The following is a 72089-nucleotide window of genomic DNA, read 5'->3' as shown; positions in this document are numbered from 1 at the left end:
TGCTCATTATAGAAATAGCTCAGCTATTAAGTTAAGAATCAATGTTAAATTTAGAATATCACCATTTAACAAATCCCATTTAATGAATGGCTTTAGTCATTAAACATGAACAGCTGCTAATATCAAAGAAATAGAGACAACCAGACATCATATGTCTCCTGATGAAAGAATATTACATTACCTAAGAAGTATTATTGCCAAAAAAAAAATTGAACACAAATGAGATCAAGGCTGTAGATCCAACTTACAGAAAATAGACATCAGAGGTATAAGTTAAATTACACTGTATAAAACTACACAGCACAGATGACTCTGTTTCTTTAATAAATACCCTTGTAATATATTTGTTTCATAAATATATGTGATAATTAGATATTTGAAGATAAGGTATTATGAATAATTTTAAATGTGATATGAATATTGTGTTAGTTACCAAAGAAAAATCCCTTTATTTCAGAGATATATACAGAAATATTTGTGAGTGAAATTATTTCATGTCTGAAACATGTCCAAAATAATGTGGGCAAGAATGAGTAGGATATAGATGAAACAATATTGTCAATATTGGATATAAGTGTATAAAGATTTACATTACTTTATAATTTTCCTGTTTTTGTACATGTAAAATTTTCAATCATCTGTAAACATTTCCTGAAATATGGAACATCAAATTCTTTTTAAACTTTCTTTAAAAGCATGTGGAAATAAGAATTAGAATTAATGTGCACTAATTAACATGTGGATAATAAACATTCTTCAAGATATAAAATTCAGCTCTCAACAAAGAAAAGGAATCTCTAGGTTACATAAATGCAGAGACAAGTGAAAACCAGAGAAGTCAAAATGGAACGCAACCGTAGGGCTATTGTCAGTGGAGGAGCAGGAAAGAATTCAACTTTAGTAACCTAAGAGTTTGAGTTAAATACTCATACTATGGCAGAAGGTGAGGACCAGGACTTTTGTGAGACTGGGATTTGGAAATGATGCTCCTTCATAAACTTTATCCCTGAGACTGGAATTTGGAAATGTTACCCCTTCATAAACTTTACCTATGAAAGACTCACAGAAAAAAATGTCTGCATCACAAGGAGTTGACAAAGAAGCTTGTCTGTCCTAATCTGGGATCTGGGTAACCAATAAAAATACAAAAGTGCATCTCACAACCATGAGAAATTAAATAAAGCCTCACTAGATATGTGTTCAAAACATTAAACAAAACAATACAAAACAAGAGAAAAATGCATCATAAAAAGGATCATCTAATAGGGAAACAGCATAATTAAAAATGCCAAAAATTTGGTAAAAGAGATCAACATCTACAAGAGAAAGTAAAATACACTTGCCTAAGCTGATAAGCAAAGAAGTAATTCAAAAGTCCTAAGATAAGATCTACAAAAATATCCTGAAAAAGAAACTAATTAAAATTCTAAAAACTCTATGATAAAAAAAATAGTCACTGATACTTAAACTGCCTAGATGGGATAATCAGCAGAGTAGACACAGTTGAAGAAAATGAAAATTATTGATTTCTGGTGAGAACACTTAATATTCTTTCTCATCATTTTTCAAGAATACAATATACCATCATTAAGTACAATAGTTATCATGTTGTGCAATTTATTTTTGAATTTATTCCTTTTATCTAACTGTCATTTTCTGTGCTCTGACAATCATCTCCCCCACTCCCCAGTCATCCCAACCTCTGGTAACCATCATTCCACTATTCTTTATTTCTATGGGATCGATTTTCTAAAAATTCCAATTCCATTTTTTTTTTTTGAGACAGAGTCTTGCTCTGTTGCCCAGGATGGAGTGCAGTGGTGCAATCTCGGCTCACTGCAACCTCCACCTCCAGGTTCAAGCGATTCTCCTGCCTCAGCCTCCTGAGTAGCTGGGACTACAGGCTCCCACCACCACACCCAGCTAATTTTTGTATTTTCAGTAGAGACATGTTTCATCATGTTGGCCAGGATGGTCTCGATCTCCTGACCTCATGTTCCACCCACCTCAGCCTCCCAAAGTACTGAGATTACAGGCATGAGCCACCATGTCTGGCCCTCCAATTCCATTTTTTTAAAAATGAGTGAGATACGCAGTATTTATATTTCTGTGCCTAGATTATTTCACTTAACATAATGTCCTCCAGGTCCATCCATGTCATTGCAAATGAGAGGATATGTTCATTGGACCTGGAAAGCAATGAGTAGCAAGTACCCTGGGCTACTCTATTAGTCCATTTTCACACTACTATCAAGAACTACCTGAGACTGGGTAATTTATAAAGAAAAGAGGTTTAATTTATTCACAGTTCTGCATTACTGGGAAGGCCTCAGGAAACTTACAATCATTATGGAAGACAAAGGAGAAGCAAGGCACATCTTACATGGTGGCAGGAGACAGAAAGAGCAAAGGGGGAAGTGCCACAATTTTAAACCATCGGATATTCTGATAACTCACTCACTATCATGAAAATAGCATGGGGGAAACTGCTCCCATAATCCAATTACCTCCCACCAAGTGCCTCTCCTGACACATAGGGATTATAATTCAAAATGAGATTTGGGTGTGGACTCAGAGCCAAACCATATCACCTGCAAAGACACATTGCATGCCAGATGGTTGAAGACAAACCCTTCAAATATTCAGGGCCTGACATGTCAGTGAAGTTTTAAAAGTTTGATGATCTGGAGGATATCCTCTCCATGAATAGGATATGTTACTACATCGTGTATCCCATCCACTAAAACAACACAGCTCTTGGTCTACTGCTTTGGATTTCAGAGACAAGATACAACACACTTAAAACTAGTGCTCTGACCCTTTCACTGTGTGACTTGAAAGGATTCCAGTTTTAGGTGGGACCCAGAGCAAGCATGGGCTCTGTGTCAGATTTAGGCTATGGTATAAACTGTCTTACTACTCAGGCCATATAATCCAGTAGATCTAGGTAAACCAGAGGTACTCATCATAGACAAAGATGCCTTGTGGAGTCTCTGCTAGATCCCAGTAGGAAATTTTCAGACTATACTCTTGAGTTTGGGTGTAATTTCTTTTTCTTTTATAGCTGCCTGAAAAGCAGCTCCTGTTGGGTTCCTGGGGCCTATTACAGCCTAAGTTCCGACTCTGACATCAGTGACTATGCAACTGGAACTGTCCATTGTAAATTGATATTGTCAGGTCTTCCAAGTCACATTGTTGGGCAGGAGCAGCACCCATCTTTCATATGTTGGAAATGATACATTTGATATGGCCCCTATGCAGGTCTAGAAGCTAGAAGTATATAACATAAATACTTGGCCCAAACCAATCATGTTGTTATCATTGTTGCATTATAAACTCTTTCAGCTCACACTTACAGCTTCATAAGATGGTGGGTAAGGTATCTTCAATCAATGGACAGAGAAGAATAAAACTCTGTCCTGGTTCATAAATGCATCATCTCTAATGTTTGTGTGAATAAAAACATACTTCTGTTTCACACAATTTCACCTGTGATAGATAGATATTTTGAGGATAGCAATGAGGAAAACTTTTCTCAGGAAGTAGATCAGTGTATTTGTTCATTATGTCTACGAAAAGTAGACTCAAGTAAAATTCTCTTTCTCTCTCTTTATAAATATATATGTGTGCGCATGTGTGTATGTAATACTCCTGGGTCATGACAAGTGTTTTGAATTGTTGAATTGAGATCTCAAAGTAGCAATATTGGAAAATTAAGGACAAGAAAATCTGAGGCAGAAGCATGAATATGAACCTCTGGAAATGGGAACAAAAGTCTTTGTGTCTCATGTCAGTGACTATCAGAGAAGCCATGGTAGAAGAGGGTCTCAGCCACCAGTTGGAGAGAATCACTTGACAGTGAATATTAGCTAGCCTCTGCCTTCACACCCACCCATAATCCCTACTTGCTCAATAGGCTCATGAATATCCCAGCTATGGTGCTAGAAATAGACAATCCATGGGCCTTTCACTGAGACCAGTCAGTGGAAATATAGCTGAGTACCCTACTTGTTAGTGCAGTCACTAAACCCACAATGCGGTGCTATTCCTTAAGGAGACCAGCCAGCCCCTTGTTGGCAAGTCAGTTATATCAAACCTCCTCCATCCTTAAAGGAACCACTGGGTTGTTCTTATTGACATAGACTAATATTCCAAATATTAATCTGCTCTTTAGTCCATTATGCCTTTGCTGCCACCACTATCTGAGAGCTTATGCAGTGTCTGAATTACCAACATAGGATTCCGTGTAACATAATCATCCACCAGGAAACTCAATTTGTAATAAAGGAGTTGTAACAATTGACACAGGATCCATTGTTACAATCAAACATATATTACATCATCTGGAAAAAGATAGATTGATAGAACCTTGGCATGGCCTGGTAAAGGCTTAGCTAAGGTGTAGGAAAAGGGTCATTAACTACAGGTTTGAGATATTCTTAAACAAGATGAAACTTTTGCTTTAATAGGTAAACTACGCTGGCTGGGCACAGTGGCTCACGCCTGTAATCCCAGCACTTTGGGAGGCTGAAGCAGGCAGATATCTTCAGCTCAAGAGTTCTAGACCAGTCTGGCCAACATGGTGAAACCCCATCTCAACTAAAAATACAAAAATTAGCCAGGCGTGGTGGTGTACACCTGTAATCCCAGCTTCTCGGGAGGCTGAGGCAGGAGAATCACTTGAACCCGGGAGGCGGAGGTTGCAGTGAGCCAAGATCATGCCATTGTACTCTAGCCTGGGTGATAAAGGGAGACTCCATCTCAGAAAACATAAAAATCAAAATAAAAGAAAACATGCTAAGTCTACAAAACAAGAAGTGAAAATTAGATTGACCCTTTTCCCCATCACTTTCTGGAACCTACTTTATAATCCAAGCTTCTCTTCCCTACAACTCTAGAATATTAGATAAGTGGTCTTTCCAGGTATACAAGTTATAGTGTTGTGACATGATACCATCAAGAGTTTCAGTGAATCTGATGTTCCCCTTCCTGTGTCCATGTGTTCTCATTGTTCAGTTCCCACCTATGAGTGAGAACATGCAGTGTTTGGTTTTTTGTCCTTGTGATAGTTTGCTGAGAATGATGGTTTCCAGCTTCATCCATGTCCTTACGAAGGACATGAACTCATCATTTTTTATGGCTGCATAGTATTCCACGGTGTATATGTGCCACATTTTCTTACTCCAGTCTATCATTGTTGGACATTTGGGTTGGTTCCAAGTCTTTGCTATTGTGAATAGTGCCACAATAAACATACGTGTGCATGTGTCTTTATAGCAGCATGATTTAGGACTGTTGTGGGGTGGGGGAAGGGGGGAGGGATAGCATTAGGAGATAAACCTAATGCTAAATGATGAGTTAATGGGTGCAGCATACCAACATGGCACATGTATACATATGTAACAAACCTGCACGTTGTGCACATGTACCCTAAAACTTAAAATATAATAATAATAAAATAATTTAAAAAAAGAGTTTCAGTGAATCTAAAGCTTCAACCACTATCTGGTTACTTATTCACACCAGTGGACAGTAGGCAAATAAGTCAATATTGTTCTTACACGATAGAGATAAGGAAGAGTGTATTTTTATAAATCAGTAGCATCACCCATGTAATCTTTGGTGTTCTATTATCAGTGACAAAAGCAAATTTGCAATTGTATCAACATAGTCTGGCAAGATCAAGGCAATCAAAAATCAGGCACACAGTAATAAAAGTATGAATCACCAGTGCCCCCCACCACACACCACTCCCCACTCCAAGCAAATAACCTTGATCAGCTGATATTCTGGCTGTGGGTAAGTGAAATCTGGGTGGTGAAGAATAATATGATGACTATAGTGTGTCCCATTAACTGAGTAAAAATACTTAATTTAAGTACTTTTTACGTATACTTAAGTAAATTAAGTATACTTAAATTAATAGCAACTTAGTGGTTGCTATTAATCATGAAGATATAAAGACATCTAATGGACACAAGGCAGAGGTAGTTGCAAATGATTGTGATACCCCACTCCATGTTCACATTATCCACGTGGATTTAAGCATTTTTTTTTTGCCAGCATTGCATACCAAATGTGTGGTTTGATCTGTCTCTCTCTCTCTGTCTCCCTTTTGCCATTTTACTTTTTTTCTAGGAATCTAAAGGCCATTCAGGTGAATGAAGTCTCCACTTAGAGGTTCAGAAGAGTTAACACTCATTAAGCAATCCTCAAAAATTCTCTTGTTTATGTATTTTTAAAACAGAATTTCTTAAAACTGTCTAGTTCCAAGCAGGTGAATTTTTATTACCATCAAAATTTCTTACTTTCCATTTTCCCCTGAACTTTTCCTGTACTTAATGAAGCAATATAATAGTAGTTTAATTCTAAGCCTCTCAAGTAGTTAAGATATTATTATTTTCCTATGTTAGAAAAAAAAAACAAATTTTAGAGCACAATGTCGGTAATTCTGGTAATAGAAGCAAGGAGGAAATACATTAGTCAAAATAACAAGGTTAAAAAAAGTCTGGCAAAATTGTATGGCAAAATCCTCACAATACTTTTTGCTTCAGGATGCAGTTGGCTTTCATAATGTGTTTTTTTCTTTTACTTTTAGAAAATCTAATGTGTTGTCTCAGATATGGTTTGCATATGAGGAGTTATTTATGGTTTTTAGTTTTAGCCAAGCTTTAGAAGCCAAAGATCATTACACAAAGTGAGGCTTCTCTTTTGTCCCATTGCACCTCTTGATGATAACATTCAACATTCTATGAAGGAAGGCATCAAGAGTACTGGTAGAGTTGCAAGCTTTGGAATCACCCAGATGGATCCCCAAATACCAACATTCTAGTTGTCTTCAGGTTTTAGCTTTTATAAAATGTGAATTTTTATAATCATTTTACAGTGTTGTTGAACACAGTTGTCTGGGTCTTAGCGTTCACAAAGCAGCAATAATAAGACTGTTTTATTGTTGGGAGGATTATGTGAAAAACACCAGAGGAGCTTAATATATTATCTATGAAATACCAGACATGTTATAAAGATTGGAGAATTTCTCCCTCTATACCTGAGGAAGGCTGAGGAGGAGCCACTATGCATGACAATTCAGGTTGTTGAAGAGAATAACTATATGGAGGGTCATACATGGAGAGGACAACATAAACCACTGTACATGCTGGATGTTGGCATGTAAAGTCAATCATATGTAAAAGCTAAGTGGAAGGGTAACCTATACTTCGTTGATAAAAAATATTATTTCTATTACATTTTAAAATTAATTTTGTTACTAAAATGTGACACCAGAACATACTGGGATCAGCCAGTGATCTGAAAACTGAGACTTCCTAAGATGATGATGTTGCTGAAGACATAGGTTTGGTCTGGCCTTTACTACAAGCCTTTAATGACTTCCATTTTCCTTAATTTTTGAGAAACTCATTAGATTATAACAAATGGCTTGAAGGAGAAGGAAAACTCGAATGAGATATTTCAGGAGAAGAAAACATAACCAACTTTAGAATTAAATAGGATGCCTGAAATATGCAGGCCAACAAAATTACTTAAGGACTGTGCTTAAGAGCACGTTTACACTCTTGGTGGCAATGTAAATTAATACAACCACAATGGAAAACAGTATGGAGATTCCTTAAAAACCCTAAAAGTAGAAGTATTATTCAACCTAGCAATCCCACTACTGGGTATCTACCCAGAGAAAATGAAGTCATTACATGAAAAAGACCCATGCACACACATGTTTATAGCAGCACAATTCACAATTGCAAAAATATGAAACTAACATAAGTGCTGTCGACCAAGTATAAAAGGAAATGTGTTATACACACGACTACATGGAAACTGAACAACCTGCTCCTGAATGACTCTTGGATAAATAATGTAAATAAGGTAGAAATCAAGAAGTTCTTTGAAACTAATGAGAACAAAAGTATAGTGTACCAGCATCTCTGGGATGCAGCTAAAGCAGTGTTAAGAGGAAAATTTATAGCACTAAATGCCTACATCAGAAAGCTAGAAAGATCTCAACTTAACAACTTCACATCACAAATAAAACAACTAGAGATTCAAGGCAAAAGAAAAAAAAAACCCAAAGCCAGCAGAAGACAAGAGATAACCAAGATCAGAGCTGAACTGAAGGAGATAGAGACATGAAAAACCCATCAGAAAATCAATGAATCCAGGCACTGATTATTTGAAAAATTTAATAAAATCGATAGACTTCTAACTAGACTAATAAAGTAAACAGTGATGATTCAAATAAACACAATCAGAAATAAGGGGGATAGCACCACTGACCCCACAGAAATGCAAACAACTATCAGACAATACTATAAACATCTCCATGCACATAAACTAGGAAGAAATGGATAATCTAGAAGATTATCTAGAATCTAAAATGGAAAATCTAGAAGAAATGGACAAATTTCTGGACACATGCACCCTCCCAAGACTGAGCCAGGAAGAAATTGAATCCCTGAGTAGACAAACAACAAGTTCAGAAACTGAGGCAGAAATAAATAGCCTACCAACCAAAAAAAGCCCAGGACCAGACAGATTCACAGCCGAATTCTGCCAGAGATACAAAGAAGAGCTGGTACCAATTCTACTGAAACTATTCCAAAAAATAGAAAAGGTGGTACTGCTCCCTAACTCATTCTATGAGGCCAGCATTATTCTGATACAAAAACCTGGCAGAGACACAACACAAAAAAGAAAATTTCAGGTCAATATCCTTGATGAACATCGATGCAAAAATCTTCAACAAAATACTGGCCAACCAAATACAGACACACATCAAAGAGCTTATCAACAATGATCAAGTAGGCTTCATCCCTGGGATGCAAGGTTAGTTCAAAATATGCAAATCAATAAATGTGATCCATCACATAAACAGAACTAAAGACAGAAACCAGATAATTATCTCAATAGATGCAGAAAAGGCCTTCAATAAAACCCAACGTTCCTTCATGTTAACAACTCTCAATAAACTAGGTATTGAAGGAACATACCTCAAAATAATAAGTCATTTATGACAAACCCATGGCCAATATCATACTGAACGGGCAAAAGCTGGAAGCACTCCCCTTGAAAACTGGCACAAGACAGGGATGCCTTCTCTCACTTCTTCTATTCAACACAGTATTGGAAGTTCTGGCCAGGGCAATCAGGAAACAGAAAAATAAAGGGTATTCAAATAGGGAGAGAGGAAGTGAAACTATCTTTGTTTGCAGATGACACAATCCTATATCTAGAAAATCCCATAATCTCAGCCTAAAAGCTTCTTAAGCTGATTAGCAACTTATGCAAAGTCTCAGGATACAAAACAAATGTGCAAAAATCCCTAGCATTCCTATATATGAAAAACAGGTTAGCTGAGAGCCAAATCACAAATAAACACCCATTCACAATTGGCACAAAAAGAATAAAATACTTAGGAATACAGCTAACAAGGAAAATTAAGGACCTCTTCAAGGAGAACTACAAACCACTGCTCAAAGAAATCAGAGATGACACAAACAAATGGAAAACCATTCCATGCTCATGGATAGGAAGAATAAATATTGTGAAAATGGCCATGGTGCCCAAAGCAATTTATAGATTCGATGCTAGTCCCATTAAACTAACATTGGCGTTCTTCACAGAATTAGAAAAACATCTATTTTAAAATTCATATGAAACCAAAAAAGAGGCTAAATAGCTAAGACAATTCTAAGTAGAAAGAACAAAGCTGGAGGCATCACTCTACTGACTTCAAACTATACTACAATGCTACAGTAACCAAAACAGCATGGTACTGGCACAAGAACAGACACATAGACCAATGGAACAGAATAGAGAACCCAGAAATAAGATTATACACCTACAACAATTTGATCTTTGACAAACCTGACCAAAACAAGCAATGGAGAAATAATTCCCTGTTTAATAAATGGTGCAGGGAGAACCAGCTAGCCATATGCAGAAAATTGAAACTGGACCCTTTCCTTACCACCATATACAAAAAATCAACTCAAGATGGATTAAACTCTTAAATATAAAACTCAAAATTCTAAAAACTCTAGAAGAAAATCTAGGCAATACCATTCAGGACATAGGCACAGGCAAAGATTTTATGACAAAAATGCCAAAAGCAATTGCAACAAAAGCAAAAATTGACAAATGGAATCTAATTAAACTAAAACATCGCTGTGCAGCAAAAGAAACTATCATCAGAGTGAACAGACAACCTACAGAATGGGAGAAAATTTTGCAATCTATCCACCTGACAAAGGTCTAATATTCAGCAGCTACAAGGAACTTAAACAAATGTACAAGAAAACAAACAACCCCATTAAAAAGTGGGCAAAGGACATGAACAGACACTTTTTAAAAGACATACTTACGGCCAATCAAATATATGAATAAAAGCTCAACATCACTGGTCATTAGAGAAATGCAAATCAAAACCACATTGAAATACTATCTCACACCAGTCAGAATGATGATTATTAAAAAGTCAAAAAACAACAAATACTGATGAGGTTATCGAGAAAAAGGAAAGCTTTTCTACTGGGAGCGTAAACTAGTTTAACCATTGTGGAAGACAGTGTAGAGATTCCTCAAATACCTAGGGACAGAAATACCATTTGACCCAGCAATCCAATTACTGGGTATCTACCCAAACAGATGTAAATCATTCTGTGATAAAGACACATGCACACATATGTTCATTGCAGCACTATTCACAATAGCAATGACATGAAATCAACCTAAATGGCCATCAACAATAGACTGGATAAATAAAATATGGTACATATACACTATGCAGTCATAAAAAGGAAAGAGATCATGTCCTTTGCAGGGACATAGAGGGAGCTAAAGGCCATTATCTGCAACAAACTAATGCAGGAACAGAAAACCAAATACCACATGTTCTCACTTACAAGTGAGAGCTGAAAGATGAGAACACATGGACTCATAGTGGGGAAAAACATACATTGAGGTCTGTTGGAGCTTGGGAGTCAAGGAAGAGGGAGAGCATCAGGAAGAATACTAATGGATGCTGGGCTTAATACCTAGGTGATGGGTTGATCTGTGCAGCAAATCACCATGGCACACATTTACCTATGTAACAAACCTGCACATCCTGCACATGTACCTCTGAACTTTAAAAAAAAAAAGCTGGAGGCAGTGGCATTAGTTCCTGGGGGTCTTCGGATCTCAGAGCAAGGGACCCATTCTGGACCCTAAACTCTATGAGAGACCACAAAGCAGCCTTGAATCCAAAGGAGTTTTACATGGAAAAAAAAATTGCTGTGAGGAGTTACATTAAATAATTATAGTGGTTGTTTTGAATGGAGTTGTAAGTAATTCCTATATTCTTTTTTATAACTATTTGTCCTTTTCAAATTCCCGACTGTGAACTAAACTCAGTAGGTCTGTCAGCTTGAATATTATTATCTCTTGGAATCTCATTTCAAAAAATCTTTTAAATGGAAAGGATACAAGAGTAAAAATTCTTAGAACTTATGAAATGATAAAATGAGACTGTAATCATACAGTGCCTGGCATGTTGTGGTCACTCAATAAACACTGCTTTCCTCACTGCCCCCCGAAAAAATGTGGTAATATATATACCATGGAATACTACTCAGCCATAAAAAGAAATGAAATAATGTCTTTTCCAGCAACTTGGATGGAGCTGGAGGCCATTATTCTAAGTGAGGTAACTCAGGAATGGAAAACCAAATATCATAGGTTCTCACTTATAAGGGAGAACTAAGCTATGAGGATGCAAAGGTATGAGAATGATTTAATAGACTTTGGAGACTCAAGGACAGGGAGAAGTTTGGGAAGGGGGTGAGGGATAAAGGACTACACATTGAATACAGTGTACACTGCTCAGGTGATGGGTGCAACAAAACCCCAATCACTACTAAAGAACTTACACATTTAACCAAAGATTACCTGTACCCCAAAAACTATTGAAGTAAAAATACTTAAATAAAAACTATTGAAATAAGAAGATCACGCATTTTCTTGGAACTTTTCTCTTCCTACTTCTTTACTTTGTAAAGCAAAATTTACATTTTGAATATTTATGGATGAGACAAAATATGTTTTCTTAGTGTCCTTGAGTGTCTGAAATTTATATCAAATAATTTGAAAACAAGATAGGCTGTATATTGTAAACTCAAAATAAGCAAAATTAAAAGTTGCATAGTAATGTTATGTAATATAAATCATGATAATATGGTAATATAAATATGAGCTATAGCACTTATTGGAAGTTCATGATGCTTCCTGCCTGACTTATATTTAGGAGAATGTTATTATACAATTTGTGGATTCATGGTAAACTTTCAAAACTTTTCTTTCTTTATAAATAAATTTTTATGGGTTAACAAGATGTAAAACTACCTACAAATTAGAATGGGATTTCCAGCTAAACATTAGCCAATATAAAAGGAAAAAATGACATCGAATAGGGTAAGATTAATCAAGTTAAAAAAAAGTCATCTGATACTGTAGTATTACGAACCAATTTATTCACTGTTGCTTACCACACTGAAAGCACTGTACAAAAATGAAAACTACTTGCCCAGAATTTTTACTGAGTTATGCTATGTCAATATATTATAACGATGTTTATTTGTATCTGGATTCAATTTCATGGGTATTTAAATTTTCCAACAATCTAATGTGTTTCTTGCTTTGAAAATGTGTCAAACCTACCAAATCATGCACAATCTACAAGGAAATTTTAATTCAAATACAATGAGTACAAAAACAAAACTCTCAGCTTATTTTTCTCAGTGTATATTGAAGAGCTTATTAAGTATTGAAGGAAATATATTAATGGAGTATACAGTTAATAAAATAAAATCAGTATAAATGTCTGAAATAACGTTCATAATGAATAATTTTAGAATGTGTATCTAACTGTTGATTTAGTTTGAAAGCTGAGAACCTAAGAAATTTTTACAGTTGATTTGACTGTACATTGTCATTCACAATCCAAGTTGAAAGAATTATCTAGGGAAGCGTTTAAAAATACTGACACCTAGAACTTATCCCACCAACTAAATGTGAACCTCTAGTTAGGACCTCAGCATCTATATTTTTTAAAGCTCCCAAGATGACTCTACAATGCAGCCAAGATTGAAAATGAATGATGTAGATATTTTAGTTCTTCTAATGTTGCATGCATTTTCACTTTATGTTAAGACAAGGAAATGCAAGGAAGATTCACTACTATGCAGGACACTTGACACATATAGGTCTAAAAAATAGTCATAAAATAAATAAGTTGCCAAAATTTGTTAAAATTTTTGTCGCAAAAGCAATGGCTAGAAAAAGAAGTTTTGGGGACGGGTGCGGTGGCTCACTCCTGTAATCCCAGCACTTTGGGAGGTCGAGGGTGGCAGATGACGAGGTCAGGAGATCGAGACCATCCTGGCTAACATGGTGAAACCCCGTCTCTACTAAAAATACAAAAAATTAGCCAGGCGTGGTGGCGGGTGCCTGTAGTCCCAGCTACTCCGGAGGCTGAGGCAGGAGAATGGCGTGAAAGAGGGAGGCGGAGCTTGCAGTGAACCCAGATTGGTCTACTGCACTCCAGCCTGGGCCACAGAGCGAGACTCCGTCTCAAAAAAAAAAAAGAAAGAAAAGAAAAGAAACAGAAGTTTTGGAGAAGGAGTGGTGATTACTATAAAAGTTGCACACAAAAATGTGACTTAATCAATATTTGGGCAAGAACCTTGGCTGTTAAAATGATACAAGAACTTTTATAGTGGTGCTGATAAATATTTAAGACAAATCATTAATTAACAAAAACTTCAAAAATGTTTGTAATAGAAAAGGAGTCTAGAATTGACAAATTTATTTGCTACCCAAAAGAATGTGCTGGCATGAATATTTGGAATGGGACAAGAAAGAAACTGTTTGAATTAATTTTATTTTACATATTGTGTCCAACTTTTAACTTTTTAATAACATCTCCCAAAGATAAATAATAAGGTAGTTAAGATTTTAAAAATAAGATTATTGAATATTTTATAATACTAAAATATCCATTGGAAAATTATTTTCTGCAAAGTAATAAAGACACATTACTAAGGAAAGTGCTCACTAACACCTTCCAAAGTGGTCATTTAACATCTAAGAAATTGGAATAATTATAAAATATACTTAATGATTTAATTTTAAAGTATATATATTTCTAATTATCCTACAACCTTCCAAATCAGTTTAATTAAATGCTGATATTGTAATATGACCTGTCAATGTCAAAAATCATACTACTCAACCTTCAGTTCCAAAATGGCAGCATAGAAGCAAACTGACTTCATTCCCTACCACAGAAAACCAAAGTCAAATAAACACCAAGATTATTACCATCAATATTTCATAATTCAAATATGAAAATGAGACACTTTCTGAGGCCATCAAGAAGTGAAAAAACTCTTAGCAGATAGTAAGAGAAATGGATTTTCACATCTGCAACACCCCTCTTCCCATTCTGCCTGACACTAAGTGCACAGAAAATTTTCTACCAACTCATGATTTGTACACTGAAAAAAGTGAGACAGCCAGCTTCCCCACCATCCCATGTCTCCTAGCAGGAGACCTGTCCTTGCCTCAACTCACAGGAAGTATTATAAGTGCTTATGAAAAGAAATACCCCTGAGAACAAGCAGAGAAAAAGGAGGAGGCAAGACTACCTTTCCAGCCCTGAAAACTCTGCTTTGTAACTCAGCCAAAGGAGACTGTTCAGCCACACTATGCTATAGGAGGTTCATTCCACAGGTCCCTGGAAAAGAACCCCAAGCCAGCCTTTCCATACTGCTAGGATATTTTTTTGGCACCTTCCCCATTTGGGAAGGGCAGTGCTTTGATTATTTACTACAGCCAAGGTGAACCTGGGCTTAAGACACTAGAGCTAGAAAGGAGGCAACCACCTAACAGTAAAGAAACTCTAAGCAAATATATCCATTAAAAAAAAAAAAAAAAAGCCAGACAGAGGAGACTGGAGTAAGTAACTAATTCTTCAAGAAAAGACTTAGTAATACATCAACAAGAAATGACAGCAAGCCGAGAACCCTGAGCTCTCCAAATGGACAAAGCAAAAAAACGTGACTGATTTGTGAGTTCTCTGATCAAAAATACAGTACTGCTGTGTGAAGGAAACTCAGTGATCTTCAAGGTAACAGTGGAAAGCAATTCAGAAATTTATCAGATAAATTTAACAAAGAGATTAAAATAATTTTAAAAATCAAACAAATATTATAACTGAGAAATGCATTTGCTGAACTCAAAAATTCCTTACTCTCATAGCATAATGGATCAAGCAAAGAAAAAACATCAGTGAGCTCAAAGACAGACTATTTTAAAATACATAGTCAAAGGAGAAAAAAATAAAAGACTAAAAAGAAGCAAATATTACCGACAAGATATGGAAAGTTATCTCAAAAGACCAGATCTAAGAATTATTGGCATTCAAGAGGGAGTTGAGCAAGACCAAGAGGTAGAACTATTATTCAAAGAAACAATAACAAAACCTTTCCAAAACTTGAGAAAGATATAACTATCCAGGAACAAGAAGACCAGAGAATTCCAAACAGATTTGACCCAAAGAAGACTACCACAATGCACACAATAATCAAACTCTCAAAGAGGACCCTAAAAACAATAAGAGAAAAGAAGCAAATAACATGTAAAGGAGCTCCAATTCTGGCAACAGGCTTCTCAATGGAAACCATACAGGCCAGGAGGGAGTGGTACAAAATTTTCAAAGTGCTGAAAGAAAAACAAACAAACAAAAAACACCACCCAAGAATGCTGTATCTAGCAAAGTTATCCTTGAAATATGAAGGAAAGATAGTCTTTTCCAGGCAAGCAAAAGCTGAGAGAATTAACCACCACTAGATCCATTTATAAAATGTTAAAGGGAGTTCTTCAATCTCGTGAAAAGAAACAACAATGTGAAGAAAACACACAAAACATTTAAGGTGTAAAAACTACTGGTAAATTAAGTACATAGACAAATCCAGAATACTCTAATACTGTAATTATGGTGTGCAATCCACTAGTAACACTTGTATCTCTAGTATGAAGCTCAAAAGACAAACCTATCAAAAGTAATAATAGCTACAGCAACATTTTAAGAGATAGGTGATATAAAAATGTGTAAATTGAGAAAATTAAAAGTCAAAATGTGGGGGAATAAAATTATAGTGCAAATTTTTTTCCCTTAGTTTTGTTTTTTATATTCTTTGTAATCCAAGACAAGTTACCACTTATTTAAAATAATGTGTTTTATCTTTAGGGGTCTTTTTGTAAGCCTTATGGTAGCCACCATGCAAAAACCTGTAACAGATTCACTAAAAATAAAAAGCAATGACCAGAGAAAAATAAAAACATACTACCAGAGAAAATTACTTTACCAAAAAACAAGACAAAAAGAAATGAGATACAAAACAACCAGAAAACAAACAACAAATGACAGTAGTAAGTCATTACTTATCAATAGTAACACTAAATGTAAATGGACTCAATGCTCCAATGAAAAGGCATAGAATGGCTGAATAAATAAAGAAACAAGACCCAACTATTTACTGCCTAAAGAATACTCACTTCAGTTATAAAAACACAAGTAGATTGATAGTGAAGGGATGAGAAAAGGTATTATATGCAACTAGAAGCCAAAAAGGAGCAGAAGTAGCTATACTTATTTTAGACAAAAAAGGCTACAATCAAAGACCATAAAAAGAGACTAAGAAGGTCACTTTATAATGATAAAGACGTCAATTATAAATATCTACGAATCCAACACAGGAGCTCTCAAGTATATAAAGCAAACATTAAAAGAGCAAAAGAAAGAGTCAGAGTGCAATACAATAATAGTAGGGTACTTTAACTCCCCACTCTTTGTAATGAACAGATCACCTAGACAGAAAATTAGCAAAGAAAAATTAAAGTTCAACTATATGCTAGACCTAATAGGCTTAACTGACATTTACAGACCATTTCACTCAACTGCTGCAGAATACACACTCTTTTCATCAGCACATGGAACATTCTACAATGTAGATCATATCTTAGGCCATAAAACAAGTCTGAATACATTTTTAAAAGTAGAAACCATACCAAGTAACTTTTTGACTACAATTGAATAACATTAGAAATGAATAACAGGAGGAACCTCGGACTTCATGAACACATGGAAATTAAACAGCACTCTCCTGAACAAACAATGGGGAATAAAAAAAATTAAGACAGTTAAAAAATTTCTTAAAAAAAAAATACGGAAATAACGCATACCAAAATCTGTAGGATACAGCAAAAGCAGTACTAAGAGGGAAGTTTATGGCAATAAACACCTGCATCAAAAAAGTAGACTTCAAATACACAACCTAATGATATACCTCAAAGGACTAGAAGATCAAGAACAAACTAAACACAACATTGAGACACATCTAGTGTTAGAGCAGTAGCATAGGATTATTGTAAACTCTAATCTGTAGTTTACATTTCAAACTAGCTAGAAGGAAATAATTTGAATATTTCTAGCATTAAGAAAACACAGGGACGGACGCGGTGGCTCACGCCTGTAATCCCAGCACTTTGGGAGGCCGAGGCGGGCAGACCACAAGGTCAGGAGATCGATACCATCCTGGCTAACATGGTGAAACCCTGTCTCTACTAAAAATACAAAAAATTAGCCAGGTGTGGTGGCAGGCACCTGTGGGCCCAGCTACTCGGGAGGCTGAGGCAGAAGAATGGCGTGAACCGGGGAGGTGGAGCTTGCAGTGAGCCAAGATTGCGCCACTGCACTCTAGCCTCGGTGACAGAGCGAGACTCCGTCTCAAAAAAAAAAAAAAAAAAAAAAAAAAGAAAACACAGATATTTAAGGTAATGGATACCCCAAGAGGTACACTAATTTGATCTTTACAAATTATATGAATGTATTAATTTATCACATATACTTTGAAACTAGGTACACCTATTATGCATAAATTTTTTTAAAAAAAGAAAAACTACTAGTTGTAAATATTTATGTATGAAATGGGATTTCAGAAATTTCATGCAACCAAAATAAAATATAGAAATAATTAGGCAACAAAACGATATAAGATTTAAAATCTTTACTGTAAATGGCAGCATAAGAGGTCTAAACCTGCGCTTCCCAAACTTACTGATCTGCAGATGACACTTTGAATAGCACACGTCTAAAAAATGCAACTGCCTAGATAAGATTACAAAATCACCTGGTTTCTTTTTTTTAAGTTGGTTTCTGATAGATGTATACAGCTTTTTATCCAACAATTACAATGTGCAAAGTTGTCTTAAGAAAACAGTGACAAGTCAGTGGAAACTTTCATGAAACAAAACCCAGAATTATAGTTTATATTATGCTAATCTTATAAGTAACATAGTCCAAGGAAAGGAGAGGAAAGAAATTCTGAGGGATCATTTTCCAGGACAAAGAAACATAGAGAGGGAGACCGCAATGAATACATTTTTCACATAATTTTATGTGTCAATTTTCCTGAGCCATGGTTCAGATTTTTCTGTAAGGTTGTTTTTTGGATGAGATGAACATTTGAATCATGGAATTTGAGTAAGAAAGATTGCTCTCCATAATGCAGACAAGTATAATTTAATCCAATTCGTTGAAAGTCTGAATGGAACAGAAAACTGATCTTCTAGCAAGCAGAAATTCTCCAACAGATGACCTTCGGACTTGAAACACATCAGCTATTCCAGGAAGTGCCAGATCACCCTGCAGATTTTGGGTTCACCAGCCTCTATAATCACATGAGCCAATTCCTTAAATAAATGTATCTGTATATAGACATATATATCCTATATGTCTGTTTCTCTGGAGAACCTTGACTGATATAACTGTAATTAAAAATTCTTCCCTATTTACAAGATATGGGTAAATTAAACATAATGTAAAAGTCATTTTAATCATATGTTTTACCTGTTCAGAAGGCATATGGCAAAAGCTTAGAGTCAGCAAAAGACACATTAATTAGAGGAAAGAAGCAATTCTTTAGGCTAAAATTAAAAATCATACATGCTTCATGTGGGTTATATGCTTATTTCTTTAGGACAATGATAGTGACTGGCTTTTATTTAAGAACGTATCTAATAAGTGGTGGACCATGAGGCATAGTACTCTCTCATCATGTTGGGGATCACTGATTCTTGTTATAGACATTGTAATCTACCATGGTATTCATTAATGATATAAAATAATATTGTCAGTAAAAAATCTAAAATTACAATGTACATGATTAATAAAGACAGTAAGGCTATTCTGAAACCATTCAGTAACCAGATTAGTCTTTGAAAACTGAAGGCTTTTCAATAATTTTAATGCGAGGATCTTAAGTTCTAAAGGAGCTTTAAAGGTTACCTGGCATAACATTTCATCTGGTACTTGAGTCACCTCTATGACATTTTTCCTAAACTCTGCTTGTCCATGCTTATTGACAATAGCCACCCTACAGGAAATCTGCTAATATATTAAAACTGGTCTCCCTTTCTCTATTTATCCTACTTTTCTTCTTTTTGGACATACAAAATAAACATATTCCTTATTTCAGTAGTTCAAATATTTGAAGACAGTCTGAAAAAGAACAGAAGTCATAAGGCAGGCAAGTATTTCCAGCTTTCCATTATCTAAAATAGCTCTCTTACTGTGGCCTTATAGATTGTGGACTTCTCTCTTGTTCTTAGATTTTATAACAGAGTAGCTCAATGAATATTTTTCTGATAGTGAAGCTTATTTTTTTAATTTATTGAGTGGGATGATTTAAACAAAACTTTTGGTGTTATGGATATGGCATTGTAGTTAATGATGGCAGATATAGGACACAGTACGGGAAAAAGGCAGATCCTTCTGAGAAATACAGGCTACTTTAGTTAAAAATCGGAAGGACATCTTTGTTAACATTTCATTCCTCAGAAATTTTCTGTTTGTTGAAATCTGTTGTCAAATAACATAGTAGTATATTGCATGTGCTTTTTACACAGAAGATAATACCTCTAATTGTATTTAATTATAAATAAATGTGCCAAATGTTCTCTAAATTAACTCAGAATGAAAGCATGCCTCCCACTGAATGAGCTGAAATAGATAAGGGAAATTTTAAGTTTATCTTATTGGTTGGTTTCAACCCATAAATTCAAGAATAGAATAGTGTTAGACATTTTACCAGACTACATCTTACATTCCTTTGAACAAGACTGAACCTTATTTTTTAAATTTTTATTTAATATTTCAAGTGTGTTCATATTCTAAGATATAAATGCATCTAGACAAGTCATAGCTGCAGCAGCCAAAAGTCAGGATAACATTTATTAAAAATATTGTGATTGAGTTATTTATATATTTACAAAAAGAAGAGGAGATAAATAAAAAGATTAGAGGCTACAGAATTATGGCAATATTACAAAAATCCCCAGGGAACAACCGAACAGACAGTGGAACATCTTCACACCTGTCTCTGAGACAGCCACTCAATTTAGTGCATACGTATGTGCAAAATTTATGAAATAAAGTGCACTTAGCCAATATGCAACAGATTGTACCACAAGGAAAATTACCTAAACAAATAAAATGATTCTTTAAAAGTTAATTAGTTTAAATAAAATTAGAGTATTTTTTCCTCTCCAAAACTAATGTCTCTTAATGCAACTACTACTTTACTAGCTACATTACCGGAATCTCATGAAAAACTAATAGCTGGGTACATTTGAGGGATAAAGGGGAAAATGTTTAATATGATCATTTTAAATGTCAAAGCCTTATCAAGTTCTAAAGGCAACAGCCACAGGGGGCAACAAAAAGGCTTGATAAGGGTCAAGAAACTGGTATTTCTACTTTTATTAAATGAGACGTTTTGATTCCATGAACGATATTTTTGTCCTATTTTTCTTCCAGAAGGAATAAACTAAACAAGCTTGACTTTGCCTATTGTACAGATGAAAAAACTCATGCAAATCACACGAAATAAAGCAATGTATGTAAAGTATAGTCATGAGAAGAGCTATTATAGGCTTTGTGAGTTTCTATAGTAAGAATATTATGATTGGATGAAAACAAAAATATTCTTCACTCTTTCCCTCACCAGTCAACAATCCTGCCTGGTATTGTTTATGTCTTCATGTTTCTTTTTAAAAAATCAATTAATAAACAGGCTTCTTCATCCATCCATGCTGCATTGTTATGATGTAGTAACAACAAAAAACACCCCACAAAAAACCCATGAGAGTTATAAAGAAAAGAAAAGCAGGAGCTGCACGTGGAGGTTGAGCATTTGGAGGGAACAGAAGTGTCATGTGACAGAAGTTTCACACATCTCCAAGACCTCTTCCCAATGTCTTACCTGCACTGATGAGGTTAGATGACAGAGGAGAACAGAAAGATCATATTCCATAAACACTTAGCATGTAAATATAATTTTGATAGACATTCAACTGTTTTTATAAACATATTCTCTCTCCTTTAGAAGCATAATTATGCTTGTTTATACCTTAATTGCAGACTTTATATTTTTATTAAGTAGTAAATAAAAAAAGATACAGTTAAATTAAAATTCACTTAGATAAGTATTTTGTAGAGAAGTTAACCCTGATCTGGACTTTCAGTTAGAGAGGGTATTCGTGGACATGAAAGAGAAGGGCATTCTGGAAAGAGGGGCCAGCATGATCAAAGGCATAGAGGCTAGGGATAAAAAAGACTATGTGTAAAAGGAAAAAAAAGTGAAAAGGAAGGGAAATTAGTATTTACTGAATGTCTAGAATGTTTCAAAAATTGTAATAGGTGCTTCCATGCGTTTTGTAACTTAATAATCACAAAAACTTTGTTAACATTTCATTATCCTCCATTACAGTGAAGATAATCATACACCAGTGAGTTATTTAATATCCACATTTTGAAGATAAGAAGTATGACTATTTAGAGAATAGTCTGTGTCACAGGAATTTACAATATACATGTGAATGTAGAAAGAAGCTAAAAATGTTTACTAAATTATAGAAGCCATTGATTGCTGTATTCATTCTCTATGGCTGTGTAATAAATTATCACAACTTTAGTGTTTAAGACAACACACATTTATTGTCTCACAATTTCTGTGGGTCAGGAGCCTGGGCACAGCTTGGTTGACTTATCTGTCGAGGGTCTCAACAGCCATGTTCAAGGCTTCAGTCAGTTGCATTCTTATCTGGAGGCTCAACTGGGGAAGAACTCAGTGTCCCGCTCACATAGTTGTTGGTACTATTCAGTTTCTTACAGCTCTTAAAACTGAACATCAGTTGCTTTTGCTGACTATTGGCTAGAAGTCACCCTGAGCTCCTAGTGCCCACCCTTAACTTCTAGAGACCCACCACAAGTCCTTTCTCTATGGGTGTTCATACTATGACCATTTACTTCATTAGACACCAGAAAGAATCTCTAGAGTAATTATGCTAGCAAAACATTACATAATCGTGAAAATAACTGGTCATGATCTTTGACATATACCACTGTTTGGGAGCAAGTTACAGATGCTGCTCACATTTAAGAGAAGGGAATAATACATGCATGAGCACCAATTGGTAGAGATAAAGTAAGGTACACCCTAGTGTCTGTCTGCCATGATTACCATCATAATAAAACTAAGATTGACTGTAGTAAAATATAAACTTATTAAAGATTTTTGAGTAAGGGAGTGAAATAATCAGAACTGTGCTGAAAGAAGAAGAAAATTAGAGTTTGCTTCTAAATAGAAATAGGAAGATTAAAGAAATAAAACTTGAAAGCATTGTCTTGATTGCCTTTATAATATTAGGCCCTAACTCATGGGGTGATCCCAAATCTATTCTCTTCTGGCCATTTGCAAATTGAGGGGCACCATACATTGCCTATGTGATGCCCATTCTAATGTGAAGAATTAACACCATCTCCTTCCAGTGTGTCTCAATGGCAATAAATAACGAGAGTAAGAAAGGCAATAAAGAAATACAGCATGCTCCCTTGAGGGACTCCTGGTTGCTAAGATGCGTGATGCCTTGAGAATTCTGCATTGTTTAACTTTTGCACAGTGGTTTAGTTTGCAAACTGGTCTGTGGGGTTAAATATGACCCAAGGAAAATAGCAACTTGCAGAGAAAGTGACATGAAATTTAACCAGGGGAAAACCACAAATAAAGTCTATGGCTAGGTTTCCAGGCAAGAGAATAAAGTGTTTAAATTTACCAGAGGAAGACACAGAGTGAAATCGGCTAAGGAACTGATTAACCTAATCATAAACCAAGCATGTGGCAACTATACTGATAATTGCACTCCAGTGAGTCACTTATAATGCTATTACAGTGCACATTAGTCACCCTGCTGCCCTACTTGCCCAAAATATACTGCACATCGCCAGTGTAACAGCTGTTCTCTGCTTTGTAGAAGTTATAAATGTTGTGGAAACAAAGAATAAAATATATACTTTCTTGCATTCTGCTAGCCTGACTGGTTGTAACAGCTCAGTATTTTCTCTCATAAATAAATACAGATCCATAGAGATCCTCAATTTTTATAGATGTTCAGGATTTTTTTAAAAATCCTCTCAAACACTAATTCGATTATTTTGGTTGCTATTACCCAGTGTAATCTTGCAGTGGCAGGAAGTATAGTGAGACTAATGGGAATAGGTCTTTAATGGAAACGATGTTGGACCACTAAAGTCACCTCCATTTTGGGGGATGTTTCTTAGTGAAGTTGCTGACATGAAATAAAACAATTATCTAGACTCCTCAGAAAGATGATATAAAGGCCTACATAATTCTGCAGGTGTGAAATAACTATGAAATGTAATCTCCATCTGAGATGACAGCCAAGTTTTGAACATAAAGTTCATTCATTCTACAAATGTTTCTTGTGATCCTAACCATTACACACACTATTATACATGGGAGTTTCAAAAGAATAAAACAATTAAACAAGGTCTTTGTTCTCAAGAACTTATAATTTAGTGGCAATGATAAGCATGCAAATGAATTATGAAAACAAAATGTAGCTATATTTCTATGAAGGATGCACATAGTTCAGCAAAGTCAATTCTGCCTGCTATCGATAGGAAAATTTCAGAAAACAGTTGATATTTGAACTGGATTTGAAGGAAAAATATGAGTTTGACAGAATAGGAAAGAAAGAAAAAAGAAAGGTAACATTTCTCATGCTGTTTGGGACATGGAAAAAGATACTCATTTACATAATCTCATTTAACTCTTGTATCAGATTGTCAATGCCTGCCCTAAATCATCCACTAGGCTTTTCTTGGTTAACTGCCAGTTGCCAGTTTCTGCATATCTATGCCTGAAGCTTTCATTCCATAACCAGGAAAGGCAGTTATTTCTCCTTATTTTAACGGATTGAAAGCTAAAAGGAGTAGATCTAAAACTGAAAACACTTGGGAGATGGTATAGAAATATGTCAGCTCCCTGTTCTCCAGGTGGTATAATTGCAAGGTTTACTTTTTTCACAAAATCTGTACTAGTTTCTGTTGCTGCTGGAACTAAAAAGCATAGTAAGTAGCTAAAAAAAAAAAAAAAAAAGCACACACTGATTATCTTACAATTCTGGAATTCAGAAGTCCAAACAGGTCTTACTGAACTCGATTCAAGGTGTTAGTAGAGCTACATCTCTTCTGATTGCTCTGAAGGAGAATTATTTCCTTGTTTTTTCTTGCTTCTAGAGGTTGCCCACATTCCTTGACTCATGTCCACATCATTTCTACCTCTGCTTCTATCATAAACACACACATACACACACACAAAACACACACACATATATGTATGGAGATATATATATATATATAAATGAATACATAAATGTATGTGTATATATATATATATGTAACATGTGGGGTGGGAGAGTTAATTTGCCTAGGGTGGACTCGATTCCCTAATCTCAAGCAATCCTCTTGCATTCCAAGTAGTTGGGACTACAGGCATGCACCACTATGCCTGGCTCTCTCCTCATATTATCATATTTACAAACATTTCCCTGCAGGACTAAGCCCACTGCAGGAGTATCAAACCACTGATTTGATATTGCAATTCTTATAAGCAGCCTTCCTTTCCTTGTATGGTTTTCTTCCTTTGTGGTGTTTCTGATACTTTTCCCCGAAAAATTAACTATTTGTACTGAAATAAATATTACAACTAGAAAAATCCGAACTGAGACAGAACCTATGTGGAGAGCATTGTAAATATTTTTGTAATGATAGGGAAATAAAATGAAGAGAGACTAAATAGCTTCTTCAAATTTTCATAGCTAAAAACTATGAAGCTTACTTTAAGGTATTTACTTCATGTGCATACCATTCTGTTGTTTATTATTAATATAATAGTTGGAGCAATAGCTTCAATAATAATAGTAATAGTAATGATACTACTACTAATTATGATTATTAACAAACACAATAGGTATTATCCTTCCCTCTAAGTCCCTAAAGTCCATTGTATCATTCTTCTGCCTTTGTGTCCTCATAGCTTAGCTCCCACATATCAGTGAGAACATGCAGTGTTTGGTTTTCCCTTCTTGAGTTACTTCACTTAGAATAATAGTCTCCAATCTCATCCAGGTCACTGCAAACGCTGCTAATTCATTCCTTTTGATGGCTGAGTAGTATTCCATCATATATATAGATATATATGTGATGTATATATATATATATATATATATATATATATATATATATATAAACTGTGATATATATATATGTGTGTGTGTGTGTGTGTGTGTGTGTGTGTGTGTGTGTATGTATATCACAGTTTCCTTATCCACCATTGATTGATGGGCATTTGGGCTGGTTCCATATTTTTGCAATTGCAAATTGTGCTGCTGTGATTATGTGTGTGCAAGTATCTTTTTCATATAATGACTTCTTTTCCTCTGGTTAGATACCCAGTAGTGGGATTGCTGGATCAAATGGTAGTTCTACTTTTAGTTCTTTAAGGCATCTCCACACTGTTTTCCATAGTGGTTGTGTTAGTTTACATTCCCATCAGCAGTATAGAAGTATTAGCTGATCACCACATCCATGCCAACATCTAGTGTTTTTTTATTTTTTGATCACGGTCATTCTTGCAGGAATAAGGTGGTATCACACTGTGGTTTTGATTTGCATTTCCCTGGTCATTAGTGATGTTGAGCATTTTTTCACATTTTTGTTGGTGATTTGTATGTCCTCTTTTGAGAATTGTCTATTCATGTCCTTAGCCTACTTTTTGATGGGATTGTTTGTTTTTTTCTTGCTTATTTATTTGAGTTCATTGTAGATTCTGGATATTAGTCCTTTGTTGGATGATAGGCAGTAAAGACTTTCCCCTACTCTGTGGGTTGTCTGTTTACCCTACTCTTTAATTTATTTAAGTCCCAGCTATTTATCTTTGTTTTTATTGCGTTTGCTTTCTGGTTCTTGGTCATGAAACCCTTGCCTAAGCCAAAGTCAAGAGGGGTTTTCCAATGTTGTCTTCTAAAATTTTTATAGTTTCAGGTCTTAGATTTAAGTCCTTAATCAATCTTGAGTTGATTTTTGTATGAGGTGAGAGATGAGGATCCAGCTTCATTCTCCTACATGTGGCTAGCCAATTATCCCAGCACAATTTGTTGAAAAGGGTGTCCTTTCCCCATTTTATGTTTTTGTTTGCTTTGTTGAAGATTAGTTGGCTGTAAGTATTTGGGTTTATTTCTGGGTTCTCCATTCAGTTCCATTGGTCTATGTACCTATTTTTATACCAGTATCATGCTGTTTTGGTGACTATGGCCTTAGAGTATAGTTTGAAATCAGGTAGTGTTGATACCTGCAGATTTGTTCTTTTTGCTTAGTCTTGCTTTGGTTATGTGGGCTCTTTTTTGTTTTTTTATGAATTTTAGAATTGTTTTTCCTAATTCTGTGAAGAATGATGATGGTACTTTGATGGGGATTGCACTGAATTTGTAGATTGCTTTTGGCAGTAAGGTCATTTCCACAATATTGATTCTACCCGTTTATGAGCAAGGGTTGTGTTTCCTTTTGTTTGTGTCATCTAGATTTTTATCAGCAGTGTTTTGTAGTTTTCCATGTAGAGGTCTTTTGCCTCGTTGGTTAGGTATATTCCTAAGTTGGTTTTTGTTTTGTTTTGTTTTGTTTTGTTTTGTTTTGTTTTGTTTGCAGCTATTGTAAAAGGGGTTGAGTTCTTGATTTGATACTCTGCTTAGTTGCTGTTTGTGTATAGAAGAGTTAGTGATTTGTGTACATTAATCTGTATCCAGAAACACTGCTGAATTCTTTTATCAATTCTAGGAGCTTTCTGGAAGAGGCTTCAGGATTTCTGAGGTAACCAATCATATTGTGAGCAAACAGTGACAGTTTGACTTCCTCCTTACGAATTTGGATGCCCTTTATTTCTTTCTCTTGTCTGATTGCTCTGGCTAGGATTTCCAGTACTATGTTGAAGAGAAGTCTGAGAGTGCGCATCCTTGTCTTGTTCCAGTTCTGGAGGGAATTATTTCAACATTTCCCCATTCAGTATTCTGTTGGCTGTGGGTTTGTCATAGATGATTTTTATTTCATTGAGGTATGTGCCTTGTATGCTGATTTTGCTGTGAGTTTTAATCATAAAGGGATGCTGGATTTTTTCAAATGCTTTTTCTGCATCTATTGAGATGATCACGTGATTTTTGTTTTTAATTCTGTTTTTGTGGTGTATGACATTTATTGACTTGAGTATGTTAAACCATCCCTGTATCCCTGGTATGAAACCCACTTGATCATGGTGGACTATTTTTCTGATACATTGTTGAATTAGGTTAACCAGTATTTTGTTAAGGATTTTAGCATCTGTGTTCATCAAGGATATCAGTCTGTAGACTGGGAGGCTAGGCCCATCTCTCCTCTTCATGTTTTTCTGCCTGCTTTATATTTGCTGGCAGCTGATTAGATGGTGCCCATAAGATTAAGGGTGAATCTGCTTTTCCCAGGCCACTGACTCAAATGTTAATCTCTTTTGGCAACACCCTCACAGACACACCCAGGATCAATATTGCATCCTTCAATCCAATCAAATTGACACACAGTATTAACCATCACCAGTTCCAAAAAAGCTAAAATAGCAAAATAAGAAATTAAACTATGAAACTCATTTTACTTCTGTTTCTGCATCACAAAACACATGTATTATGGTATAGTTAAAAAAAACCAAAAGGTGACTTTGGATTGGGGTATTTGAAGATGAGGTTCTTCCCCTAAGTAGTGATTCATAATGACTTAAGATCACATTCATGTTATTGACTTTATGACATATTTTTCTCTACATAATATTTTTCTACAATACACACATGTAGCCATGTAGCCATTCCACCTTTCTACCTAGCACTTGAAGCAACCTGTAGATCTCTTGAACTTTTTTTTTTTTGTTGAGATGGAGTCTCCCTCTGTCCCCCAGGCTGGAATGCAGTGGCGCCATCTCAGCTCACTGCAACCTCCGCCTCCCAGGTTCAAGCAATTCTCTGCCTCAGTCTCCCGAGTAGCTGGGATTATAGGCACCCTCCATCATGCCTGGCTAAGTTTGGTATTTTTAGTAGAGATGGGGTTTCACCATCTTGGCCAGGCTGGTCTTGAACTCCTGACCTCGTGATCCACCAACCTCGGCTTCCCAAAGTGCTGGGATTACAGGCGTGAGCCACTGCACCCGGCCTGAACTTCTTTTTTCTTTACTCTAGGCTTTTAAAATGTGTCTCACCAGGTTGTGTGACCAACTCCTTCTTGACTCACAAATCTGTTTCAATGAAATTCTTACTTTTTTTTTTACTTTACAAACATGTCACTGTCTAGAATTTTATGTTTCCAAGAATGCATAACTTTATAAAATGTGTAGACTGTATCAACAAATCTGCCTTAGATACCATATATAAGAGACTACAGTTAGTTACCTATGTGATACCAAAGCCTTATAAAACAGAAATATCAAGGCACTAGAGAGGGCAACCCAGTGAGTTATTGAAGGGTGCAGTTTCAGTTTCTAGCTATGTCAGAATATAGTTATATTAGTTCATGTTTACAATGTCTTGATCTTTTAGAGGAGTGGTGTGATGTGTCAGGCGTGGGGGCTAAGAATGTCATAGATTTTGACTTACAATCCCTCTATCTCTAATGCTCCATAATGCTTCACTTCTATCTAATTCTGACTCTGAGTATCTGTTCCTCATACTTCTTTTACCCATTTCTCCCATTATCACTGTTTAACTGTCCTGTGCCATATGAGATTGAAGTAAAATTACTTTGAAACTAGGCTCAAGAAAGAGAAAAGTTATCATTGTAAACCAACATACTTATTGTTATTATAGTTGGGGTGAGAGAAATGTGTATGTATGTGTGCTTCATATCTATATATCTATATGCATAAATCTGTATTTATCTAATCTCTCTATTTCTCTATTGAGAGAGAGTGTGTGTGAGGAAAGAAAGAAAAAGAGAAAGACAGTGAAAAAGAAGAGACCTACTATTTGATAGCATAATAAGGTAACTATAGTCAATAATAATGTAATTGTATGTTTTAACATAGCTTAAGGGATGTAATTGAATTGTTTTAACTCAAAGGATTAATGCTTGAGAAGACAAATACTCCATTCTCCATGATGTGTGCTTATTTCACATTGCGTGCCTGTGTCAAAACATCTCATGTACCTCATAAATATACACACCTATTATGTACCCTCAAAATTTGTTTAAAATAATTTTCAAAAAATTTTAAAAAGATAACTGGAGGCAAATAATCCCCCCTACACACACACACACAAAAGGTGCTCGAACTGTAGCTTCACCTATGATATGTAGATTGAGTTATGAGGCAGAATATAACAAAAACAGTAAAGTTCACTCTGTAACATGTCTCTGTACCCAAAGTTGTCTCCCATTCAACAACTGCAAATATGTTCACAAGTTAAAGAGGACAGGTACTCTAGATTAGATACTACATAGTGGGTTTTTTTGCCTTCAACTTTTAAGTTCCAGGGTACATGAGCAGGATGTTCAGGCTTGTTACATAGGTAAAGGTGTGCCATGGTGGTTTGCTGCACAGATCAACCAATCATCTAGGTATTAAGCTCAGCATTCATCAGCTATTTTTCCTGATGCTCTCCTGCCTCCCACCCCCACCCTCCCCAACAGGCCCCAGTGTGTGTTGTCCCACCATGTCTCTATGTATTCTCATTATTCAGCTTCCACCTGTAAGTGAGAGTATCTGGTGTTTGCTTTTCTGTTCCTGCGTTAGTTTGCTGAGGATAACTGTTGATACCATATAGTTTTAATCAGATTTGCAGTCCTCAGGAACAATGCTAATGTCCTTCTGTCTACAGCCATTCAAGGACTTGAGTGGGATGAAGGGTGGGAGTGGTACAGAACTTAGGGTTTTAAATAGCATCGGTTACAGATGTTTGAGGTTTGGGTGGAGAAATCAGGGGAAGAAAGAATGAGAGAAAGACACAGATGGAGCTAAACCAAGTTCCATTCAAAAATATGGGGGGGAAATGGTCTACTTTAGCAAGATAACAGTAATTTTGTTCATTGTTTATCAAGAAATTTGTGTTATTTGTGGTGTTCCATAACTGCTTCATTTTGAAATTAAAAAAAAAATCAGAAATTTAAAAAATTTTCTTGATATTATCTCTTGAAATTTTCTTTTCTTGATAATATCTGCAGAAATTGTTTCTATAAAGGTGTTTCTAAATATAGGGTAAAATTTTAAGCAAATATATCATTAAATAGCTTTTGTACCATGTTTTGACCACATTTGCACTGAATGTGATTTGGATTTATTTATGACCTCTCTTACTTTCATTGCCCCAGTCTTTTGAGAGATAATAATTGTTATTCAAAGTATCATAGTTAATACTATTGAGATTTCTTTAGCTATTATAGTGAATTATAATTTACAAAGCTGTTTATATATGTTATCCTATTTCATCTTCACTTGAGTTCATTGAGGTGGATAGAGACTATTATTTTCCTTTTACAGAAAAAATTACCAGAGAATCAGAAAGATTAAATAACTCAGGTAAAATTTTCAGGGTCAGAAGGAAGATGTGATAATATAATTAGTGACCCTTAGACAATGACAATGTGCTTTTGTGAAGAGTCAGAAAAATTTACATTAGGAGCCAGCTTTTGAAAGGTACTGGCTGTGTGAGCTTGGCTAAATAATTAAACCCTGTGAGCCTCAATTCTATTGACTGCCAAGTAGAAATAATAATAACTACCTTGCAGAAATGTTGTGAATGTAAGAATACTATACTTAAAGCAAATAGCAGATGCATGGCACCTATTACGTAACCAATGAATTGTAGTTTATTTTCACCACTCCTCCTATAGAATATATGCTAGTGTGTGTTTTCTTGACATTCAAAATTTTGCATGTTAGGCTGCTTAGTGTGGAGCTCCATTTCCTCCCAACAATGAGGTTTTAATGAGATAAGCCTAGAGGAAAAGCTTTCAGCTTTGACAATTTTATAACAGAGGAACAACTTTTCTGAAAACATGCAGCTGAAAAATCTCTAACTAGATGGCTGGGGTAAATTCTCAAAAAATGTTTAAGTGTCATAAAGTACAACAGAGTAAGGAAAAGACTGAAAATTACCTAACTGTCTAGTAACAGGGGATTATTAAAATAACCTTTATATATCGTAAAATTGATCACTGCTAACGGCCTAAAAGAATGAGATAGCTCTATGTACGTTGTAATGGAAAAATCCCCCAAGAAATATTGTTAAATCAAAGTACAAACAGATTATTTGTGTAAAGTAAAAGGGATACATTTGTAAATTCTTGTAGCAGCATTGAATATCTCCGAATGCTATAAAAGAAGCTGATAACCACAGATGTATCTAGAAATGGGTCCGGATGGCTGGAAGAGGAGCCTTTCAAGTATGAAATATGGGGGTGGAACTCTCAGGGTCCTGGAAGAAGATAACTTAAACAACTGGGCTCAGAAGGATCCCCTGATCTCAAGGGCTCTGACAAGTCCTAGGGTCACTAGGGCACCTGGCAACTAGATTTGTTTGTACTTTAAACAAAGTATGAAGGAGACTTGGTTTTCACATTGTGAATTTTTCGTTTTTGTAAAATGAACATGTTGTTCATTGTACCTTTATATTGGTACCACCATTATATCGGTGGTAATAACCACAGTTGTTATGGTAGCTTCATTTGGTTCAACTAACCAGAAAACTGCTGGAAAAAAAAATCACTTAAACTGTGAGAGACAAAATTAAGCCTTCCATGGAATTAATTTTATGCAAATTTATACTTTATTTCTTTTTGAATATAGTTTTTACATTCTCTCACCAAACGCACAAAAATATATTAAGAAAATAAAAACTTTTCTATTTCCAGAAAAAAAAAAAGTACAACAGAGTAAAGAGCTATACTACGTCTTAGAAATATTACGGTCTCAGAAATCCTTGATTCTGACATTTCTTGATTCTGAAGGTGTTCACACAGATACCCACAGTGGACCCAGTGAAGGGACTAAGCAGCAAGGTCCTTGGACTCACAATTGATGGAGAAACCATTCTGGTCCTGGGCAGTGGGTGAGCTGAGAGAAGCGATTATCTCAGCTCGGGGGCTGAAAAAAGTAGAAACTCTTCCAACACCTTTAGTGTTGCTGGAAATGTGGAACATACTCTTCAGTTTATTTCCTTTTAATAAAAGCTAAAATGCTTCTTAGGCATTGTGTTCAATATATTGGAAAAGACAGCTATTTTCTTCCTTCCTGACTGTCTAAAAGAATTTTCACATGTTGCTGAAACAGAATAGGGAAGTACGTTGGACACAATAATACAAGTGTTTCTCATTTTTAATTAATTAATTAATATTGACAAGCTAACAAGGGAGGACTGAAGTAAACAGAAGTTGGATGTTCAGCGAAAGGGAATCCTCAGTGACTCACACCACATAAACACAATAAAAATTTTGAGCAGTAGCAGCCCAGATACTCATCAAAAACAACAGAAGAAAAATCTGAAAGCAGTATCATTTTGACATTATAAAAAAAGTTTCTCAGGTAGAATTGGCAGCCTTGGACTAAAAGGCATTGAATTAATGTTCCCAGATGTTAGCTTGTATTCATTTATCTTAGAAAATACCAGAATTAAGGAAAAAAAACTTTACTTTTCTGAAATATTTCCTTATGCATTCTCTTCTCTAGAAACCATTTCACATACTACCATCCTATAATTCATTTGTATATTGAGAGTCCTTAACATTTTCACTTGGTATGTACCTTGTGCCATTATTTAATTAAAGCATAATTATAGGATATTGACATAATAAAACATTCAAATGAGTGGGCCATTCATTTCCAAATGAAAAGCATTTGGACTCAGCTGTGCAAGGGAAAGTAATCTCTTTCAATGAAAACACCACAGGCTTGGGGAATAATAGTTATCTTCAGAAATGACATAAACACATTGACTTTGAAAGGTTAGGAATATTCAGAGTCTCTCTCTCTCATTTACAGAAGGACTGAAATTTCTGATTATAAAGATAATTTAAATGTGCTTTGTTGACTTAACAAGATAGTCAAGATTTTTTATATCTTTTAGAAATGACAAGACAGGCAATACAGAAGCAGGCAATAAAATTATGAAGCTAGAAGTGTTCTGTTGCAAAGATTGGGTTAGCAGTCAGCACATATGTACGAGCAATCAAGGATGTCTATATATCTATACAGATATAGATATAGATATATTTATAGATATATACACACACTAAACTAATCTTCTCTGTTTATATACAAATTTTTGTGTCAGAAGCGGTTTCCAACACAATGGAATGGATAACTGTTGGAGTGACATCCTTAAATAAGACAGAGGAATCCATGGTCAACATCATTCAGTATAAGAGAATATCTAAGTGGAAAATTTATCTAGAATAATATTTACAGTTGATAACAGAAGGGAAGCCAGAGTGTGTAGGTACAGATGCTGGTAGGAGGGTAGATGTGCAGTGGGCATACCATGTCTTGAATTTTCTCAACAAGGTGGAAAGCAAGGACACACCTGACAGAAAGAGAACTATTTGACCTCAATGCATAAAGCAATGTTTTTGGTTTTACTTTTATCCCCACTCCAGTTCCGTACTAAGTTTATTGCTAGATATGTTGTTTTTTTCTCATCCACTCCAGTTAAAATCCCTTTAAAAAAAAATCTTCCTAAATGACTTAAATGCATTTGCTATTCTGGTAGTAAATATCCTCATAGGGAACTACAGCAACAGAGAAGCCAAAGCAATATTGGAATTCAGCCATAAACTCAGGAAACCCTCTAAACTTTCTGACTCTGCATTCTTTTCAAAAGTGGCAACTTTCAACAGTGGGTGAACACTGGGGTGCCTGGCAATAATTGTTCAAGGTGAACAGAACAAAGAAGGCAGGAAAACAACATTGGGGCGGCACTGTTGCTCAACAGGACATGCCTCTTCAAAAAAGTCCTCTTTCTTTTTGTTTTCCCAGTGTTGGTCAAGTTGGCAGAAGTACCAAAATAACATTATAACCTGAGATAGGTCCTGTGCTGCTTCATTTATTTACGCTATTAGCAGCATAGAATTTAACTCTTCTGACCCCAGAAGTAACTGCAGCCACCAATAGAAAATGGTTCCATTTTAGCATTGCTCAGGAAGTGAGGCTACAGATAGACATTCAAATACATTTCAGAAACAAATATAGCACTGTTTCCTCTGAAATAAATTAAATGAAAATTAGTTTTTGCCTTGTTTCTGTAAAGCTTCCATGTTACTGGGTACTTTGAAGTAACAGTGGAAATATTCATCCTCAATTTAAGAAAAAAAATATGTTTTCTGGGTTTCAAAACAGCCTTTGTGCTAAGAGCAAAACTGAAAGATGACTGCTTGTATGTCCTTTCTTTTTCTAATTTCTAATTTTCTTTAAGATTTTTAAAGAAACATTATTGTCTCTGGCCCAATACTCACTGCAAAACACTATTGTGTTCCATGTTCTGCTAACAATTGGGTCAAAGGAGAGAAATAATACGCATCTTCATCACTGACAGGTATAAAGAAGCAAAATTTATCTGTTAAATCCCACTCTATCATAATACCTCCACATATTTGCATATTCTTAGATGACTGGTCTAATGGGAAGTACTCTAATTGCATCACTATTCATTTTTAACCAGCTTTTTAGCTTAATCATTGCATATAGATGTGTATGATTGAACATAAAATATAATTAAGTATTCAATGTATAATTATTAATAAAAAGGAAAGTAGAACTTGACTTATACTGGCCCATTACTTATCTTTAACTTTACACTATTGGTATTTTTTTAAAGTTCAAATATGTAATATATTAAAAAATTGAGTTTTAGGTAAAGATTAAAAGAAATTTTACACCACATGAGATGCGTCAAAAGGAGAAAAACACTTACATTTACTTATGAGTCATCAATGACCTTTCAAAAAATGTGTTTTTAAACATCTATACTGATACTTTTGCGGCTAAGCCACAATCGAGGAGGAATAAAGTGTCTGAATTAACCTAATCTGTAATTTGAAGAATTATAAGAATTTCATGTAAATGTTAATGTCTATTTCTGCCATTTGGATAAATTTGCCATTATTTCAATGTGCTACATCAATTCATGACTCTGGGATACACCAGGAATTGTGTGTGTAAATGTGTGTCTCTGTGTGCATATTTCTATGTGGGTTCTAAAATATGAATTAGAACTCTTCACTATAAATCTTGTGGAATACATAACTTGTCATTTCTTGGATTGGCTTCAATTACCATAAATGTTCATTTATTCTTTTTATTTTTTAGATAAACTTCTGATTTTTTTTTTTTACAGACAGTGTCTGAGGCAGTGTCTAACTTTGGTGAATATCTTATGCATGTTAGACTCAGGGAGGACTTACTCAAAAAAGAGAAGAAAACATAATTGCCAAATGACTTAATACAACTCCCTTGACAGTATCCTATGCATTGTTTCTAAATGTCCACAGCAAAATAATAAACAAGATTTTTTTAGTACATTGTAATTTCTCACAATAATTATTTTATTGCCTTTCTATGTTTAGCAATTTTTTCTTATTTAAATTGTTTTTCTCCACAAACAATTAACCTCTTCTCTAACTCTTTTTGCCCCTGAATTTATTTATGGAAAGCATAATGTGTGTTCATTTTCATTTCTCGATCATCTCTCTTCCCCTTTTTTTTCATGTAAAGCTTGTTCTCTTGTTCATTTTTTAAATATAAATTCTCTTGCCTTACGTTTCTTGTCTCTGGTTCTAAGTTATACAGAGAAGAAGGGAAGGAGAGAGGGGAACTGCTTTCTTTTTCACTCATTCAACTGCCAAGGCACTATTCTGGTTTTTTTAATATTCATTGTGTAATTTGATTTATATAACAAATATATGGAGTATACAGTATAGTTCCTATTTCATGGATTGAAAAAAATTGAATTGTGAAAAGATAATTCAACCAAGTTACATGTACTTATATAAGTGTATGTAATAAGTGCATAAATAGAATTGAAACCTGGGTTACATACTTGTCAAAATTCATTCATCTCACTTCATCACTCTCCTATCATTATCACTAGAAAGAATTTGGTCATAATCCACTTGACCTAGGTATTTCCATTCCCAACAAGGCCTCCCTTGCTGCTGTTCCTGTTTAGCACTCCTGGGACCTCCTCTTCCAGGCATTACTGCTGCCAGATAATTGAGGCTTGGAACCTCCAGGTGTCAGAGAGTGATGCACTTTTGAAACCCTCCAGGTGATAAAAATCAGGTGTGTTTGACCTGTGACAAAGAAATGTTCCTCTTCATTTTATCATTTTATTTTTCCAAATTGACACCCAAACAGTGTCACTCGTGCCTTAATATTGCCATAGAAGTTTTCTTTTAGCAAAACTTTTCTTCAAACAATTAAGGGTAAACATAAGCTCATAGATATTTGGGCTTGGCAACAAATCTGGGTGACCACTGCCACATTAAAAACTAAGATTCTATATGGGTCATATTTTTCTCTTCTCTTACAATGTATACTCTTTTTTATATTCTTTTTTTATTTTTTATTATATTTTAAGTTCTGGGGTACATGTGCAGAACATGCAGGTTTGTTACACAGGTATACATGTGCCATGGTGGTTTGCTGCACCCATCAACCTGTCATCTACATTAGGTATTTTTCCTAATGTTATCTCTCCCCTAGCCCCCTACCCGCCGACAAGCCCTGGTGTGTGATGGTCCCCTCCCTGTGTCCATGTGTTCTCATTGTTCAACTCCCACTTATGATTGAGAAGATGCGGTGTTTGGTTTTTTGTTCTTGTGTTAGTTTTCTGAGAATGATGGTTTCCAGCGTCATCCATATCCCAGCAAAGGACATGAACTCATCATTTTTTATGGCTGCATAGTATTCCATGGCATATATGTGCCACATTTTCTTTATCCAGTATATCATTAATGAGCATTTGGGTTGGATCTAAGTCTTTGCTATTGTGAACAGTGTCACAATAAACATACGTGTGCATGTGTCTTCATAGTAGAATGATTCATAATCCTTTGGGTATATACACAGCAATGGGATTGCAGGGTTAAATGGTATTTCCAGTTCTAGATCTTTGAGGAATTGCCACACTGTCTTCCACAATGGTTGAACTAATTTACACACCCACCAACAGTGTAAAAGTGCTCCTACTTCTCCACATCCTCCCTAGCATCTGTTGTTTCCTGACTTTTTAATGATCGCCCTTCTAATTGGCATGATAAGGTATCTCATTGTGGTTTTGATTTGCATTTCTCTAATGACCAGTGATGATGAGCATTTTTTCATATGTTTGTTGGCTGCATAGATTTCTTCTTTTGAGAAGTGTCTGTTCATATCCTCTGCCAACTTTTTGATGAGGTTGTTTGTTTTTCTCTTGTAAATTTGTTTAAGTTCTTTGTAGATTCTGGATATTAGCCCTTTGTCAGATGAGTAGATTGCAAAAATTTTCTCCCATTCTGTAGGTTGCCTGTTCACTCTGATGGTAGTTTCTTTCACTGTGCAGAAGCTCTTTAATTTAATCAGATCCCATTCGTCTATTTTGGCTTTTGTTGCCATTGCTTTTGCTGTTTTAGTCATGAAGTCTTTGCCCATGCCTATTTCCTGAATGGTATTGCCTAGGTTTTCTTCTAGGGTTTTTATGGTTTTATGTCTTATGTTTAAGTCTTTAATCCATCTTGAGTTAATTTTTGTATAAGGTGTAAGGAAGGGATCCAGTTTCAGCTTTCTGCATATGGCTAGCCACTTTTCCCAACAACACTTATTAAATTGGGAATCCTTTCCCCATTGCTTGTTTGTGTCAGGTTTGTCAAAGATCAGATGGTTGTAGATGTGTGGCGTTATATCTGAGACCTCTGTTCCATTGGTCTATATATCTGATTTGGTACCAGTATCATGCTGTTTTTGTTACTGTAGACTTGTAGTATAGTTTAAAGTCAGGTAGAGTGATGCCTCCAGCTTTTTCTTTTTGCTTAGGATTGTCTTGGCTATGCAGGCTCTTTTTTGGTTCCATATGAACTTTAAAGTAGTTTTTTCCAATTCTGTGAAGAAAGTCAATGGTAGCTTGATTGGCATAGCATTGAATCTATAAAGTACTTTAGGCAGTATGGCCATTTTCACAATATTGATTCCTCCTATCCATGAGCATGGAATGTTTTTCCCATTTGTTTGTGTCCTCTCTTATTTCCTTGAGCAGTAGTTTTTATTTCTCCTTGAAGAGGTACTTCACATCCCTTGTAAGTTGTATTCCTAGATATTTTATTCTCTTTGTATTGATTGTGAATGGGAATCCACTCATGATTTGGCTCTTTGTTTGCCCGTTATTGGTGTATACGAATGCTTGTGATTTTTGCACATTGATTTTGTATCCTGAGACTTTCCTGAAGTTGCTTATCAGCTTAAGGAGATTTTGGGCTGAGATGATGGGGTTTTCTAAATATACAATCATGTCATCTGCAAACAGAAACAATTTAACTTCCTCTCTTCCTAATTGAATACCCTTTATTTATTTCCCTTGCCTTTTTGCCCTGGCCAGAATTTCCAATACTATGTTGAATAGGAGTGGTGAGAGAGGGCATCCTTGTATTGTGCCGGTTTTCAAAGGGAATGCTTCCAGTTTTTGCCCCTTCAGTATGATATTGGCTGTGGGTTTGTCATAAATAGCAATTATTATTTTCAGATATGTTCCATCAATGTCTAGTTTATTGAGAATTTTTAGCATGAAGGGCTTTTGAATTTTGTTGAAGGCCTTTTCTGCATCTATTAAGATAATCATGTGGTTTTTGTCATTGGTTCTGTTTATGGGATGGATTATGTTTATTGATTTGCATATGTTGAACCAGCCTTGCATCCTAGAAATGAAGCCAACTTGATTGTGGTGGATAAGCTTTTGAATGTGCTGCTGGATTCAGTTCACCAGTATTTTATTGAGGATTTCCGCATCGATGTTCATCAGGGATATTGGCCTGAAATTTTCTTTTTTTGTTCTGCCTCTGCCAGGTTTTGGTATCAGGATGATGCCGGCCTCATAAAATGAGTTAGGGAGGATTCCCTCTTTTTCTATTGATTGGAATAGTTTCAGAAGGAATGGTACCAGCTCCTCTTTGTACCTCTGGTAGAATTCGGCTGTGAATCCATGTGGTCTCAGACTTTTTTTGGTTGGTAGGCTATTAATTGCTGCCTCAATTTCAGAACTTGTTATTGTCTATTCAGGGATTCAACTTCTTCTTGGTTTAGTCGGGAGGGTGTATGTGTCCAGGAATTTATCAATTTCTTCTAGATTTTCTAGTTTATTTGTGTAGAGGTGTTTATAGTATTCTCTGATGGTAGTTTGTATTTCTGTGGGATCGGTGGAGATATCACCTTTATCATTTTTTATTGCATCTATTTGATTCTTCTCTCTTTTCTTCTTTATTAGTCTGGCTGGTGGTCTATCTATCTTGTTGATCTTTTCAAAAAAACAGCTCCTGGATTAATAGATTGTTTCAAGGTTTTTTGTGTGTGTCTCTATCTCCTTCAGCTCTCCTCTGATCTTAGCAATTTCTTGCCTTCTGCTAGCTTTTGAATTTGTTTGTTCTTGCTTCTCTAGTTCTTTTAATTGTGATATTAGGGTGTCAATTTTAGCTCTTTCCTGCTTTCTCTTGTGGGCTTTTAGTGCTATAAATTTCCCTTTACACACTGCTTTAAACGTGTCCCAGAGATTCTGGTATGTTGTGTCTTTGTTCTCATTGGTTTCAAAGAACATCTTTATTTCTGCTTTCATTTTGTTATTTACCCAGTAGTCATTCAGGAGCAGGTTGTTCAGTTTCCATGTAGTTGTGCAGTTTTGAGTGAGTTTCTTAATCCTGAGTTCTAATTTGATTGCATTGTGGTCTGAGAGATTGTTGGTTATGATTTCCGTTCTTTTGCATTTGCTGAGGAGTGTTTTATTTCCAATTATATGGTCAATTTTAGAATAAGTGTGACGTGGTGCTGAGAAGAATGTATATTCTGTTGATTTGGGGTGGAGAGTTCTGTAGATGTCTCTTAGGTCTGCTTGGTCTGGAGGTGAGTTCAAGTTGGTTATCCTTGTTAATTTTCTGTCTCATTGATCTAATATTGACAGTGGGGTGTTAAATTTTCCCACTATTATTGTGTGGGAGTCTAAGTCTCTTTGTAGGTCTCTAAGAACTTGCTTCATGAATCTGGGTGCTCCTGTATTGGGTGCATATATATTTAAAATAGTTAGCTTCTTGTTGCATTGATCCCTTTACCATTATATAATGGCCTTCTTTGTCTCTTTTGATCTTTGTTGGTTTAAAGTCTGTTTTATCAGAGACTAGGATTGCAACCCCTGCTTTTTTTTACTTTCCATTTGCTTAATGAATATTCCTCCATCCCTTTATTATGAGCCTGTGTGTGTCTTTGCACGTGAGATGGGTCTCCTGAATACAGCTCACCAATGGGTCTTGACTCTATCCAATTTGCCAGTCTGTGTCTTTTAATTGGGGGCACTTAGCCCATTTACATTTAAGGTTAGTATTGTTATATGTAAATTTGATCCTATCATTATGATGCTAGCTGGTCATTTTGTCCGTTAGTTGATGCAGTTACTTCATAGTGTCGATGGTCTTTACAATTTGGTATGTTTCTGCAGTGGCTGGTACCAGTTGTTCCTTTCCATGTTTAGTGCATCCTTCAGGAGCTCTTTTAGGGCAGGCCTGGTGGCGACAAAATCTCTCAGCATTTCCTTGTCTGTAAAGGATTTTATTTCTCCTTCACTTATGAAGCTTAGTTTGGCTGGACAAAAAGTTCTGGTTTGAAATTCTTTCCTTTAAGAATGTTGAATATTGGCCCCCACTCTCTTCTGGCTTGTAGGGTTTCTGCTGAGAGATGCGCTGTTAGTCTGATGGGCTTCCCTTTGTGGGTAACCCGACCTTTCTCTCTGGTGCCCTTAACATTTTTTCCTTCATTTCAACCTTGGTGAATCTGAGGATTATGTGTCTTGGGATTGCTCTTCTCAAGGAGTATCTTTGTGGTGTTCTCCTCTTACAGTGTATTTTCTAACAGTCTAACAGATTCTTGAGTCTCCATGTAAATATGCTTCAGGTAAGACATGTATCTTATATCTGTTACTTAGAATAAAAATTACTAATGATAACTTATTAAATAATATTCTATTATAGTTACAGTTTTAAATTATAAAGTTTGGAAATACAATTCTTAGCTATGATGAATCTCTAGTAGATCTAGAACCAGGCTTCAGGTTTCTGAAACTTTTTTTTTAAATCCATAGACCAAAAGAAACTCAGGAATAAATCACGGCTCATTCTGTGTGGGAAATCCCTAGATAGGCTCCTTCCCTCTGAGGCAGAAATCTGCCAGGATCTTATTATTTCTTCAAGAAATAATAAGCATAAGGAAATCAAACAAATTGTAAAAGAGAGTTAGGAAGGTCACATATATACCAGGAACCATAAGTATCAGGTAGTATATTTTGGTTTTGTTTAAATTAAGTCATTGATTCCAATCTCTGACAACTCCATGGCTGATTTATCTATGTCCTAATCAAAGAGTAATTAAATCATCCTCTGAAGTAAATTATCATTAGTTAATTATACATCATATGGTTGTCTATATGGGTTCAACTTTAAGAACTGTTAGTATAATTGATAAAACAATCTTTAATATCAAATATGCAAAAATAGATGGAACAATTACTAGGCTAAAAGATCATAGGAGTTAAAGATAGCCAAATACACCTGTACTTAGAGAAAAGCATTGTGACACTTTTTTTTTTTTTTTGGTGTCTCAAAAGCCATAATTCACATAATCTCACACTGCTTTTCCACAACACTTCTCCCACAAGTTCTCTGCAAGGAAAGACTAAGCCTTTGTATTCTATTTACAGACCACAGGTCATCGGCACACGGCTTTTCCTTTCATCTGAAACCAATACACTTCAGTATATATGGGGCACTCAGCATGAGAGATGGAAGGGATTGACAGTATTTTACCTCTGTGTGTGCTCATAGAACCAAAAATGTGTTGCTGTTTTGAGTTTGGGAGACATTTCTCATATATTTTAAAGTAACTTTTCAGGTAGTATCTTGTGAAATAAGTGTCCTAGAAAATGTCTCAGCATATCTACCTTCAGGGCTATCGGAACTAGTTGTGACTACCTGGAGAATAAATGCTAGGATATCGGAATTAATTAATGAAGGAAGAGGACAAGGATATTGCTAACTTCTTGGTGTATGCTTCAGAGGGTAGTGTGGATGTGGGGGTTGAGGTAACTCATCCAGAAGCTGGAAAGAATCAAGGTTTCATCTTGGTAGAATTTAAGAAAAATAATAATATTGAGTGGGGCTCTGTGATGTGAAGGCATTATTCATATACCCTAATTCTTAGGTATAGAGAAACTTTCATAAATTTATTAACATTTTCATTAATAATTATATTTATTTATTTATTCATCCATTTTTACTTTGAGCTCATTGACTAAGTTACAAAACAAATCATATAGTTGCTCAAGTTAAAAACCTGTGTGCCATTTCTTATTTCTCCCTTTCTTTCTTGTCCTCCCCTACATTAAGTTTCCTAATTTCTATATCTATAGTCCATATAAAATTCTGTTTGTGTTTCTCCATTCCCACTGGCATTATCTTCATCCAAACCCCATCACCTCTTAACTGTAATACTACAGTATCTCCTTCACTAGTCTTCTTGCCTCCTTCTAAAATAATCGGTCTGATTGCTCTGCAGGAAACAGATTCTAAAAAAAAAAAATTAGGTTATATCCCTTTCCCCTTTAAACCTTTTGGCCCACATGGTGCTTTAGTAAACATATTCTATGGCCTTTAAGATTATGCATGATCTATATCACAGCTATGTTTTAAATCTCCTTTAGAAATTTTCACTAGCTAGACTATTCTTATCCTTCAAGTCTGACTTCAAGCATCACCATCGTCTCTAGGAAACTTTGATCATCACTCCAGCCTGAAATAGCCTCCCACTCTCAGTTTCTTTCATCATATCTGTTTGTTTATATATTTCCTTCTGATTTTTAATTGCCATCTTCCAGCAGCTTGTCACTTTTATATGCTTGTTGTTTTTCTCTCTGAAAGTAGAAACTCTTTTCTTGCTCATATCATATTCCAAAACTGACCTAAACACAATTCTAGAAATGATAGGTATTTATTATATACATATTGTTGACTGAATGTTTTTGCTGAGTGTTTCAAATTCTTGAATTCGTTGAGAGACATTTAGAACACTAAAGTGTTGTAGTTCATTTGGGAGACGAATCAAAGTGTATCAGCCTGCTAAGAAGAACAGCCTTTGCCTCTTGAATATGAGCAATACATGGGTTAGTGTAAAAAGAGATGAAACCGTGTCTAACCTCAGTAACTATACTTGTTTATTTTTGATTGGTAAGAGTAGCAAAGACAGTAGCAACTGCATCTTCATATATTACAGTGTGAATATAGAGTGCTACATACGATGGAAGAGGTAAAAGATAATCACCTTCCAAGAGAAATCATGAACAACCAGGACCCTACCAGGGAAAGATAGGCCCAGGAGTTCATAATAATGCTACTAAATGGGGAATTACAGGAAAAGGCATTTCATCACCTTGTGATCTAAGGAAGTGAGAGTTATACTTGAGCATAATAATTTATTCAAATAATAGTTATTTAGAATCCATGTTTTATTTATTATTATACCACTTATAGTGATAGCATAAAGGATGTAATTTTGCCTATGTTACAATTTGTAGAGAAGAGACTATGTAACACGTCAATAGAAAGGTTTATTTCAGACAAAAGTGAATCTCTGATAATTTTTTACATATTTATATACCTTTGAAGATTAAAGTAAAATTTGTACACATCTGGTTGGAGCCTAAATTTTTATATGTCTTCCTGGTATTGTCTTAAATTATAAGCCTCAGTAGGACAGATGTACATATACATATATCTTATAAATAAAAAATTTTCAATTAGAATCAAAGGACAATCATTATTACCAACTGTAAAGTGAAAAGCAGACATCTTATTTCAACCTAATAAAGCAAGATACTGCTTTTCAAGATTTAATGTACAATACATCACCTAGGGATCTTACTAAAATGCAGATTCAGTAGGTATGAAGTGGGACCTGAGATTCTGAATTTCTTACAAGGTCAAATATGCTGCATTCTGTTGTCCAGGACTGTGCCAGGGCATGATATTTGGGTTACTGACTCTGATTTTAAAACTGGGAATTTACAAAGAGATATTTTCCTTTTTGCCAATATGGATTAATAAATTGGTAAATCTTATTGAAAATGTGTTAAGAAAGAAGAGAATACAAAACGAATGAATGGGTGGGTCCACTTTTAATGAGAGATGGCCTTTCCATCGTGAGAAAAATTGCTATAAGTTAGCTTGTAACCAGAAAATAAATTCCTTTGAAAAATTCACCTTGTGAATTTTTTGAGTGATTTCCCTGTAGATCTCCTACTTGAATTTCAATTTTGATGCAGAAACTTGGGTCAGCATTCAAGACCCAGAAAGCTCACTAATGTATCAAGCAACCTGAGCTATCATAGTTCTCACTGAATAGCTGCTTGCACCTGTAGAACAGAAACTTATTAGGAACAGTCATTTCTCTCACAAGTTTGTGCATGTTGACATTCAGCTTTCCCACTAAATGGGTTTTGTTAAGAGATCCTTGTAGAATGCCAAATCTCCTGTGACAATGTAGGACAGGATAAGTATTACTGCAATAGAGGAAAATAAACTACTGGTGAAGTTGGCTAGCATTTAACTCGAAGGGAACTCAGCGTATTCTGTTTTTATGAAGTCATAGGGGGTCAGCTTCTCTGTCCAGGATGAATAACTGTCATCTGTTGAACTGAAATATACAAAAATATATATTCCTTGGATTTGGTGATCTATTTATTTTATTTCAGAAGTCATAAGTATACTTTGGCTGTTACTAAAGCAGTATCCTCACAGTGGAAAATTAATGTGGCTTAAAACACAATTTCACAAGAGATTTCTGTGTTTTGTTTCTGCCTCACTCTGACATGATCAGATTCATTCTTAGAGAGAAAAACGTGACAACACTAGAGATCCTGAGTGAAATCAGCCTCTTAGTTAAAAAATATATAATTTTTTTTTATCAAGGGCCATGTTTTCTATGTCCTCTAGGACCATTCTTCCGCTCTTGCAACTTTTCATTTACTGTTTTAATAACGTTATTGGGGGAACAAAAGTACACAAAGGTGTTGCCTGTGAACTCACAAGTGCTATCACAGTTTGAAGGCTTTAAAAATGCTTACAAAGGTTTTCTACTTGTAAGCTTACAAGTTTTTACTTACACAGAATCTTTCAGAACAACGGCAAGAATTCTGAGCAGAGAATCCATATACTTGCATCTCATTTATTGTGTCATTTTATTATTTGATAAGAGGAAACTTATGAGGAAATTCTTCCCTCCAAATTGCTATCCTGAAGAGTATTTTCAGATTTCCCTCTTATCTGGTAAAGGCTATTTCTCAAAGCTCAAAAGTAGTGCATATATTATCTTTCTTTTGTTTTTCCAACAAACAAAAAGGCTTCTTTCTACTTAGAACAGCGACTAAAAAATTACTTATACCTTCCTTCCAATAACTTAAAAAGTTTCTACATATTAATAATTTATCAGACTCATAAAATAATAAAATGATAAAAGTAATAATGAACTAATATTATTAATAGAAGGGTTTATCTTTGGCATTAGGGGCCAACGGTAATTAATTGTGCAAGATTGCAGAAATGAATCATTGACAGTGTTGAGGCAAAAAAGAATGCCTTGCTCATAAAAGGTTTCAAAAATATTTATTGCCTAGATTAGTTTTGAACATACTTGAGCCCAAATTCGTGTCCTAATGGACTTTTTGTTGTTAATTCATCTGACTCTTATTTCGGAAGGATTTTATTTCCTGGATGTCATTGGAGCCTCAATGTAGAAGATTCTAAGCCTCAGGCTATGTCTCATAGAGACTTTTCTTTTAAAAAGCCTTTTCTTCCATGTATACTTTCATCTTAATCCACGGATTTATACAGATTTAATGGAATAGGACATTTTCCCACAATTTCTCCCATCTGGTTGTGGCAAGTTAGGATTGCTAGGTCATAATGGATTGAATGTGACTTTTTAAAAAATTATATTTTAATACCAAAGTGCCTTGTTGTCTTGAGAGGATATAGTCAATGGCTCGTTCTTATTGAAAACAATTAATGTAAATTTGTATGTGAGTTTTATTGTTGATTACATAGATTTGGCTGGTAGTGTTTCTAAAGTACAATTCAATTGATTGATTAAATTCAATCCATTACTTGTTTTGAGATTCTTTTCTATTTAGGATTAATTTGTATCATTAAAATATTAAGATTAAAGCATTTGTTTAAAAAGGTTGTCAGTATTTCAAAATAATATAAAATTAATACTAGCAAATTACTTATTGCTTTGTTTACTAAACCAGATAATATACACTTTGATCCAAATGTAATATGCCATAGGGGAATAGAAAAACAGACACATCAATTTCAGTAAAAACTTTACCACTAATCAACTTATAAGTTATTAAATTATGTTTTGCTTTTTTTATTTTAAATTAAGTTTGTCATTACTAACATGTTGCAAAAATAGTGCAGAGAGTTCGTGTATATCCCTCAGTCAACTTTTCCTAATGTAAACATCATATATACAATTACGAAAGCCAGCAAATTAATATTGGTACAATATTATCAACTACACTGCAGATTTATTCAAATTTTATGGGTTTTTTAACTATTTTTTATTACTACGTTTTTCCACGTGTTCTTTTCTGCTCAAGAATCATGTCTTAGATACCATATAACATCTAGTTGTTACTTTTTTTTGCACTCCTCCAATGTGTGATTTTGCTCTTTCCTTTTCTTTCACGACTTTGATACTTTTGAAGAGTATTCATCAGTTATTTTCTACAGTGTCTCTCAATTTGAGTTTTTCAAATGTTTTCTCATAATTAAAATCAGGCTATGAATATTTGTGGCCAAAAAAAATCCCATAGAAATGTTCTGAGGTCTTTTTTGATGTCTATAGATTATGCTTATTAAAAGGACAGTCTCTGGAGTCATATTGTCTTCACTCAAATATCAGCTCTGACACTTATAAGCTGTGCAAACCTGGAAAATTTACCCTAAGTAAAATCCATCATTTTAAAAAAATGGCCATCATAGTATTCATTTCAACATGTTTTTGTAAGGATTAAATGGGATAATGTACTTAAAGTTCTTAGCTTTGTCATATCACACAGTAAGTGTTAAGACAAAAAGTTAAGTATCAATGATAATCCATAGTAATAATTGTGGCAGGCAAAATCTACTAATATATGCTAAAATTCCTGGGATAAACTGAGAAGAAACAAAATATTTGTGTAGTCTCAAAGGATCCTCCCCAGAAAATTGTGTTTGTTACAAATAGAAAGACAACCATTCAGTGAAATAACCTGGCAGATACCAAATTAACCTGGCAATCAATGTGTCTGTGAAACTTTTTGAGTACTATTTATTTCATTGTGAAAACACAGTAAATTGAAATAAAGGTTTCTTATATACCTTCTGTTATTTTGTTCTACTTTGCTTTTATTCTTGTATTGTTAAAATAGGTCTTCTCTCTAAAAGAAAATGGCATTAAAAGAAGGACACATTTTAACACTTCCTTGAGGTGGAGACAATACCTTATTATTCTACTGCTGTGCTTAACACCATAGGCAGTGTTTTCTGGAAAGAAATATAAACTGATTTTTTCAAGGAAATCAACTTTTAAGAAAACAAATCCAGGGGGGCATTCCTAGATGGCCAAATAGGAATAGCTCTGGTCTGCAGCTCCCAGCATGATCGACGCAGAAGATGGGTGATTTCTGCATTTCCAACTGAGGTACCTGGTTCTTCTCAATGGGACTGGCTGGACAGTGGATGCAGCCCACAGAGGGTGATCCAAAGCACGGCAGGGCATCGCCTCACCCGGGAAGCGCAAGGGGTCGGGGGATTTCCCTTTCCTAGCCAAGGGAAGCTGTGACAGACTACCTGGAAAAACAGGGCACTCATGCCCTAATACTGTGCTTTTCCCAAGGTCTTAGCAACTGGCAGACAAGGTGATTCTCTCCTGTGCCTGGCTCAGGGGACTCCACACCCATGGAGCCTTGCTCACTGCTAGCACAGCAGTCTAAGATCGATCTGCGAGGTGGCAGCCTGGCTTGGGGAGGGGCATCCGCCATTGCTGAGGCTTGAGTAGGTCAAAAAAGTAGCCGGAAACTCAAACTAGGTGGAGCCCACCACAGCTCAACAAGGCCTACTGCCTCTAGACTCCACCTCTGTGGGCAGGGCATAGCTGAACAAAAGGCAGCAGACAACTTCTGCAGACTTAAAAGACCCTGTCTAACAGATCTGAAGAGGGCAGTAGTTCTCCCAGCACAGCGTTTGAGCTCTGAGAACAGACAGACTGCCTCCTCAAGTGGGTCCCTGGCCCCCATGTAGCCTAAGTGGGAGACATCTCCCAGTAGGGGCCAACAGACACCTCATATAGGCAGCTGCCCCTCTGGGATGAAGCTTCCAGAGGAAGGATCAGGCAGCAATATTTGCTGTTCTGGAGCCTCCGCTGGTGATACCCAGGAAAATAGGGTCTGCAGTGGAACTCCAGCAAACTCCAACAGACCTACAGCTGAGGGACCTTACCATTAGAAGGAAAACTAACAAACAGAAAGGAGTAGCATCAACATCAACAAAAAACCCCATCTGTAGGTTACCAACATCAAAGACCAAAGGTAGATAAAACCACAAAGATGGGGAGAAACTAGAGCAGAAAAGCTGAAAATTCTAAAAATCAGAGCACCTCTCCTCCTCCAAAGGATAGCAGCTCCTCGCCAGCAATGGAACAAAGCTGGATGGAGAATGAGTTTGACGAGTTGACAGAAGTAGGCTTCAGAAGGTCGGTAATAACAAACTTCACCAAGCTAAAGGAGGATGTTCGAACCCATCACAAGGAAGCTAAAAACCTTGAAAAAAGAATAGACCAATGGCTAAGTAGAATAAACAGTATAGAGAAGACCTTAAATGACCTGACGGAGCTGAAAACCACGGCACAAGAACGAGAACTTTGTGACGCACGCACAGGCTTCAATAGCCAATTCAATCAAGTGGAAGAAAGGATAACAGTGATTGAAAACCAAATTAATGAAATAAAGTGAGAAGACAAAGTTAGAGAAAAAAGTAAAAAGAAACGAACAAAGCCTCCAAGAAATATGGAACTATGTGAAAAGACCAAATCTAAGTTTGATTGGTGTACCTGAGAGTGATGGGAAGAATTGAACCAAGTTGGAAAATACTCTTCAAGATATTATGCAGGAGAATTTCCCCAACCTAGCAAGGCAGGCCAACATTCGAATTCGGGAAATACAGAGACCACAAAGATACTCCTTGAGAAGAGCAACCACAAGACACATAATTATCAGATTCACCAATGTTGACATGAAGGAAAAAGTGTTAAGGGCAGCCAGAGAGAAGGTCGAGTTACCCACAAAGGGACTAACAGCGGATCTCTTGGCAGAAACCCTACAAGCCCGAAGAGAGTGGGGGCCAACATTCAACATTCTTAAAGAAAATAATTTTCAACCCAGAGTTTCATATCCAGCCAAACTAAGCTTCATAAGTAAAGGAGAAATAAAATCCTTTACAGACAAGGAAATGCTGAGAGATTTCATCACCACCAGCCCTGCCTTACAAGAGCTCTTGAAGGAAGCACTAAACATGGAAAGAAACAACCAGTACCAGCCACTGCAAAAGCATGCCAAATTGTAAAGACCATCGATGCTATGAAAAAACTGCATCAATTAACAGGCAAAATAACCAGCTAACATCATAATGACAGGATCAAATTCACACATAAAAATATTAACCTTAAATGTAAATGGGCTAAATGCCCCAAATAAAAGACAGACTGGCAAATTGGAAAAAGAGTCAAGACTCATGGGTGTGCTGTATTCAGGAGACCCATCTCACGTGCAGAGACACACATAGGCTCAAAATAAAGGGTTAAAAGAAGATCTACCAGCAAATGGAAAGCAAAAAAAAAAGCAGGGGTTGCAATCCTAGTCTCTGATAAAACAGACTTTAAACCAACAAAGATCAAAAGAGACAAAGAAGGCCATTACATAATGTAAAGGGATCAAGTCAACAAGAAGAGCTAACTATCCTAAATACATATGCATCCAAAACAGGAGCACCCAGATTCATAAAGCAAGTTCTGAGAGACCTAAGAAAGAGACTTAGACTCCCACACAATAATAATGGGAGAGTTTAACACCACACTGTCAATATTAGACAGATCAGCAAGACAGAAGGTTAACAAGAATATCCAGGACCTGAACTCAGCTCTCCCACAAGCAGACCTAATAGACACCTACACAACTCTCCACCCCATATCAACAGAATATACATTCTTCTCAGCACCACATCACATTTATTCAAAATTGACGACATAATTGGAAGTAAAGCACTCCTCAGCAAATGTAAAAGAACAGAAATCACAACAAACTGTCTCTCAGACCACAGTGCAATCAAATTAGAACCTAGGATTAAGAAACTCACTCAAAACCACACAACTACATGGAAACTGAACAACTTGCTCCTGAATGACTACTGGGTAAACAACAAAATAAAGATGTTCTTTGAAACCAATGAGAACAAAGACACAACATACGAGAATCTCTGGGACACATTTTAAAGCAGTGTGTAGAGGGAAATTTATAGCACTAAATGACCACAAGAGAAAGCAGAAAAGAGCTAAAATCAACACACTAACATCACAATTAAAAGAACTAGAGAAGCAAGAGCAAACAAATTCAAAAGCTAGCAGAAGGCAAGAAATAACTAAGATCAGAGCAGAACTGAAAGAGATAGAGACACGAAAAACCCTCCAACCAATCCATGAATTCAGGAGCTGGTTTTTTGAAAAGATCAACAAAACTGATAGACTGCTAGCAAGACTAATAAAGAAGAAAAGAGAGACGAATCAAATAGATGCAGTAAAAAATGATAACGGAGATATCACCACTGATCCCACAGAAATACAAACTACCATCAAAGAATACTATAAACACCTCTATACAAATAAACTAGAAAATCTAGAAGAAATGGACAAATTCCTGGACACATACACCCTCCCAAAACTAAACCAGGAAGTAGTTGAATCTCTGAATAGACCAATAACAGGCTCTGAAATTCAGGCCATAATTCATAGCCTACCAACCAAAAAAAGTAAAGGACCAGAAGGATTCCCAGCTGAATTCTACCAGAGGTACTAAAAGAAGTTGGTAGCATTCTTTCTGAAACTATTCCAATCAATAGAAAAAGAGGGAATCCTCCCTAACTCATTTTATGAGGCCAGCATCATCCTGATACCAAAGCCTGGCAGAGACACAACAAAAAAAGAGAATTTTAGACAAATATTCCTGAAGAATATCAATGCAGAAACCCTCAATAAAATACTGGCAAACTGAATCCAGCAGCACATCAAAAAGCTTATCCACCATGATCAAGTGGGCTTCATCCCTGGGATGCAAGGCTGGTTCAACATATGCAAATCAACAAAAGTAATCCATCACATAAACAGAACCAACGACAAAAACCCATGATTATTTCAATAGATGTAGAAAAGTCCTTCGACAAAATTCAAAAGCCCTTCATGCTAAAAACTCTCAATAAACTAGGTATTGATGGAACATATCTCAAAATAATAAGAGCTATTTATGACAAACATTCAACCAATATCATACTGAATGGGCAAAAACTGGAAGCATTCCCTTTGAAAACCAGCACAAGACAAGGATGCCCTCTCTCACCACTCCTATTCAACATAGTGTTGGAAATTCTGGCCAGGGCAGTCAGGCAAGAGAAAGAAATAAAGGGTATTCAATTAGGAAAAGAGGAAGTCAAATTGTCCCTGTTTGCAGATGACATGATTGTATATTTAGAAAACCCCATCATCTCAGCCCAAAATCTTCTTAAGCTGATTAGCAACTTCAACAAAGTCTCAGGATACAAAATCAGTATGCAAAAATCACAAGCATTCCTATACACCATTAACAGACAAACAGAGCCAAATCATGAGTGAACTCCCATTCACAATTGCTACAAAGAGAATAAAATACCCAGGAATACAACTTACAAGGGATGTAAAGGACCTCTTCAAGGAGAATTACAAAGCACTGCTCAACAAAGTAAAAGAGGGCACAAACAAATGGAAGAATATTCCATGCTCATGGATAGGAAGAATCAATATAGTGAAAATGGCCACACTGCCCAAAGTAATTTATAGATTCAATACGATCCCCATCAAGCTACCAATGACTTTCTTCACAGAATTGGAAAAATCTACTTCAAAGTTCATAGGGAACCAAAAAAGAGCCCGCATTGCCAAGAAAATCCTGAGCAAAAAAGTAACCAAAACAGCATGGTACTGGTACCAAAACAGAGATATAGAAAAATGGAACAGAACAGAGGCCTCAGAAATAATGCCACACATCTACAAACATCTGATCTTTGACAAACCTGACAAATACAAGCAATGGGGAAAGGATTCCCTATTTAATAAATGGTGCTGGGAAAACTGGCTAGCCATATGTAGAAAGCTGAAACTGGATCCCTTCCTTACACCTTATACAAAAATTAATGCAAGATGCATTAAAGACTTACATGTTAGGCCTAAAACCATAAAAACCCTAGAAGAAAACCTAGGCAATACCATGCAGGAAATAGGCATGGGTAAGGACTTCATGACTAAAACACCAAAAGCAATGGCAACAAAAGCCAAAATAGACAAATGGGATCTAATTAAACTAAAGAGCTTCTGCAGGGCAAAAGAAACTACCATCAGAGTGAACAGGCAACCTACAGAATGGGAGAAAATTTTTACAATTTACCCATCTGACAAAGGGCTAATATCGAGAATCTACAAAGAACTCAAACAAAATTTACAAGAAAAAAACAACCCCATCAAAAAGTGGGCAAAGGATATGAACAGACGCTTCTCAAAAGAAGACATCTATGCAGCCAATAGACACATGAAAAAATGCTCATCATCACTGGTCATCAGAGAAACGCAAATCTAAACCACAATGAGATAGCATCTCATGCTAGTTAGAATGACAATCATTAAAAAGTCAGGAAACAACAGATGCTGGAGAGGATGTGGAGAAATAGGAATGCTTTTACACTGTTGGAGGGAGTGTAAATTAGTTTAACCCTTGTGGAAGATGGTGTGGTGATTCCGTAAGGATCTAGAACTATAATTACCATTTGACCCAGTGATCCCATTACTGGGTATATACCCAAAGGATTGCAAATCATGCTACTATAAAGACACATGCACACATATGTTTATTGCGGCACTATTCACAATAGCAAAGACTTGGGACCAACCCACATGTCCATCAGTGATAGACTGGATTAAGGAAATGTGGCACATATACACTATGAAATACTATGCAGCCATAAAAAAGGATGAGTTCATGTCCTTTGCAAGGACATGGATGAAGCTGGAAACCATCATTCTGAGCAAACTATCATAAGGACAGAAAACCAAACACTGCATGTTCTCACTCATAGGTGGGAATTGAGATCACTTGGACACAAGGTGGGGAACATCACACACTGGGGCCTGTCGGGGGCTGGGGGGCTGGGGGAGGGATAGCATTAGGAGAAATACCTAATGTAAATGATGAGTTGATGGGTGCAGCAAACCAACATGGTATAGATATTCCTATGTATCAAACTTGCACATTGTGCACATGTACCCTAGATATTAAAATATAATAAAAAAAGAAAAGAAAATAAATCCAGAGATTTTAGGAGTCATGCCATAAAATAAAGTTAGCTAATTTCATCTAAACCATAGCTTGATTATGTATCTCTCCTCTTTCAACAGACTACTATAATGATAGGCTTCTTCTGAAAATTTGCTGTGTACAACTATTTTCATTTTTATATGGATTTCTTGGCTACTGTCAATTTGGTTTTAAATCACTTAATTCAGCGTATTTGAAATGATTATTTACTATTTATCTCATCAAATAACTAAAAATCAAAACAATTGAACTCATGGACATAGACAGTAGAAGAATAGTTACCAGAGGCTGGGAAGGGTAATAAGGGGATGTGGAGGAGGTAGGGATCGTTAATGGCTACAAAAAAAAAAAAAAAAAAAAAAAAAGAATGAATAAGACCTACTATTCAATAGCACAGTAGGGTGACTATAGTCAATAATAACCTAATTATACATTTTAGAAAAAACTAAGAGTGTAATTGGATTGTTAGTAACTCAAAGGATAAATGCTTGAGGGGATGGATACCATTCTCCATGATGTGCTTATTTCACATTCCATGCCTGTATTAAAACACCTCACGTAACCCATAAATGTATACACCTACTAAGTACCCACAAAAATTTTTTAAAAAATAAAAATTAGAAGTCTTTTAGAGACAGACATCGATATTCTTAGTGTTTCATTAGTCAAGAGTTGTCAATATCTAACAATAATTGAACACACAATAGTTTTTAAAAGTTACTAATAATGCCTATAATTATTTTTGGAATATCTGAAAGTTGTAGTAGAAATCCAAGAATCCCCAAACATCTGTGTTTTAATTTAAGAGGATAAATATTGTATTTTGAGTGAAGGAGAGTTCCAAACACCTGCAAAAGATTCTGGGAAACTGTGAGCTATTTCTGAAGCTATTTCTGAGCTATGTGTTCTTGCCATTCTCATAGCATTCTTTCCTTTCTCTCTTCTTTCTAGTTGTATTTAAAGCAATATTACAAAATAATTATAGTGCAAAAAGTTCAATTGTAGAGCTAAGCAGAAAACACTGTAAGAACATTTTTAAAACAAACTGTTATATATGAAACCTTTAACTGACTGCCACTGCTGGAATATTAAGGGGACAGAAGCTGTAACAGGGATTAGGGAATCTTTTTCATGGAATTCTTTGTTGAAACTCATAGAATAATGCTAACTCTTCTGGGTGTGGCAAATTTTCAGCATCCATATACAGGACTGATTACAGCAAAAAAATCTTACAGCCAATCTTTACCTATGCTGCATGTGTGTTATCGAGAGGTTGCAAGGTGATCTGATTATGTAACCAGATTTAAAAACTACATTTATCTTGGCTTTACTACAAAAGTCAGTTGTGGCCAGGTGTGATGACTCACGCCTATAATCCCAACACTTTGGGAGGCCGAGTGGGGGTGGATCACTTGATGCCAGGAGTTCAAGACCAGCTGGCCAACATGATGAAACCCCGTCTCTACTAAAAGTACCAAAAATTAGCTGAGCGTATTGGCGTGTGCCTGTAATCCCAGCTACTTGGGAAGCTGAAGCAGGAGAATCGCTTGAACCTGGAGGCGGGAGGGTGCAGTAAGCCAAGATCGTGTCACTGCACTCCAGCCTGTGTGACAGAGCAAGACTGTCTCAAAAAAAAAAAAAAGGGAATTGTCTGTTTATTAATAGTATTGATAGTTTTATATTTTAATGCTCACTATGTGACATGACAAAACTGGAGCCGGGCGCGGTGACTCACACCTGTAATCCCAGCACTTTGGGAGGCTGAGACGGCCAGATCACGAGGTCAGGAGATCAAGACCATCCTGGCTAACATGGTGAAACCCAGTCTCTACTAAAAATACAAAAAATTAGCCAGGTGTGGTGGCAGGCGCCTGTAGTCCCAGCTACTTGGGAGGCTGAGGCAGGAGAATCGCTTGAACCTGGGAGGCAGAGGTTGCAGTGAGCCTAGATCACACCACTGCACTGCAGCCTGGGCGACAGAGGAAGACTCCATCTTAAAAAAAACAAAAACTGATACACTTAAGTATATTATTTCACATGATTCTCACAACACACATTGAATTGAATATCATTATTGTAGCCATATTTTTAAATGAAGTATTTTACCTAGAGGGGCAGAGTAAATTTCCCAAAGTTGTGCAACTCACATGGGAAATTTACTCTGCTTCCGGAAAGTGTAACTGGGAAACTGCAACTGTGAGTGTCAGAGCTGATACTTGAGTGGAGACAGTCGGACTCCAAAGACTGTCCTTTTACCAATCATAACCTATAGACACTTTTTATTCACCAAGAAGACAAGTGTACTTATGATAAGTCCAATCATTAGTACCCAATCTCATGTTTCTGAGTAAACCAGATTCATAATGTCTTATTTTGGGACACAAAAATCAAGCATTTTTGTAGAGTTCTTCAGGCAAAAATGATAAGAAGCAACGTGATAAATGCAGGAAATAATTTGTAAGAAATAAAGAGGAGAAATAAATTTGTATTAGGGAATTCAAGAGTCAAAACCTCTCTTTAGTGTTTTTGACCAACTTTCTGTTATTTAAACTGTCAAAAAACAGGCTGGTCAGGATTTGGTCTCTGCAATCTTAGGAAGAGATCAGAGAAAATCATTAACTTTCATGATAATAAATGGAGGAACATTCAATTTTAGCACTTGTATATGATTTGCACCTAAAAGCATGAATTTCCACTGTGTTTCTTAGTCATACACTTAAGTATTATCTTGACATTTTCTCTTGCCCAGAACTCAGGGATATAAATTAACACACGCTCAGTATTAATTTGTTACCATTGCCTAGCTCAAAGTTGAGTGCAGGGCTTCCTATTTCTTCTCATTTGGGGATGTGTTTCCATTATTTGCATACATCACCTGTATTAGTGAGAAAGGCATAGCTTTGACTTTTCCAAAGTAGATGAACAGCTGCTTTGAAAAGATAATTTAAGATTCATGACACATTTAAACCCCAGGCTTTTTACTTGGTCCTGAAAGTTGAAAGGGCTTTACATTTGCAAAAACTATTTTTCTAGGAATCCATTGAAATTATCCAATATTCTGTGCCCTTACATCAAATATAGAGGCAGCAATATTAAAACTTTATTTTAAAAAACCTGGTCGGGAGCTATGGCTCACACCTATAATCCCAGCACCTTGGGAGGCCAAGGGGGGCAGATCACTTGAGCCCAGGAGTTCAGGACTAGCCTGGGCAACATGGCAAAACCCTGTCTCCACTAGAAATGCAAAAATTAGCCGCGCATGTTGGCACAGGCCTGTAATCCCAGATACTTGGGAGGCTGAGGCATGAAAATCACTTGAACCCGGGAGGCGGAGGTTGCAGTGAGCTGAGATCACAGCACTGCACTCCAGACTGGGCAACAGGGAGAGACTTTCTCTCAAAAATAATAGTAACAAAACTTTCCTTTAAAAAAGTTAAAGGAGCCGGGGCAGTGGCTCACACATGTAATGCCAGCACTTAAAAAAAAAATACATAAATTAGCTGCTCATAGTAGTGCTCGCCTGTAGTCTCAGCTACTCAGGAGGTTGAGGTGGAAGGGATTCTTGAGCCCAGGAGGGTGCGAATGCAGTGAGCCGTGATGATGCCACTGCACTCCAGTCTGAGTGATAGAGTGAGACCCTGTCTCAAAAAAGAAAGAAAAAAAAAAACTTGAGGAAATAAATTGATTTAAAACACAATAAGTAATGGTTGTCATAGTTACAAATGATTACTATACTTCTTGTAGCTCATGTTAAATCTAAAATCTAAATCAGTAGAACATTGCTGTAATGTCCTATCGTATGGCTACATTAAGCCTACAGGTTTCCCTCACATTTGTGTCTAAGTCATTACACATTTATTTATTACCTACTCCATAATTTTGCCATGCTGTAATAAAAAAGATAAGTGACATAAAGTACCTGCCAGCACAAACCTTACAATCTGGTAATGGTGATAAATAATACGATAGGTTCACAAACTACAAAGCAAATAGGCAAGTGGCTTATGATGAATACAAATCAAGAACAATCTAGATATGAAGAAAGAAAAAGAGAGAGATTGGCAGAGACAGAGAGAGAAAAAATAAAATTGGAGGAGCAATAAGAAGCTTCCTGAATGAAGGGGTGCGTATGATAGATTTTAAGGGGTTTTGGCAAGTAAGAAAGAAAGGAAAGCACTCATTCTAGAGAGCAGGAAGGGAAGGAACAAAAGTGAGGAAGTACAGAACATTCAGGTCCTTTGCAGCGTGGAGCACATAGAAGCTGTATATGATAAAGTAATAAAGATATTAGTAAGAATTTATAGGACTTGATAGCTGACAGTGTAGAAGGAAAAATTAGATAATTTATGGTTTCAACTGAACATACTGGTCACATTATTTAATGAAGGAAGTAAGAGAGGATAATGCACTGATTTTAGGAGCAGAAAAATAATATATGCTTTTATTAAAATGTTGGGGTAAAAGTACCCACTAGAACATTCAGGCTTTTGAATTATCATTTGGACCTTAAAAAAGAGCAGAGCAAAGTACAAAAATTGGAGTTAAAATGTTTGATTTTAAATCCTGGATCTCCTCCTAAGCTTTATGACCTTAGGTTTGCCACACACTCTGAGCACCATTTTATTCACTATTTTTTTTATTTTTTTATTTTCATAGGTTATTGGGGAACAGGTGGTGTTTGGTTACATAAGTAAGTTCTTCAGTGGTGACTTGTGAGATTTTGGCACACCCATCACCTGAGCAGTATACACTGACACTACATGTAGTCTTTTATCCCTCATCGCCTCCCCTCTCTTTCCCCCAAGTCCCCAAAATCCATTGTGTCATTCTTGTGCATTTGCATCCTCATAGCTTAGCTCTCACTTATGAATGAGAATACACAATGTTTGGTTTTCCATTTCTGAGTTACTTCACTTAGAATAATAGTCTCCAATCTCATCCAGGTCACTGAGAATGCCATTAATTCATTTCTTTATATAGCGGAGTAGTATTCCATCATATATATATACCACAGTTTCTTTATCCACTTGTTGATTAATGGGCTTTTGGGTTGGTTCCACGTTTTTGCAATTGTAAATTGTGCTGCTATAAACATGCAGGTACAAGTATCTTTTGTGTATAATGACTTATTTTCCTTTGGGTAGATACCCAGTAGTGGGACTGCTAGATCAAACAGTAGTTCTACTTTTCATTCTTAAAGGAATCTGCATGCTGTTTTCCATAGTAGTTGTACTAGTTTACCTTCCCATCAGCAGTGTAGAAGTGTTCCCTGTTCACGGCATCCACATCAACGTCTACTATTTTTTTTTTTATTATGGACATTCTTGCAAGAGTAAGGTGGTATCGCACTATGGCTTTGATCTGCATTTCCCTGATCATTAGTGATGTTGAGCGTTTTTTGATATGTTTGTTGGCGATTTGTATGTCTTGATAATTGTCTATTCATGTCCTTAGCCCACTTTTTGATGGGATTGTTTGTTTGTTTGTTTTGTTTATTCATTTGAGTTTGTTGTAGATCCTGGATACGTTAAGAATAGGTATCTTTTCTGTAGGGGTTGTTCTTGTGGTTAAAAAAAACACTAGTGAAAGATTTCACAGTTCATAAAACTCAACAAATCCAAGGTGTCCTTGCTGATATCTTCATAAAAGTATCACTTGAAGTAATTACTAAAGGAGAAAGACTAGAAGAGACCTGAAGAGGGGTTAAAAGAATTACTATGGCTGCATAGTATTCCATGGTGTATATGTGCCACATTTTCTTAATCCAGTCTATCATTGTTGGACATTATGGATGAAATTGGAAATCATCATTCTCAGTAAACTATCGCAAGAACAAAAAACCAAACACCGCATATTCTCACTCATAGGTGGGAACTGAACAATGAGATCACATGGACACAGGAAGGGGAATATCACACTCTGGGGACTGTGGTGGGGTGGGGGGAGGGGGGAGGGGTAGCATTGAGAGATATACCTAATGCTAGATGACGAGTTAGTGGTGCAGCGCACCAGCATGGCACATGTATACATATGTAACTAACCTGCACAATGTGCACATGTACCCTAAAACTTAAAGTATAATTAAAAAAAAAGAATTACTATGTTTGATAAATATAATAGAAAAAGAAAATTGTGACCATGATATGAAATTTTTTTGTTGGTACATGATTTAACAATTTTATTAAACATAGGGATACTATAAAATATATTGCTTGACTTTCTTGTTTATGAACTTTTCTAAAAGGGTAACATATTTCATGCAGTCTTCTAAGACTTATGTTATTCACCACACATTATGATTATAAGATTCATCTATGATGTAATATTTATAGATTATTTTTATTACTGTATGATATTCTATTTTATGAAAATTCCACAATATATTTATCTTCCTACTGTTTATAGATGTTTTTGTTGTTTCCGGTTTTTTGCTATTATAAACATGAACAATGCCACAGTGGACTTTTTTTTTGTTATGCCTTCCAGTGCAAGAATTTCTCTCGGGCATATATCTAAGAATATTATGTATCTGGGAATGTTCTACTTTATAAAACAACACCAAATCATTTTCGAAGGTGGTTGCATTATTTTCCACTATTACAAGCAATGTGTAAAAGATCCATTTCCTATCCAAAACTTATTTTTATCAGAATACTTATTAAATTTATTGGTGAGTAGTGGAGATGGTGTCTCATTGTGTTCTTTAATGGCATTTTATCAATTACTAGTGATGTTGGCTTATTTTTTGTAAGTTTATTAGTTATATATACATATATCTTTTGTTATAAGCCTATTCATACTTTTGTACATTTTTATTGTTAATTTTCAATGTCATTTTAATTTATGGGCTCTTTGTATATATACTCGATTATAGTTTTTTGCTGGCTGTAAGAATTGCAGATAATTTCTCACATTCTCTATACTCTCTTTAAAGTGCTTATGAGAAAAAAAGTCCTTAATTTTTACGTCATCTGATTTTTAAAACTTTTAAGTTGTGCTTTTGACATCTTTTACAAAATATTCTTCTCTGACTCAATGTCAGAAAGACATGTATTATATTTTCTTCTAAAATAGCTTTTGCTTTTGAAAGTTCTTATGTTTACTTTTCAAAGTTCTTAAGTTTTCTCTTTAAAGTTCTTAATCCATAGAAAGCTGATTTTTGTATATCACGTGAGGTAGAATCTCTTTCTCGTTTTAAAAATAATAACTTTAGGCTGGGCGTGGTAGCTCACACCTGTAATCCCAGCACTTTGAAAGGCCAAGGTAGGCAGATCACAAGGTCAGGAGACCGAGATCATCCTGGCTAACACGTGAAACCCCGTCTCTACTAAAAATACAAAAAATTAGCTGAGCGTGGTGGCACGCACCTGTAATCCCAGCTACTCAGGAGGCTGAGGCAGGAGAATAGCTTGAACCCAGGAGGCAGAGGTTGCAGTGAGCTGAGATTGCATCACTGCGCTCCAGGCTGGGCGACAGAGCAAGACTCCATCTCAAAATAAATAAATAAATAAATAAATAAATAAATAAATAAATAAATAAATAAATAAAATAATAACCTTAAATATTTTTTCTTTTTTCAGTGATTTGTCTAGCTGCCTTAGTTACATGTCAACATTCTATTTAACTATGGGTATTTTCTTGCCTTTCCATTGTGTTCCTGTAATTGATTTTGTCCTCTCCCTACAAAAATATCATATTGTCTTAGATAAAATGTGATACGTAGGGAAATTTTTCCCACCTTATTTTATTAATTAGCACATATGACCCTATTTTGCACCAGGTATTATTCTAAGCCCTTTTCAAATGTTGATGCATTTAATGCTATAAACAATCTTATAAAGTAGGTACTTTTATTTTTCTAGTTTTACGGAAGAGGAAACTGTGTCATAGAGAGGTTAAGTAACATTTCCATAGTTACACAGTAAGTCATGTAGATAGGACTGTAAACCATTCAGTCTGGCTCTAGTGTCCAACATTGTCATTACTATGCTATACTGTGTCTTTGTCTCCAAAGGTGTTTTGTCTATGTTTTGTCTTTTGCTTTCATATAAATTTATAATTTGTATGAATTATAAATGCTTATATTTATAATTTATAATCATCTTATCAAGTGCTAAGAACAATCTTTTCATGATTCTTTTTTTTTTTTTTTTTTTGAGACAGAGTCTCGCTCTGTCACCCAGGCTGGAGTGCAGTGGCGCGATCTCCGCTCACTACAAGCTCTGCCTCCCGGGTTCACGGCATTCTCCCGCCTCAGCCTCCCGAGTAGCTGGGACTACAGGCGCCCGCCACCGCTCCCGGCTAATTTTTTGTATTTTTAGTAGAGAAGGGGTTTCACCGTGCTAGCCAGGATGGTCTCGATCTCCTGACCTCGTGATCCACCCACCTCGGCCTCCCAAAGTGCTGGGATTACAGGCGTGAGCCACTGCGCCCGGCCTCATGATTCTTACTCAAGTTCCATTACATATATACAATGATTCAGGAATAATAAACACTTCAGTATTTCTGCGGCAAAAATATTCCTAGATATATTACTGGGATAAATGGGATAAGTAAAGACCTTGTATTGCTTCTTATTATTTGAGATCCAGTTTTGCTGCCAAATGAGTTTTTGTGCCAAACTGATGAAAAATCTTTCTATTTAGATTCTTTAGACTTTTTGGAATTGTGGAATGTATTATTACCATTTAATAAATGAGAAAACAATGCCTCAGGGGTTAAATAAGCAAACTTAATCTGCATTCTTAGTTGATGATAGACTGCCTGTAATTTGCTTTAGGTTTTCTTAAGAAATGTCTTCGTATGGATTTTTAAGCTTCAAAACAAGAATATAGGATTTTTATTTGGATCTTGATCTATGATGATTCCAGGTGTTCGCCTAATTTACCTTGCTCACTAACCTTTGTCTAATTGATAATCTGTTCTTTTTTATTCATCCATATCCAAGCCTAATCTGCCCGTTAGTCTCTTTCAAAATAACACAGTTGATTAGAAATTAATGAAAATGTGTGTAAGCCTGTGGCCATTCACCAGTTTTATCTAACCTGTATTTCAAATTCTGGATTTTGTAATTTAAAGACTTGTTTAAGATATAGCTTGCCTTTAATCTGTCTTTTTAAGTAAGTGATTTTTTTCATTTTGAAATTCCTTTTAATCCTATTCTCTCATTTCCTCACTTTTAATTGATTACAGTGTCAAATAATTAAAATATTGTTTCCTTTTTAAAATAATAACTTATTTTTCCACTAAGGTGAGCTGATTCTGTACCCTCTTACGTGAGAAAATGAGTGTTACCCTTATTTATTGCCCTTGCACCCATTTGTATTTACAGCTTCACTTAGACCTCAATGAGGAATTCAGTGCCTATATTTCAAATACCTATATTTAAGGTAATGTTCACTTGTCTGGTGACTGGTATACAGTAGGTACTCAGTAAATCCTTGATAAGTGCATTTATAAATGAACAAGATAGAATCGCCTCTTAAAATTTTGATGTCAACTTCCAAATTGAAGTTGAATTTTATAACAGCACAGGATTACCTGTTAAAGATCTCAGGAAAAAGTAACAAACTAAAACACTTGTTCTCCTGCCACAGACTGAAGTATAAGTACTGAGTTTCTCATTTAGGTGTAAGTGAAGCTCTAAGTACAAATGGCTGCAAAGGCAAAAATATTATGAACTCTCCATAATACAGTTGATTTGAATTGAGTATCTTAAAGTGTTTAATTTTGAAGCCTCTCAGCATTCATCTATATGACATTCTATAACCTTTATTGTTAATGCTTGAATTCAATTATCACTCCACTATATGTTCTTGTTTATATTTTCTTGTATATTAACAATAAATTTATGTCCCTCAGACTCATACTCTCTGAAGGGTTATAAACTATTCAGCACATCTTAGATAAGCAGTTTCCAAACCACACTCTATTTGGGAAATGGATTCCAGGGCCCTATCTCTGACTTACTATAATTTCTATAAGGGGCCTGAGATTCTATACTCACTGTAAATTTCACTATCATGACAAGAGAAAATTGAGGAGAAAATGTTTTTTGAAGATTCATATTCACAGTACCAGTGGATACTTTTGCTGACAGAGCAGAATCTTTCTAGGAACACATGACACTCACTCCCCATCTGTTGTCTCCACATTGTTTAACCATCAGTGTCAGAATGAACAGAATTAACCATTCTCATCTCACTCCTTCATTTGTTATGAAATCACAAGCCTGTAGGTATCCACACAGAGGGAAGTTCCAGTCTCACGATGACATCATTACCTGCACATGGCTCCTAGTGACCCAGCTATGTAACAGGATGCTATGGGAGTCAGCCACAGGGCCTCTCTCTTCTCTCAAACTGAGCACATTGTCTGGCCTAGTAATGGCACAACTCATTGCAAAGCAGAGTAAATTGCATGCCTCTTTCACAATACCTTTTCCTTTTGTCTGATTTTTTTTATTAGAGCCCAGAACCATTCTTCCACCTTGGGAACACACTTTAAAAATTGGTAGAAGCCAAAGAGAAAATGATTAAAATGATAGGCATTTTCTTTATACCCTTTCTTTTTAGGCTAGATCTTTTTCTTAAAGCACCTATATCAGTTGTTGAAAGGAATATCTTTTTTATGCAATCGAACTGTGTATACTGCTTGACCATAATCTCAAAGATAATCTCTCAGTGAGTTAAAACAGATATTCAGATTATAGAATTGAGGTATTTAGAATTACTTGATCTATAGTAGTCAGATATGGGTTTATATCATTCATATGTTCAATCTATTGAATTCTAAGTACATTCTTAACAACAACATATCACGTTCAATTCCAGGCATTTTAAATTTATTATCAACATTAATAATCATAATAACTCTATACATGTGCATGGTGGAGTAGGCAAGGAAAATGGATATAATTACATCTGTTTTTTGATTGAGTACACTAAAGTTCAGGAAAGTCTAATGACTTACTTGAAGTCACTCTGATGGGAAGAAACTGATCATTTTAATCCTGATTTCCACACTCCGAGTCTATAACTTCCTCCTCCATTTTCTAATTTTCTTCTTATTGTGATGTTGACAATAAAGAATTACACATGAATTTGTCTTTACCTTTCTAAAATGCATAATTCTGGTGTTTTAGCAATTAAAGAAATGCATTTCCTTAGCTATTGGCTGTGTGCATTTTTCTGTGAACTCAGGTGTTAACATTTAGACTATTGTTAGTCTTTTCCCTATCCTTTGCTCCACATTGTGGCAAAGCCCCAAAGTTTGAGTCAGTAACTTAAAAATATGATGTCAGTGGCATGGAAAAAGGAATAAAAAGAAGTTGGACTGAACAAAATAAGTTTAGTCATTGCTTTAAAAACTCATCATTTTAAAAGCAGGAATTCTGGCTGCCTAATATAAAACTAAGTAAAAAATTAGATTTTAATTATAGACTTCTGCAAAGTTCACTTTTTGTGTTAAACCAATAGGAAGGAGCTTTTTATAGATACACATTTATTCACTTTCTTTAACATTCCAAACTGAATAATAACTTTCATGATGTTTTTGTTATTAAAAAAAAGTTCCCTTTTTAGCTCCTGCTGTAATAAATAAGGTAAAGCTTCAATTAAATTGAAAGTTATAGAAGAATCTAAACCTCCTGGGCTTAGGGCTCAAGGTATTTCACTTACTGTGAATAGTAAGCAGCAAAGTGACTCAAGGAATAAACAGAGAATGGGTAACTATAGAACCCAGAACAACAACGTTTCCATTTGTCTTGACCAAGTAATTGGTGTATAATAGTTTGGAAGTCTTCTGAAGAGGTATCACTCCAAGCTCTCCTACAAATCACTGTATGACCTTTTCAAAGACATGCTTTCTTCTGGGCCTTGGTTTTTTTGTTCATCTATAAAGTGAACATTCATCTAGATAAACTGAAAAGTTCCTTGTAGCATTACTATTTTAAGATTTCAAATATTTAATATCATGGAAGCTGGGTGGAAACATTCAAACTCAGATGTGAAGCCTTCTAGAAATTTATTTCTCCTACTGAGTAGGGTTGATGTTGCAGATAAGGGGATATTTGTCAGATTCTAGGCATAATCTCACCTTGATTAAATGTTTTTGGTGCTTCAAATCATGTTACTCATCCAGCTTAATTGTCTGATTTGAGGTTTCATTTTGTTCTTTCAGAAAGGTGTATCATGGTGCTGTTTCAAAGGTTGGTTTTCAAAACAACATAGAAATTTTCTTAGTTCATATACTCATTATTGAGCAAGAACATATTTTTGAAAGTTCAGTACCTAGTATAACACGATTAATCCATAAAAAATATTTGGTAAGATAGATAATACAAAACATGATTTTAGAGGCTGATGAGAACTATAATATATGGGTATCCATTTATTACTATAACCTGGTGATTATTCATGCTAGACATAGTATGATACCTTGATAAATATTGTTGCATACTGTTCTCATCCTCCTGAAAGTCAGTGATGCTTACAGCTTCCTTTGAGATTTCAACTGTTCGCAGTCTAAGAATAAGATGAGAAGGTTATGGAGTGGAGACTACAAGTAAAGAGAGTATCTTTGAAATTTCTTTCAATACTAAAGTCAGATTTTTTTTTGGATCACCATTCTTTTTGAAGTTATGTTCCTGCCATGGGTAATGGAAAGAATACAGTTCTAGATATTGCACTTTGGTTCTAATCTAGGATCTCTGCCAAATTGTATGTGTCACACATGTCATTTAGACACTCTAAAATTTAGTTTCCTCATCTGTAAATTGGGTGATTTTATCATTAGCTCAAAGGAATTTCTTTCCCAGATTTTTAAACCTAGGTTTCTGTGAACCTAAACAAAAAAATCTAATTTTATAGCTGATAATTACTATCCAGCAGCCAACTCTGACTTGCTTCCTCAATATTTACAAAAATATATTTATGAATAATATTTCAGATGGTAAAAAATACAGACATCACTATCAATAAGGCTTGCTTTTGGAAAGCAGAATTGAATGTACATTATTATATATTTATGATATGTGAAAGTAATTGTTATTAGATGATTTATATTCTTCATGTCTAAGAGTTGAACTCAAAGAGACAACAGAAACTAAATCGTGCTGATTACCTGTGTGTGATATAGGGGAATCTGATGCCTCATCTCTCTTGTTTACATAAATGCTAGAGCATTTTCCAGTATGTGATATGTATAATCATAAGTGCTATGTAAATGCACTGATATTATTTTGATAATCAAACAACAGTGTGTGTGCATGTATGCATATACACTATGCACATTGTTTCTGTGTGTGTTTGTGCACACACGTACCCAACACTTGTTCATGTGTGTCAGGAGGGATAAAGCAATGAGAAAAGAAATTAAGGAATGGAAGAAGTCTAAATTAGCATAGAATTCTAATTGTGTTAAAGGTGCTTATCTTTTAAAAGATAAGTTGTGTATTGGATAAAAGGCTCATATTTAATAATCTTCACTTGAATTTATATCTTTTTAGCAGTGGAAAATAATACATCGTGGTCCATATGTGAAAGGCAGTGCATAATGTGAAAATTTTATGCTGTGCTATAGAAAAAAGGGAAAAAATAAGTTATTGGGACAATGTAAGGGGTGACCAAATAATTGACTTATAGTCTAAAACAACTTACATATCAGAGTATGGGGCACATATTCAAAGGAAATCCACAAATCAGACTTGGTCTGACAAGGAAAACAAACATAAAATCTGTGATCGAATACAGAAGCCTGGGCTTTGCTAGAATAAAGAAGTGAGAATAAAGAAGCTCTTTAGTTATAGATGGAATTATAATAGATGTAAACTGCATCACTGCAACAAACATTATTGTTACAAATACAGGAATTAAAACACTTAAATGTAGTATAAAAGCAATATTTATAGTTCCCTTTCAAGGGCAGGCAGTTAGCCAAGTTAGAGAATATATTTACAACTTGTGAAATAGTCTGCCTAGAGAAAACAGTTCTGTTCTGATGCTGTGTTTTCCTGAATGCAGTTTCTCCAAGCAGCATCAGCATCACCTGGGAACTTCTTAGAAATGCAAATTCTTGGGCCTCACCCCAGACCAACTGAATCAGAAAATCTGGAGGAAGGCCCACCTTCCAGGTGGTTCTCAGGCATCCAAAAGTTTGAGAAGCATTAGCTTAGTAATATAGTAGAAAAATGGGCAGGAATTCTATTCTGTCATCATAAAGCCACTATAAATTGGATTTCGTGCTTACATTTCCATTTTCCTTTTTTTTTTTTTTTTTTTTCTGAGGTGTAGCCTCACTCCGTTGTCTAGGCTGGAGTGCTGTGGTGCAATCTCGGCTCACTGCAACCTCGCCTCCCGGGTTCAAGTGATTCTCATACCTCAGCCTCCTAAGTAGCTGCGACTACAGGAGCCCACCACCACGCCCGGCTAATTTTTGTATTTTATTTTTTAGTAGAGATGGGGTTTCACCATCTTGGCCATCTTGAACTCCTGACCTCAGGTTATCTGCCTGCCTCAGCCTCTCAAAGTGCTGGGATTACAGGCGTGAGCCACTGTGCCCAGCCCATGCTTACACATCTTAATAACACTTAACAGATTCTATTGAGATTGCTAGGCACAGATAATTTTTAGATTATTATTATTTATGATTGTATAAAATAACTGAGACTCCAGATGATTAAGAAGCTCTTTGTTGATAAATAATTATCAATAGTTCTGTGAAATGAAACACGTGCAGATGATCTCCTACCACATACCATGTATCTTGCCCTGTTTGTAGCCAAACACCCTGTTCCACAACTTTACTGTGTACATTTTATTAAGCTGGATGGAAATTAAAGAGGGGAGTGAAGTTGGGTCTCTCCAAATTTATTTCTTCTGCTACATAAAGTGAAATTTAAGCAATCTTAAGCTTCTTTCAAACTCTTTTTTGTGTGTCTAGCTACAATAACACTGAATAGAAACAATTAAACGAAAAACCTTGTGGGAGAACTTAGAAAAAGATAGACTCAATTTCTGTGTGACAGTCGAATTTCTCATAAAATTCTTATCAATCTATATTATCTTCACTATTCATGACTAATGTTAAGAAATATTATCATCATGGTCAGAGTTCAGAAACATATGGTATTTCTACTAGATAATGAGAAAATGAAAAATCCACAATGAACAATTTGTATGGTTCAAGGGTAGTATGATTTTTTAACCTTAAAGAACGAAAGTTAGTTGTTTATAAGAATAATTGTGGCAGATGAGAATATGGGGAGAAATGTGATAAGTCCGATAAGCTTTATTGAAGCAAAAGTTTATTTTTGGAGATTAACTTATACTTTGCATTTTAATGCACTTTAATATATCTTTGCATTTTTAGTTAGAGCTGGTTCATAATTATGGATGAAAGCATTCAGTCATTTACTAGGTCTATCTAAGGATAAGTATGTACTTCTATTTGACATTTAGGATCACCCCTCACATTGTTTTATGTATTTATGTATTTAACATCATGATTTCTGAAGGTCCATGGAAGTGTTTATTCCTGTTACTCATATTCCTGAACATCACCCACTAGACTTCACTTTTACTTGAGAAAATCCAGTCATATTGCTCCAACTAGAACTGGGCAGTGCTTATATAGACTTGATGAATTTGTAGGATTTATGAAAGTATACTTCAGGGATCCAGTGGTTCCGGAATTTAATTCTATAAAGTGAAATTAATAAGAAAGAATGGTGTTGCAGCCTACATTTTACTTTTCAATGTCTGTTTCAAAATTGAATTGTTAGTCTCTTAGAGAACTTCTACCTGTACCTAATGGAGTAACTTGCCCTCTCAGCATAAACAACTGTAAACTGAATAAAATATATAATACCACTGGTTTGATATATTTGGCAAAAGGCAGTGCATGGCTATTATCCCTGAGAAAAGGGAAATTCATTAGATGAGTCCAAAACTCACCCAGACTTTCTGTCTGAAGACATTTTCTGGTCTGAAGACAAGGATAGGAAATCTCAGTAGAGTATGGCAGCCTCCTAGTGACTACATCAACGTGTTCAGACTGCTGCGGCACTCTGTCAGTAACTAACTCTTAAGATATTCAGGAATAAATTTTTTTTAAAGTGTTGAATAGCTAGAGATTGAATTTCAGGAAAGCAAAAGTGGGTGAGATTTATAGGGCAGAGAACATCATAGAGAAAAATTCCAGAATTCTGAATAGGAGTCCCATCAAGGCTGTTGTTTAATATGCCAAGATTGTTCAGGAGGGACACACACCCACAAAAGCACCAAGCATAACAGAAAAAAATAATTGGACTTCATCAAAGTCAAAAACTCCTGTTCTTCCAAAACACCTTTAAGAAAATTACTCAGCACCATAGGAAAGATAAAAAGAAAATATATATAACATATTTTTTCTTACATACATAAAATATTACATATTTTATTTTATATAAATATAATAAAATATTATATACTGTCTATGTAATATATATTTTCTATATAATAAAATATACATTTTATATATAATACATTATAAAAATAATTATTTTATATTATATTATATTAAAATAATAATATAACATTATAATATTAATGATATTAATAATATAATTTTGATGATATTATTAAATAACAAAATAATTATTTTCTTATTTTATATATAATTAAATATATTAAATCAAAAACAAATATTACATATTTTATATAAAATAAAATAAAATATATAATAAATTTGTATATATTATATATTTTATTTTCTATATATAGTAGAAATCTTTAAGTATACTTATATGAAAATTAAAAAGAAATTCACAGACTGGGAGAAAATATTTGTAACACATATGCCTGATGAGGAATTGTATCTCAATAATAAAAAGGAATTCTTACAACTCAGCAAGAAGAAAAAAAACACAATAAAAAACAGAAAAACTATTTGGACAGACATCTCACAACAGAAAATATATAAATATCCAGTAAATATATAAACAAATGCTTACTATCAGGGAAATGCAAATTAAAACCATAAAGAGACACCAGTACACACTAACTAGAGTGATCACAATTAATAAAACCGACAATACCAAGCATTGATGATGATGTGGAGCATCTGAAACTTTCACTTGTCACTGGTGGAAATATTAAATGGTACAGCCACTTTGAAAAACAGTTGGATAGTTTATTATGAAGGCAATCACATATTAATCAAAAGACTCAACAGCAATTCTCAGAGTATTTGTTCACATATAGAAATATTTCCAATGCCAAAAAAGACTTGTATATGGATATTCATAGTAGCTTTATTCTCAACATGAATATAACCAAAATGTTCATCAATCAGTGAAAGGATAAATAACTTTTGATATACAAATAGAATACTATGATGGAATAAAACTACACATACACTGAAATGCATACATAAGTATCAAAACCACTATAATGAGCAGAATAATCCAGACACAAAAGGGGCACATGTAGCAGAGTTCTGTTTATTTTACATTTACAATAGGCAAAGCTGAATAAAAATAAGTGGTTGCCTGGAACCACTAGACATGGGAGAAAAGGTTTACTGCTCAGGAACAGGAGGGACCATTTTAAAGTAACAGAAATCTTCCATGTGTTGACTGGCTTGGT

The 72089-nt window shown here is 35.4% G+C and overlaps 1 annotated feature.

Moving 5' to 3' along the window:
- Positions 48870–49370: an enhancer, noted in NCBI's record as "H3K27ac hESC enhancer chr3:109720388-109720888 (GRCh37/hg19 assembly coordinates)". NCBI's record gives its function as "activates a minimal SCP1, AML or CMV promoter by ChIP-STARR-seq in primed H9 embryonic stem cells {active_cell/tissue: H9 hESC(primed)}" and the evidence as "EXISTENCE:reporter gene assay evidence [ECO:0000049][PMID:30033119]".

Source organism: Homo sapiens, chromosome 3 (assembly GCF_000001405.40).
Source record: "Homo sapiens chromosome 3, GRCh38.p14 Primary Assembly".
In the NCBI taxonomy this organism is placed as follows: domain Eukaryota; kingdom Metazoa; phylum Chordata; class Mammalia; order Primates; family Hominidae; genus Homo; species Homo sapiens.
This window is presented reverse-complemented; position numbering and strand designations above follow the sequence as displayed.